Source organism: Neomonachus schauinslandi, chromosome 1 (assembly GCF_002201575.2).
Source record: "Neomonachus schauinslandi chromosome 1, ASM220157v2, whole genome shotgun sequence".
Lineage (NCBI taxonomy): Eukaryota > Metazoa > Chordata > Mammalia > Carnivora > Phocidae > Neomonachus > Neomonachus schauinslandi.
In genome coordinates this window covers 67,307,312-67,379,400 of record NC_058403.1, presented here as the reverse complement: position 1 = coordinate 67,379,400, position 72,089 = coordinate 67,307,312, and the positions used below count along the sequence as shown (strand labels likewise).

At 38.9% G+C, this 72,089-nt stretch overlaps 2 protein-coding genes across 5 annotated transcripts; both read left to right on the top strand.

Moving 5' to 3' along the window:
• Positions 1 to 2,214: 2,214 nt before the first annotated feature.
• Positions 2,215 to 14,433, top strand: ROPN1 (rhophilin associated tail protein 1). Its single transcript, XM_021692567.1, has 5 exons — positions 2,215 to 2,337; positions 6,165 to 6,282; positions 7,594 to 7,755; positions 13,477 to 13,652; positions 14,227 to 14,433. Exons 1-5 carry the CDS (start codon positions 2,222 to 2,224, stop codon positions 14,291 to 14,293), a joined length of 639 nt encoding a protein of 212 aa, XP_021548242.1. The 5' UTR covers positions 2,215 to 2,221; the 3' UTR covers positions 14,294 to 14,433.
• Positions 14,434 to 25,172: 10,739 nt separating this feature from the next.
• On the top strand, positions 25,173 to 65,664 carry CCDC14 (coiled-coil domain containing 14). 4 transcript variants are annotated; one of them, XM_044914310.1, is made up of 13 exons: positions 25,173 to 25,245; positions 32,166 to 32,221; positions 32,545 to 32,617; positions 32,856 to 32,925; positions 33,017 to 33,136; positions 34,380 to 34,616; positions 34,727 to 34,821; positions 35,894 to 36,392; positions 38,578 to 38,719; positions 49,761 to 49,843; positions 57,199 to 57,417; positions 57,492 to 57,624; positions 64,594 to 65,664. In XM_044914310.1, exons 1-13 carry the CDS (start codon positions 25,216 to 25,218, stop codon positions 65,528 to 65,530), a joined length of 2,694 nt encoding a protein of 897 aa, XP_044770245.1. In that variant the 5' UTR covers positions 25,173 to 25,215; the 3' UTR covers positions 65,531 to 65,664. The 4 variants fall into 4 exon arrangements, with proteins under 4 accessions (XP_044770245.1, XP_044770246.1, XP_021548172.2 ...); XM_044914311.1 differs by lacking the exon at positions 33,017 to 33,136 and having other exon boundaries at positions 25,216 to 25,245; positions 64,594 to 65,649; XM_021692497.2 differs by lacking the exons at positions 25,173 to 25,245; positions 32,545 to 32,617; positions 32,856 to 32,925; positions 33,017 to 33,136 and having other exon boundaries at positions 32,209 to 32,221; positions 64,594 to 65,649.
• Positions 65,665 to 72,089: the final 6,425 nt, after the last annotated feature.

The following is a 72,089-nucleotide window of genomic DNA, read 5'->3' as shown; positions in this document are numbered from 1 at the left end:
GAGCAAAAATATGAGCCCTTTGCTAGATAAAATGGATTGAAAAGTTCCCAGAAACAATCAATTTGTAATGGTAACTTTTAAATTGTGAAATATTTCATACCTAGAAAATAAAATGCATAGGGGAACCTGGGTGGCTCAGTCAGTTACGTGTCTGACTCTTGATTTCGGCTCAGGTCACAATCTCAGGGTCATGGGATTGAGCCCTGCATCAAGCTCTGTCCTTAGGGGAGTCTACTTGAGATTCTCTCTCCCTCTCCCTCTGCCCCTCCCCCCACTTGCTCTCTAAATAAATAAATAACATGTATATGTAACCCTACACAGTATATTTCCTTTCCATCCAGCATTGCTAGATTTACCCATAGTGATGTCTGCAGCATACTCACTGAGAACTGCGTTGTGTTCTCAATGAATTGAAGCTTTTATCATTATGACCCTCCTTATTCCTAATAATGCATTTTGCCTTGAAATCTCCTGTCTGGTATCAACATGTCTACATCAACTTTCTTTTGGTTTTATTTGCCTATTTATCCATATATCCTTTCACTTTCAGTCTTTCTGTGTCCTTAGGTCTTTTCAGATGTGCCCATAGTTGGATTTTTAAAAAATCTGGTCTGACAATTTCTACATTTTAATGGCCACGCTAAGACCATTTATTTTTATTGTGATTACTAATATACATGGATTCCTTTCTATCATGTTGTTCATCCGCTTTTCCTATGCTCTCCCCACTCCTTTCTTGTCTTCTTGTGGGTTGATCAAGTTGTTTTGTTGTTGTTGTTGTTTTTAATTCCTTTTCTCCTTTCTACTGGTTTGCTGGTTTTATTATTTTTATAGTAATTACTTTTGAAATTTTACTACGCATACTTGAATTTTTACAAAGTCTAAAATCAACCAACATCTTTGTACTCTTCTTCCTTCAAATAAAAGAACATTCAGTAAATGAGAATGGAGTACTACCAGCCTGAGGCCACTTTACCACCAATCTCAGGCCACTTTAGTTTCTTGTCTTGGGATTTCCCAACAAGGTCAGTGGTATAAATCTAAAACTTAGACCTAGTTCCTGGCAAGACTCGTGGGAGACCATCTAGCTCCCAAGAAGAAGCAACAATGTAGACACATTTCCCCCTGCCCCAGGCAGATATTTTTACTGTTTATATTGAGGATGTGTGAACCTTGGAGGGTCTCAGATTTGGGGGTGGGAGTAAGAGAGTCCTGCAGTTTAGTTGTTCACCTTTTGTGGGCCTTTGACCTGGTCTGTTTGCAACTTGCCTGATCATTTGTCTGAAAGGGTCAAGTTCCTGGCATCTACATTTGCCCCTTACTTTCTTCATTTGCTTACCAGTCTGGTTTCTGCTTTACTCGATTTATTTGGCATTTTTAAGGATTTCCCTCACTTCCTTCCAAGTTCGGCAAGGCATTCTAATCTAAAAGATGTGTTTGCCGGGATTTGTCTAACATGTAGGTGTTTTGAAGATGGGGGGCTTTTTGGATTATCTAGTCTCTTTTTTTCTACTAACAGCAGACAAAATCTTTTAATCTGCTGTTTGTATACCATCTATGGATTTTTATGTTTTCTTTCAATTTGTCCTGGAATTTTTTGAATGAAATATACAAGTTTTCTCTTTTACAATTAAAAAAGATAAAAACATGCAGATGTAAGGAGAGATATTCACCAAACGGCTGTTTAATGATCATTTTTATTTGGAAATAACCTAATATCAAATAATAGAGGATTCACAGAGTAAATTTTGCTACAACTTACTCTGCCATAAGAAGTGTGTGTGTGTGTGTGTGTGTGTGTGTGTGTAACATGGAAGATACTCATGACCCCGTTTCTATTTATACAAGCACATATATATTTACACTGAAAAAATTCTGGAAGGAGACATCCAATATTTGGGGGGTGACATCATTAAGGAATATTTTTGCTTGCTTCTTGCTGATCTCTACTTTTTAAATGAAGAAGTATTGTGTGGTTTTTATATAAAGGGCGTAATTATTTACAAGAACAAAAAGCAACGATTAGTAACCCATTCTCTAACTTTGGAATTGTGTTAACAATAGAATGCGTACACCTTGCGAGGTAGTGAACTGCCCGGTATGGAGAGTGTCAAACAGAGGCTGGGTGGCCTCCGGTCGAGGATTCCTGTCGTTTTATGATTCAAAGATTCCCAATTTATTTATTTATTTATCTTTCCCCTGCCATTAGGTCGACCAATCAATGCCTCAGACAGATAAGCAAATATGCATCCCCCCGGAGCTGCCGGAATTGCTCAAGCAATTCACCAAAGCCGCCATTCGGACCCAGCCGCAGGATCTCATCCAGTGGGCGGCGGAGTAAGTACCCTTCACCTCAGCCCCAAGTTCCCGTTGGAGGTGGAGGCGGGGCGTGGAGGAGGGGAGGTCCTCGCAAAAACCGAGGACGTTGTCATGGCTGCAGCCTGGGAGTCGGGACTGATTAGCATCAGCTTTGTTGTATTCAGCTCTCGAATTGCTTTGGTGCTTTAAAATCCATACATAAATACATCACACTGGGTGAGGGTGGGTGAGAGTGGGTGAGGGTGGGTCGCCCTTCCCGAAGCGACCCAGACTGAGCGATAGGACGCCAGAGCAATCGGCCGAGTGTCCTGGGGCGCTCAGCAGGAGTTAGAGTCCCACAACCCGGCGGCACACGCACCTGGTGCGGTCCCTGCACGCCCTCCCCGGTCCCCGCGGAAAGAAGCGCTGGGAGCCCCTCGGCAGCCCCGCCTGCCTTCCCTGGTCCGAACCGGGGCCTGGTCTCCGGTCTCACCACTAGAGGGCAGCAGCGCGCCTCGGGGAGGGGGCGCCGAGGCCGCAGGTTGGCCGGTGCGCGCTCAGTCCCAGCTGGCTCACCTCTGCGGTTGGGACACCTTCCTCCTTTTTGGGACACCTTCCTCCACTGCCGATCAAGCTCATTCTTGCCCCAACCAGAGACATACTGTAGCTTGTCTTTGGGCAAATTGTTATTTAGTGTTTTTTGAACTCATTTGCTCCCTCAACATGTAGACGTCCACGCAGTGCACATTGCACTCTGGAGAGAGAGGAGGCAACACTGAGTGCTGAGGGCAGGAGGAGCGCGGGCCGGGCTGCAAACACTGTGGCTCAAACTCAGGTGCCCCCTTTCAGGAGCGACCTCCAGAGGCTGTTCAGTGAACGAGCTTACCCAGCGAGGGCTCGCTGCTGGCCCGGCATGAAACAGCTTTGCACGGAAAGCCTCGCAGCTATGAAATTGTTTCTTAGGCACACATGCCCGCTTGAAACTGGGGATCTGGGGCTTGAGGCAGCAGCTGGGAACTAACCATACCTCCTGGATCATTTTCAGGCTAGTTTTACTGCTTAATGATGACCTCCTTAGTAGCTTTCAGCGGGAGAAGGGGAGTCAGAGATGCAGTTGAGCCTAGCTGGTGGGCTGGAGGAAGGGAGAATGTCTTCAGCAGGAGGTGTATTGAGGATGAAGCTTTTACAGATGGAAGGAAAATAAGCCAGTAGTGCTCGTAAAAAGGGACATAATGGGGTTGCTTTGCTAGTAATGAACACTGTTTAGTTTTCCATTCTAAATTTTATATATTCTCTCCAAGACTGCACTTTGGCATCGTAAGACTAATTTCTTTTGGCATACTCAGACAGACTTTGTTTTACACTTACACAATAGTTTAACCCCCCATTTTATTGTGCTGCTGTTTTATAACAAGGAAAATGACATTTCTTGCAATTGTCCCTGACATTTATGGGAGAAAACATTCCACTGTTGTAGCCTGCTTGCTCCCATTTTGTATCATGTGCTATAAATTTTTTTAGATATCCGCGAAGAATCAGTTTGTAGTTTAACTACAATGTAAAAGGAGAGCATGACCCGAGAGCACTCTCCATCTATTCAGACACGAAAAGCATTTATCAGATGGTTTTATGAGACTCACAAGCCATCAGCACTTTAGAAACTCCACAAAGTATTTCCAAGACAAAATATGTGCTTAATTCATCACAAGCAAGAATTTCCCTGCATATGTGCTGTCCATGAAGAGATCACCTCCCAGACATCAGCAGGACATAACCTTGTCCTGCGGTATGTGTGACCACACGGATTTGTAACATCTGTGAATAACCGTGGCATTGTTCATTGCAAATGAAGCTAAATAATGCACAGAGGACTAAATCCATGACTTCGACCTCATTTCCACATTCTCTCACCAACTTGGCTGAAAAATCCAAAGACATTGCTGCTGAGTATCACTCTCTACTGGGGCATTCACTTCTGTCAAATGATGTGCTATGTTCCTGTCTCTCCTATTTATGCCACTCAAGTCTCTATAGCCCGCTCCTGTTGTCACCCTGCACCCACACCTACCCCAACCCTGATCTGTCTGTGGAAATTGCTCACGCGCATGATAAAAGGTATCCAGACTGTATTTCTTCTGCCCTCCCTGCTGCTGGCCTCCAAGGGGTACCTGGAAAGCGTTGTTTTGTCCTTGTAGCTTTAGCTCTGCATTGCTCTGTGGCCCAGAGACAGGCAGTGGTTTATCCCCATTATTGTATGGCTTGACCCTAATATGGGCTTCTACAAAATTCCCTCTGTTATTCTTTTTATACTACCTGGATCTGGAGAAAAATAATGAAAAAAAATGCATTCATGAAAACTAAAGCAGAGAGGGGCAGAGCATGTGATCCAGGGACTGTTAATAACAAGGCTTTTGATGGAGACAGACCCTTCCAGATAGCATTGGTGACCCATGTGTCAACTCCTATGTCCATTCCCTGCTACAGGCAGCCCTTTTAATCTTTTTTAAAAAAGATTTATTTATTTGAGAGGGGGTGGGGGGAAGGGCAGAGGGAGAGGATATCCAAGCAGACTCCTGCCGACCGAGGAGCCCAACACCGGGCTCAATTCCAAGAGCCATGAGATCAGGACTTGAGCCGAATCCAAGAGTCGGATGCTTAACCAGCGGAGCCCCAGGTGCCCCAGCCCTTTTTATCTAATACCGATCCTGAAACAAGACTCGGTATTTTTTCCACGTTGTACTCAGAGTCCACTCCACGAAGCGTCAGTGAGCAGGCAGATTTTATTAAAATTTTTGAGGAAAGATTGAGAAGAGTTTTACTTCATACACCCCACATAAGATCGTCTCAACCCTTCCGTGGCTTGTCTTCTCACCTGAGCCTCCCTCAGTGCCCTGCCAACCTTCTCTCTCTTCCCCCTTGAAGCCCAAGCCTCGTGACCTCCAGCTGGAAACCTTTCCTAGCTCACCCCAAGAGCAACCCCCCCTCCCCTTTCTTGTACATGTCACTTTAGTGCTCTTCCAAATTTTTTCCAAGATTGCATATTACATATTACCAAGATTACATATTACCCATTTTCTAGATTACCCACTACCAGGATTACATATTACATATTACTCACTACCTAATAATCAACTTTAAGCATGTCAATAGCCATGTTACTGAAAATAAAGATTTTATGATTGAAAAATTGTTCCTCTAGGTACCAGGATTCTTCTTCCATAAAGGAAAGTGGGGGATTTAAAATAACAATGATATTTTTCTAACTCCTATTATATATATATATATATAATGCATATAATATATAATCTATGTATATGTATATTTACATATATGTATGTACATATATATTATATAATAATATGTATTTTATATAATATGATAGGAGAAACACAAATTACTGCTATATTATGTATTACATATGTATTATGTGCATATATATTATATGTCATATATATTATCTTCTGTATAATGTATAATACATACATATTCTATACCTCCTATTATATATATGTATATGTGTGTCTGTACACACACGTGTGTATATAAAACACTTAGGGGAGGAGTGACTGGGAAAAAAATCCCAGGGAATTCCATACCAAAATTTTTATTGATTATTCCTCATCCTTAGAGACAAACAAATCTTTTCACTCCCTAAGTGTTCTTTATACCTTGAATGGCAGGTAACACATTCAGACTTTTCCTGTACATAAATGAACTAAACAAAATGTCTGGCATATAGAAGCCCCTAACAAATGTTCTTTCCTCCATCCCCTTCCCTCAAGAAAAAGGGGCAGGGGTCCTCAAAGCAGCCAGAGGCCACTGGAGTGTAGGATGTTCTCCCCACCCCCTAACTTTTTTTCTTGTAGTTATTTCGGGGCTATGTCCCGTGGAGAGATTCCTCCAGTGAGAGAGTGGTCTGAGCGAGTGGCTTTGTCTAACTGGGCAGAGCTTACACCTGAGCTGTTGAAGATCCTGCATTCTCGGGTAAGGGCTCTATCACAGCATCAAGGGGGAGGTTGGGGCAATGCCGAGGCCAGGTGGCTACAGACAAAAGCCCACCACATCCCCCGGCCAGCTAGCTGGCCACTCGGTATCATAAAATCCACTAAACCATGCATTGAAAGCAAATCTTCTCTTGGAGCAATAGGAATGATACTGAATAGGCTATAAGCGGAGTTATTAGTGGGGTCATCCCAGATTTCCCTGAAGCTGGCAGAATGTCCAGGGGATCAATTCAATACTAATCCCTTCTCCCCAGAAAAGCACAAATCTACAGTCCTTTGACTGTGTCTCCCTTGTTGATCAAGACCATAATATGATGCCAATCACAGTTTGCCAATTTAGTTCCCCAGTTAAACCAGGTGCAAACATAGCCTAGCTTTTAGGGAAACTCCTGGCTCTCTTCCCTGCCACATCACTCTGGGAGCTTTCCAGTGAATGGATGAGGAAGGTCTGACTTGAGAAAGCTGTAGTTTGGCCAGTTCCCAGGAAGTATGGTTTAGCACCACCATACTCTGCTTTAAAAACCAGGACAGAGGTCTTTGGGGTGTTTGAGGACTGACAGCCACCTACCTTGCTCCCAGAGGCTTGGCATTTCACTAGAATCAGAGGGCCAGGGATGGTGCATGCTTCATGGGTGCATAGCCTTACCACATTGTTGGCCAACAACTACCCATTTGTTCCCTTTCTCCTCTTAACCACCAAGCACCTTATGCAACAGACATGGCAGAGATCTGACATATCTGGGACCAAGCAATATTAGGCATCCAGACCACAGATCCTATATTATTCTTGGAAAAGCATGAGGAGTATATGTGAAGTTTAGTGCAAAGAACTCCATAGAACCTAGAAGCAAGAGACTTAACATCTAGTTCTAATTTCACCACTAATTAGGGGTCTCAGACAAGTCCTCTGCCCCTTGGCTACATTTTCAGGTTGCCCTATCTGCCTTATAGGGCAGCCTAGGGATAAAACAGCGACAATAAAAGCATCAGAAAAAAAAAATTAAAATGTAATATAAAGATATTATTTCCCTATAATTTTGACATCTAGAGTTAAAATGATTGAATTATACCTCAGCGTGCTTAACACTACACTGAATATTTCTCTACCCTTCTCTACCCTGAATATTTCTCTACCCTTGCAGAGAGAACCGCCAGAGTCCTCCCCTGATCCCCCTCCGCCATCAGACCCCTTGCGGTGTGCTGGGTGAACGCAGGCCTTGCTGGGCAGTGTCTCTCGGGGCATTCTCTCATTCTGTCCCTCCCTGTCTGTCGTCTGTCCCCTGGCCTGCAGGTTGCTGGCAGACTGATTATCCATGCAGATGAGCTGGCCCAGATGTGGAAGGTGCTGAGTCTCCCAACAGATCTGTTTAACAGTGTGATGAATGTGGGCCACTTCACGGAGGAGATTGAGTGGCTGAAGTTTTTAGCTCTTGCTTGCAGTTCTCTTGGAGTTGTAAGTGAACTTTACTGCTTTTTGTTCCTTACGGGAAAAGCTCTGTCTGGGCCTGGAAGAGTAGTACCTCTGTACACACAGTCCATCTCCTGGGCTGAGGACGAGCATGCCCGTCTTGTCTACTTCCCTTCCTCTCTGAATTAGGTCATTCCTCTGCTCCTCAGCCAGAAGCAGGGGGGGAGGAGGAGAGAAGGGGAAACTGTCATCAGACCCTGGGGAGAATTTACTAGAATGTGGCTTCTGGATTATTTATGAATTTCAATCATTGCCCTCAGATTTATTTCCGTCACCACTCCACTCATATTCCTAAAGATACCCAAGAGCCAGCTGCAGGAGATTTGCTTATACTTGGGTTCCAGACACCTAGAAGGTAGACCAATGCAGCCTTTAAAAGAGGTGCAGCCTTACAGAAAACTACTATTTGATAAGCATAATTGGATACAAAAATCAGAGATGAGAGAGCAGGAAAGGAGAAATGAGGCTATTTCCAGACTTACAGTTACGACATCATCATGGCTGTAGGATGCTCATACAAATTCATGCCTTTTCTAAATTTGACTTGATTTACAATTGGAAGAGGAATGTTTCTGTTTTAAAGAAAAAGATACTGCACCCAGTTCATATAAAAGCTTTAGGTATCATCTTACATATGGACTCACTCTTACTGAGCACCGTTATAATAGATTAAATGAAAATGAATCAGAAACATGGTTTTTTTAAAATCCCGGAATATGCGCAAGTTTGAAAGTTAATGAGAAAATTATTGCCTCTGCCAAAAGCAAATGGTACACGAAGATAGTTTGAATCAGTCAACAAATCTAAACACCATCTTTTTCTTTCTTCTTGAATACGTGTGGATGCATATCTGACATTTTTGTTTCTGACAAAAGTTATGAGAAATATTACCTAGTTCAACTTTTCCTATGGGCTTCCCCTGCAACTTTCATTATAATCATTTCTTTAGAGACAAGGAGAGGAGAGGCCATTCATGGTTTTTTGTCTTCATTGTCCTGTATAGTAATATGATGTAATGAATAAATTGCTCTCCTCCAAAGAGGAGAGGAAAATGCAGCCTGGGCAGATGTTTTGTCTACCAGCACTACCACACTTCTGTGGAAATAGCCCCAAAGACTGAGGGAAGTCCAGGAGGAAAAATTAAAAATGGACACATTTTCTTAAATTCTCATAGGATCACAAATTTACTCACACTACACGCAGAGATGGCTGGGGTGGGGAGGTGGGAACGTACTTTATCTGTAGTTAATTCTGATCTTCCTGATTGATCTACCCTACCCACAGAGGGTTGAGTAGGAAAATAAGTAGATTCAATTCAATCTAGGAATTTTAGTCTGATGCAGTACCGGAAACAGCTTTGAGGTAAATGCCCAGTCTCTCAGAGTTTTCCACACGACTCCACTCTTCAAGATGGCAGCGGAGTGTGTAAGAGGGAAATGGTGACTCCAGAACCACAGAGCCATCAAGCAAAGGGTTTCCCACATCTCTTGGTCCTTGGAAATGCATGGGAATAAATATTGTCTGTGTGGTCCCAGCTGCTTGCAGCCTAAGTCCTGGGTCTCTTCTCTCTCACAGCACGATGTCCATGCCCAACCCCCCACACCCCGGCTGCCAGCTCATCGCCATTCTGGCAGGTTCTGAGGGCCTCCCTGAACCCTTTCAGGTTGCCCTCATCTGCTCCCTTGCTCCAGTCGTCTCCTGCACAAACCCTCACCACCTTGTGAGATGTGTGAGTCCTCTCCTTGTCCATATACCTCACAGTAACAAAAAGTGACTACGGAATACTAAATTCCACTCCTCCCTCTGCTGAGCTCACAGGGCAGCTGCTAGGTTTACTTTGGTATGTCTGCCTCCCCCACTGGGGAGGGGAAACCATGAGGTGAATTGCATCTTTCTACCTCCCTTCCAAAACGAGGAGGTTGGATTAGATGTTTCATAAAGTTCTTTCATCTCTAACATTCTGTGATTCTATTCTGCCTTCTCTACTTCCACTGAGACACCCTCAGGTCTGCTTTGGATAACAGTGAGGTCCTGAGGTATCTGACTATGCCCCTCATCATCCCAACATCATAGAACACCCAGAGGTGAAGTCAGCCTGAAGGGCTAATCTGTAAATAGAGGATGCCCTGTGAATCCAGGAACCAGGCCCATTATACCCATCTGTTTCATGTTGGACTATTGCTGGGAACTTCATGTGGAGGTATGAGGGTGTCAACATCTGGTGGAGGCTTTGCAGTCTAGTTAAACCATATATCCTTAGAGCGCCTGGGTGGCTCAGTCGGTTAAGCATCTGTCTTCGGCTCGGGTCGTGGTCCCAGGGTCCTGGGATTGAGCCCCACATTGGGCTCCCTGCTCAGCAGGGAGCCTGCTTCTCCCTCTCCCTCTGCTGCTCCCCTTGCTCGTGCTCTCTCTCTCTCAAATAAATGAATAAAATCTTTTTAAAAACCCCATATATCCTTAGAGGCAAGCCCAGGAATTTCTCCTTCCTTTGCCAATTCACCAGCCAGCCATGATCTCCGTGCCATTTAGAAAAACCAGTTCCCTCCTTTCGTCAAATGGCAGGGACTTTCTTGAGCTCTCCCAGTCTACACCCAGGATTCAAAAGACTGTGGCATGCAGACCTGGATTCCTCTTCCCTCTCAGCACTCCTTCCTCTAGACTAGCTTATATTCCCTCCTGCTCCACTGGGACTGATTATAGAAAAGGAAGATTGTGTTCACTGGAAGGAAGGACATGTTTTTTAGCAAATAAGTCACTTTCTGAGCCTTTCACCTCTGGGTTTGTGAGTCTCAGAACATGCTTACAGGCTCTCTTTATCAAGTGGATCCCCATCTGACCAAAAAATCTTGTGCAACAAAATGCAGATCCTTGTTTACTTTAGATTTATTTAAGTTTTCCAAAAAGCTCTAGTCCAGAGAATTCTTTATCTAGTCATCCATGTATAAAATATTTTAAAATATATTTTTTTAAAGATTTATTTATTTGAGAGAGAGAGAATGAGAGACAGAGAGCATGAGAGGGAGGAGGGTCAGAGGGAGAAGCAGACTCCCTGCCAAGCAGGGAGCCCGATGCGGGACTCGATCCTGGGACTCCAGGATCATGACCTGAGCCGAAGGCAGTCGCTCAACCAACTGAGCCACCCCAGGCGCCCAATATTTTAAAATATTTTAAAATTTTATGAGGACGATAGAACTTAAAGGTTTGTGTTTGAATGATTAACAAAAGATACTGTTTAGAGTAGAAAACACCTGTATTACCTTGTAGGGCTGCCGGAACAAAGTACCCCAGACTGGATGGCTTAAACAACAGAAATTTATTTTCTCACAGTCCTGGAGGCTGGAAGTCTGAGATTAAGGTGTCTGAGGCCATTGCGCTTGGCTTGTAAATGGCCATTGTCTCCTTGTTTCTGTCTTTTTTTTTTTTTTTAAGAATTATTTATTTATTTGAGAAAGAGTGTGAGTGAGTGTGGGGAGGGGTAGAGGGAGAGAGAGAGAGAAACTTTAGGAGACTCTTTGCTGAGCTCTGAGCTCAACAGGGGGCTTGAGCACAAGACCCTGAGATCATGACCTGAGCAGAAACCAGGAGTCAGACACTTAACTGACTGAGCCACCCAGGCGCCCCTCCCCGTTTCTTCACATGGCTGTCCCTCTGGGGATGTGTGTATCTGGTGTTTCTACATCCTAATCTCCTCTTCTTACAAGGACAGCAGTCCTATTGGTTTAGGGCCCACTCCAATGACTTAAACTTAATTACCTCTTCAATGGCCCTATCTTCAAATATAATCACATTCTGAGGTACTGGGGCTAGGGCTTCGGCATATGAATTTTGGGTGAACACAGTTCAGCCCTGAACAGCACCCCAATCTGGATGAGCCTGCAGGAAGAGAACAGCAGAGCAAAGGCAGTAGGGGATTTTGTTAAGAAAAGGAGCAGAGAGGATGAGCTGTGAGTGGAGATGACAGAGTTCATTGCACACATGCGTGCAGATCTCCCCAAACCCCCTGTCACGCTGACCTCACGTCACGCTCGTGCCCCTCCATCACCCTCCTCCCTGGAAATGCCCGGCACACGGGCACAGTGCTACACAGCAGTTTACATGTGAGGACTCCCAAGGGCAGAGAAGGGTCAATGAAAGGGGCCCGCTGCAAGCCCCAAATCTCTTTGACATACTGTGGTTCACCATTTTAAAATTCACGTACACTGAGGATTCCATCTCATAAAGTAGCAATGTTTATCAATGTAAAGAAACAAAATTTGAATACTAAATCAAGTGAAGTTAATAATGCAAACAATGTTTAAATCATTTGTCATCAGGTAAAACCGTCTCTCTAGGAAGATGGCCAAGTTGATTCAGCATCCTCCTATACCTGCTGATACATCCCCACTTACAGCCCTGGGTAACACACACCAGTTAAAGGAGCATCCTGTAGACACTCACTCTGTTCAGGGGGAGGAAGGGAACAGAAGAGCTCACAGCAACTGCAGAGGAAGAACAATGCTGGCCGGCCTTCCGGGGAGATACAGCAGCTGCCTTTTCCCTCACCCAGGCACACCCAGCTCACCCCTCAGGACTCATTTTTCACTGATCCCTGGAAGGTGTTTAAGGATAATCTGCACATCATCTGTTTTGGTCAGCTACCCTGGTAGACATGCTGACCTATGTTTGCTAATTCAGAACTAAACAATCCTGTCTTCAAATCACTTCTTTCCTTTACCCCCGTCATTTCACTTGTGAAATGTATATAAAGAATAGGTTTACATGAAAGGCACAAGTGAGTAACACCTAATTCTGAACATGATCTTTTAATGTTGAAGTTTCATTGTAAGGAGGACTTGCTCCTGTACCATAAACCTCTGGCATCCATCATCTCCTAGTTCTTCCCCAGCAACAACCAAGTGAATGTTATGTCATATAAAATACTAGGTGTTCGGATTAGATGGAGCTACATGTTTCAGAAGAACTGGTTTTAATGTTCAGCATCACTTTTCCTGTAGCTGGGATTCCTGTCTTCCCAGGGCCTGACCCTTCTCCTCCCTCCTTCCCCCTACTGTGGCATTGCTCCAAGCACCGCTGGAGCGTATGAGCTAGACTAATTACCTCAACTCTTCAGAGGTAAGATTGGAGAGCAATAAGAAGAAGAAATAATTTTAATTTTTTAGAATGTAAAATCAAATTCTCCTTTAGCGAGGTCATTCTGATGAAAGTAATAAATATCTTAAAGTATTCAGCAATTCATAAACTTAATTCCTTGAGAGTATCCCTCCAACAAAGAGAGGAAAGGAAAAAAAGAAAGACACCCAGTACATCAATATTTTTTCGATGGAATTAAATGATGTTTGGGTGTAAAAAATTCAAGCTTTCCAGAATATTACATCATTCCCATTTCATTTTATGAGAGCAATATTTTTGTTTTCTTTCTTGTATCTAAACTGATCTTAGTGGGGGTGCCTGGGTGGCTCAGTCTGTTAAGCCTCTGCCTTCTGCTCAGGTCATGATCTCGGGGTCGTGGGATCGAGCCCCACCTGTGCTCCCTGCTCAGAAGGGAGTCTGCTTCTCCCTCTCCCTCTGCCCCCCCAACCCCTGCTCCTGTGTATGGGCACACACGCTCTCTCTCTTTCTCTCAGATAAATAAATAAAATCTTTAAACGGATCTTAGGAATTTAGTTTGGAATAGTGACCTTCTCATTATATCTTATGACTTTATAGACCATTGCCAAAACTCTCAAGATAGTGTGCGAAGTGTTATCATCTGACCATGACAGTGGACCTCCCCGGATCCCATTTAGCACCTTCCAGTTTCTCTACACATATATTGCCGAGGTGGACGGGGAAATCTCTGCCTCTCATGTCAGCCGAATGCTGAACTACATTGAACAGGAAGTGTAAGTAAAATGTTACCCATCAGAGGGGAAAAAATACGGGGAAAACAAACCTAGCAGGCCATGATACAGTGAGGTTACTACATTATACTGCTCTGGGGACAGAAAAGTGTTGTGAAGAACAAGAACTAAGGACCCAAAAGAGAAGGGGAAAGGGCAGGGAAGAACGGTGTAGGACAGTGATGAGTTGGAAACCCTACTTCTCAGGCTGCCGCCTGAAAATACCCAGTCACAAACTCAGGGGCCGGACCCAGGCATCTGCGTCTTAGCAGGCTCTTCAGGTGACTGACTCACGCTCAGGTTCACCTCGTAGGGGAGGAGTGGAGGAGGAGAAGCAGGCTGCCAAGAGGTCAGAGAAAAAGAAGGCGATGAGGGCAGGAGCCACACAATTCATCTGGAGTGAGACAGTTAATATACTGTCTTTTTTTTTTTAATTTTTTTTATTCTTATGTTAATCCCCATACATTACATCATTAGTTTTAGATGAAGTGTTCCATGATTCATTGTTTAATATACTGTCTTTTTAAGGATTGATTTTTCAATGAACTAACCCCAGATATATGTTTTTCCCAAACAGAATTGGTCCTGATGGTTTAATCAAAGTCAGTGACTTTACCCAAAACCCCAGGGTTCGGCTGGAGTAAAAACACAGTTTTGGCCATTTTAAAAGAAGATAACAGAGATGATTGTGCTTCGGAATGACTGAACCCCACATACCATCTAATGTCAGTTTTCTTGTACAACTGGTCCACACTAATAAACAATTAGGCAAACATATGAACTCAGAAATGTGTGGAATTAAGGTGTAAAATTGTTGGAACAAAACGAGTACATTAACAGAAGATGCATATCCTTCCCACATGGACACTGAGTGAAACCAGTGCTTCTAACCAGGCATGGATAGAAAATGTGTCTCAAGTCAAAGCCAGGCTGTCAGATTTTCACAGGTAGCATGTTAACCAGACACAGTTTTGATGTTTTGTGATTATAAAGCACAGAGAAGTATCTTCTACATAGTCAATCCATATTTTTACCAGTTTAGTTCTCCATTTGTTGGTATGATGCTAGTCACTCACTCACGCACTCACTCAGTAATATTTGTTGAGTTTAGCTATATACGAGGAATGGGATGCCAGATAAAACACAGGACACCCAGTTAAGTTTGAATTTTGGATAAGCAAATAGCTTTTCAGTATTGTTTTTGTTTTCATGCTAAACCTGGCAACCCCAGCTAGGAGCTATGCTGGCTTCTGGGCATATACAAATAAATCATATCGGAATTCTGCCCTCTGAGATAGCTCACTGTCTAACATGAAGACAAGACATAACTCAAATCACTTTTTTTTTTTGAGAGAGAGCACACACAGGGGGGCGGGGGCAGAGGGAGAGGGAGAGAGAGAATCTTAAGCAGGCTCCATGCCTAGCATAGAGCCTGACCCAGGGCTCAACTTCTCAACCCTGAGATCATGACCTGAGCTTGCCCCTAACTGACTTAGCCACCAAGGCGCCCCTGAACTCAAATCATTTTAATGCGAATCTCTCTGAGAGGTACCCATAACGTGTTACAGAGATCAGTATTAAAGTGGCAATGTCGGGGCGCCTGAGTGGCTCAGTTGGTTAAGCGACTGCCTTCAGCTCAGGTCATGATCCTCGAGTCCCAGGATCGAGTCCCGCATCAGGCTCCCTGCTCGGCAGGGAGTCTGCTTCTCCCTCTGACCCTCCCCTCTCTCATGCTCTCTCTCTCTCAAATAAATAAAATCTTAAATAAATAAATAAATAAATAAAGTGGCAATGTCAGCAGATTTTTCTGACACCATATACAGATGTAATGAGACCCTCTTGGGAATTGCCCTGCATGAGCTTAAGACCTCTGACAAGGTCACTGAAAGATTTTTCTTTCATCCAGGAAGCAGATGAGATGAACAGGCTGTGGGGTTATTGTTCTTAAGGCCAAGCGTGCCAAGGTTGCTGGATTCCTTCTCTCTATTATGCTCTTTTTTTTCTTGAAAGCTGTTTTTGTTTAAGAATCATGTTAGGGTGCCTTTTCCTTTATACATATCTTCCTTCGGAATTGGGGAGAAATTAATCTGTTAGCGTCTAACTCAGTAAAAGAATATTGTGAAGGGACGCCACCATAGGTCCTTTAATTTGGCCTAGAGTGAAGTACTAAACAGAACTGAAACACATTCTACCCGCCCCAGTCATCCGGTTACACCTGCAGGGGTTGGGCAACAACCAATTCCCCCTGCTGTCTGCCATCTTAGCCAATGCAGCCTATCATTTATATCCACTCGGGCACCTTTGGCTGTTGGAAAAGGCTGCAGCCCTGCAGGCAAATCCTGGCACTGGAATTAACTGGGGCTAGAGAATGAGAGAAATCCTTCAACCTGCCCCAGTCTCTTGGTTTCTCTCTCACTGTGATCAAAGAATTCCAATATGCTCTTGCCTGGGAGTGGGGAGTGAAGGGCCATGGCACAGAGGGAACAGCCCCCCTTTGAAAGGTCCTAAAACAACAAGTTAAGGTCATAAACGTAATAGAAGAAGAAGGGGCCTTTGTATGTTTGAGAAAACAGATTGAAACTAGAAACCAGACCTCAGTAGCCCTGAGCATAATCCCTCAAGAGTGAGGCTAATGAAACCACAGTCATCAAAGTGAATAGTGGACCCAGATACGAAGTCACTGATGGCGCTGTGGCCACCGGATGAAACTCAGCATAACCGGGAGTGCCACCTGTTCGTCTTCTAACCCACCACGTGATGTTCACCATTTTCCTCTCCTGCCCTGGCTCACGGTGGCAAGGCTTCCTCTAAGCCACTGAGACTGATTAGCCCCAGATGCTCATGGACAGCCCCTATAGCACATCTGCCAAATTAGCCTACCTCAGAGGTCATCCCAAAGGTGAAGATCAGCTTTGGCCTCAACCTGCACCGTGCTGTATTCACAGTATTATAAAGACGGTATAAATGATCATCACCAACATGTATTAAGCACTTACTATGTGCAGTCCCTATGCACACGGTTTTACATACATTGTCTAAGTTTTCTTTACAACCTGATCTTGTAAACTCAATATTATTCTACCCATTTTATAGATGAAGAAACAGCCTTAGAGAAATTAAGTTGTTCACTGCTGCTGGTGAGAAGGCGTTTGAATCCAGGTCTGTCTGACTCCAAGCTTGGGCTGCCTTGTTTGCTCAATGCCTTTTTTAGTAGTTTCTTCCCAGAAACAGCCTCTAAGATAAGGATGTAAGTGCAAGTAGTTTATTTAGGAGGCAATCCCAGGAAGAGTGGAAAGGGAGTAGGAAAAAGTAATATAGTGATGGAAAGAAAGTCAATAGACCATGTGTTATCAAGCCACTAATCCCTAAAGCACAGTCATGCTGGAGGACTCCAGGAGACAGGGTAGAACACATCTAAGAATTGTCCCAACCTGAGGGATGAGGAAGCTCTTCATCAGTGGCTATGGGTCCTTCCTCACCAATTTCCTGTCATTGACTAAGGATTGTTTCCAGAGGCATTGACTTACTGGCATTTCCAGCTTGCCTGGCTTAAGGCCTGAGATTTCTCCTTTTGCTGCAGAAAAAATGCTCTCAGGTAGAAAGTCATGGGTGTTTACAAGAAGCAGCCTTTGAAGGCATTTGCATGGGGTACCACCAACATCTGCTACAATGCCTTACAGAGAGTTTAATAAAACAAAAGTTTAGCATTTTCATCACAGTTGTTTCTTTCTTTGGGTCAGGCACAAGTCAGTAGGGGCTGCAGGGCAATAAGTGACCAACACCATGTGAGTTCAAATCACACTTGACTCTCAAACCTGGCACATTGTCCCAAACCAACAGTTTCTTCCTTATGATGAGATCATTCCAAAGGGGCTTTCTTGGTCCTTGCTGCTAATAGACCCTTGTCAGATCCATCCCATTGGCCTTCCTCTCATGACCAGAAATATGTGAATCCTAAGATGATCTCAGTTAAGCTGTTAACCTGAGACCCCTGTAAGATATGGTTTATATTTCTCCTTTAAAAAGAAAAACATTCAGGAAGCAATAAAATCAAGATTTTATAAAGAAAAAGAAACGGGTTCTTTCTTTCCTAAATTAGGCTATTTTGATTAAAGTGAAGACTGCATATACATTTAAAGCTTCACTGGGAAATGCAAAGATTATGGCTCAATTCCATTTTCTCTGTGCTTCATGCCCTCTCTCTCCATGATACCGTTCAATCAGGTAGTTTCTCTAACTATCCTAGGTTAACCAACATCCAAGATCGACAGGGCCCTGCAACAGAAGGAGCTGGACAATTACATGTGAAAAGTTTGTTTTGAATTAGGTATATGAATAGGATTCTTAACCTGAAATCCTTGGAGAGGTTCCTGAATGTTTCTGATAATTATATAGACATATATATATGTATATATATATTTACATATACATATATATGTGTGTGTATATATATATATATGAAATGTGCACATTAGCATTTTTCTGGGGAAAAAATAGAAAGCTTTTAGCAAATTCCCAAATTATATATGATCAAAAAAGGTTAGGAACCCTTGGGTTATTAATAATTCCAGAAGGCACTGAATGGCTTGAGGAAAAGCAACAGGGCAGCCTTGGATCTTCCTAAGCAGAACTGAGCTCATTCTTCCAACATTTATTTTATAATCCAGTCTACAGCTTCTTTATTTCTGAATCTTTTATCCTGGCTATAAATCTTAACTGTGTTTTTAGATTTTCATATACTTTGCAACTTTGGTGGTTCTATAAACTGGAGCTTGGTTAACATGAACAGAGACTTTCACACTTCAGAAGTGAGCCAGTGGGAAAAGCCATTGGCCCAATGCTCTAAATTATAAAACATTGCCTAGACCAGGCAGAGTCACTAACTAACCATGACACTAGAGAGACCTAAAGTTCCATATTAGGCTCAGAGGGGTGAGTTCTGAATAATCCTAATAACAGACCATCAAAATATATAAAGCAAAACTGACAGAACTGAAGGGAGAAATAAACAGCCATATAATAATAGTTGGAGACATGAATACCCCACTTTCAATAATGGATACAACAACTAGAAGATAAATATAGGACTTAAGTAACACAATAAACCAAGTAAATCTAACACATATACAGAATCAAAAATAAAACTGGAAAGGTCACAAATTTGTAGAAATTAAACAACATACTCTTAACCAATTGATCAAAAAAAATCACAAGAGAAATTAGAAAACACAAACAGAACATACCAAAACTTAAGGGATACAGTGAAAGTAGTGCTCAGGGAAAAATTTATAGCTACAAATGCTTACATTAAAAAACAAGAAAGATCTGGGGTGCTTGGATGGCTCAGTCAGTTAAGCATGCGACTCTTGATTTTGGCTCAGGTCATGATCTCAGTGTCGTGAGATCGAGCCCCGCAATGGGCTCTGTGCTCAGCACAGAGTCTGCTTGAGATTCTCTCTCTCCTCCCTCTACCCCTTCCCCTGCTCAAGTGTGTCTTCTTTCTCTCTCTTTCTCTAAAATAAATAAAAATTTAAAAAAAAGATCACAAATTAACCACCTAACTTTATAATTTAAGGAACTAAGAAAGAAGAAAAAACTGAAGCTGAAGCTAGCAGAAGGAAAGAATAATAATTAAAGCAGAGATAAATGAGGGAACCTGGGTGGCTCAGTCGTTGAGCGTCTGCCTTTGGCTCAGGTCATGATCCCAGGGTCCTGGGATTGAGTCCCGCATCGGGCTCCTTGCTTGCCGGGGAGCCTGCTTCTCCCTCTACTGCTCTGCCTGCCGCTCCCCCTCCTTGTGCTCTCTCTCTCTCTGTCAAATAAATAAATAAAATCTTTAAAAAAAAAAAAAGCAGAGATAAATGAAATAAAGAATAGAAAAACAGTAGGGAAATCAATGATTCTTCAAAAGATCAACAAAATTGATAAACCTTTAGCTAGATGGACTAAGAAAAAAAGAAAACACTGAAATTACTAAAATCAGAAATGAAAGGGGAGACATTACTACTGATTCTACAGAAATAAAATATTTATAAGATAGTATTATGAACATATTGGATAACCTACAAGAAATGGGACAAATTCCCAGAAATCAAGACCAAGATTAAATCATGAAGAAATTGAAAATCTTCATAGACCTATATCTAATAAAGAGATTGAGTCAGCAATCAAAAATCTCCTTACAAAGATAAGTACTGGACCTGAGTATTCACTAGTGAATACTACCAAACATTTAAAGAAGAACTAATATTATTCTTAAACTTTTCCAAAAAATTGAAGAGGAGAGGACCCTTCATAATACATTTTATAAGACCAGCATTATTCTGATATCAAAGAAAGACACTACAAGAAAAGAAAACTATAGATCAATATCCCTTGTGAATATTGATGCAAAAATCCTCAACAAAATACAAGCAAAATGATTTCAGTAGCACATTAAAAGGATTATACACCATGACCAAGTGGGATTTATTCCTTGGATGCAAGGATGGCTCAACACATGAAAAATGGTCAATATAATATACCACATTAACAGAATGAAGGGAAAAAACCCACATGATCATCTCAACTGATGCTGAAAAAGCTTTTGACAAAATTCAATATCCTTTTATGATAAATACACTCAACAAAACAGAAATAGAAGGAAACTACTTCGAGGCATTTGAGTGGCTCAGTTGGTTGAGCGTCCAACTCTTGGTTTCAGCTCAGGTCATGATCTCACAGTCGTGGCATCAAGTCCTGTGTTGGGCTCTGCGATTGGCGTGGAGTCTGCTTCAGATTCTCTCTCCCTCTCCTTCCCACTCACACACTCTCTCAAATAAATAAAATCTTAAAAAAAAAAAAGAAGGAAACTACTTCAACATAATGAAAGCCATATATAAAAACCCATAGAGAACATCATACTCAATGGTGAAAGACTGAAAGCTTTTCCTTTAAGATCAGGAACATGCAAGAATGCCCATGTTCGCCACTTCAACATAGTACTGAAAGTTCAAGCCAGAGCAATAAAACAAGAAAAAGAAATAAAACACATTCATATTGGAAAGGAAGATGTAAAATAATCTTTGTTCACAGAGTGTATGCCCTTATATGTAGAAAATCCTAAAGATTGCACCAAAAAAACTGTTAGAACTAATAAATGAATTCAACAAAGTAGCAGGATACAAAGTCAACACACAAAAATTAGTTGCATTTCTATACAACTAATAAGGAACAATCTGAAAATGAAATTAAAAAAACAATTACATTTACAATAGGCTTCAAAAAGAATAAAACACTCAGGATTAACTTAATCAAGGAGGTGAAAGATGTACAGTGAAACCTTCAAAACAATGATAAAAGAAATTAAAGACATAAATAAATGCAAACACACCCCATGTTCATGGATTGAAATACTTAATATTGTTAAGATGTCAATATTATCCAAAGAGATTTACAGTTTAATCCCTATCATAATCCCAGTGACAGTTTTTGCAGAAATAGAAAAACTCTTCCTAAAATTCATATGGAATCTCAAGGGACCCTGAATAACCAATACAATCTTGAAAGAGAACAAAAAAGCTGGATGGTTCACACTTCCTGATTTCAAACTTATTACAAAGCTACTGTAATAAAAATAGTGTGGTACTGGGATAATGGCAAATATACAGACCAATGGAATTGACAGTCCAGAAATAAACTCTCATATATAGTCAAATGATTTTTGACAAGGGACCATTCAATGGAGAAAGGACAGTTTTCCGAACAAATAATGCTGGGAAAATTGGATAGCTACATGCAAAAGAATGAAGTTGGATACTTACCTGACACCATACACAAAAATTAACTAAAAAATAGATCAAAGATCTAAATAGAAGACTTAAAACTATAGAAATCTTGGAAGAAAGCCTAAGGCAAAAGTTTCATGACATTCGCTTTGTCATTGATTTCTTAGATATGACACTAAAGACACAGGCAATAAGAGAAAATGGACAAACTGAAAACTTCATGAAAATAAGGTTTTGTACATCAAAATACAATATCAAGAGAGTAAAAAGGCAACCCACAGAATAGGAGAAAATATTTACAAATCACATATCTGATAAGATATTCATATCCAGAATATGTAGAGAACTCCAAAACTCATCAACATAAATACAAACAACCCAGTTAAAAAATGGGCAAAGGACTGTTGATGGGAATGCAAACTGGTGCAGCCACTCTGGAGAATAATATGAAGGTTCCTCAAAAAGTTAAAAATAGAACTACCCTACAACCCAGCAATTGTACTACTAGGTATTTACCCAAAGGATACAAATATAGTGATCTGAAGGGGCACCTGCACCCTGATGTGGGGTTTTTTTGTTTCTTTTTTTAAAGATTATTTATGTATTTGAGACAGAGAGATAGAACAAGCATGGGGAGGGGCAGAGGGAGACAGAGAAGCAGACTCCCCACTGAGCAGGGAGCCTGATGTGGGGCTTGATCCCAGGACCCTGGAAGGCAGACGCTTAACTGACTGAGCCACCCAGGTGCCCCTGCACCCTGATGTTTATAGCAGTATTATCAGCAATAGCCAAACTATGGAAAGAGCCCAATCCACCGACTGATAAATGGATAAAGAAGATGTGGTATATATACACAATGGAATATGACTCAGCCATAAAAAGAATGAAATCTTGCCATTTATAATGATGTGGATGGAGCTCGAGTGTATTTATGCTAAGTGAAATAAGTCAGTCAGAGAAAGACAAACACCGTATGACCTCATTCGTATGTGGAATTTAAGAAATAAAACAGATGAACATATGGGAAGGGGGGAAAAAGGAGAGAAGGAAACAAACTGTAAGAGCCTTTTAACAACAGACAACAAACTGACATTGATGGAGAGCTGTGTGTGGGGGATGGGCTAGATGGGTGATGGGTATTAAACAGGGCACTTGTTGTGATGAGCACTGGGTTGTATATAAATGATGAATCACTGAATTCTCTAGAAACCAATATTGCACTGTATGTTAACTAAAATTTAAATTTAAAAATGGGCAAAGGTTTTGAATAGACATTTCTCCAAAGAAGATACATAAATGACCCATAAGCACATGAAAAGATATTCAACATTACTAATCATTAGGGAAATGAAAATAAAAATTACAATGAGATACCACCTCACACCCACTAGGATGGCTACTATAAAAAACAAACAACAACAACAACACAAATGGAAAATAAGTGTTGGGGAGAATGTGGAGAACATGGAATGGTATCACTATTGGTGGGAATATAAAATGGCAGAGCCATGTGGAAAAGAGTATGGTAGTTCCTCAAAAAATTAAAAATAGAATTACCATATGATGGTATATACCCCCCAAAATTGAAAGCAGCGTCTGGCAGAAATATTGGTATACCCATGTTCACAGCAACAATATTTACGATAGCTAAAATGTGGAAGCAACTTAAATGTCCATCAACAGATAAACATAAATAGTGGTATATACGTACAATGAAATATTATTTTGCCTTAAAAAGGAAGGGAATTTTGACATATGCTGTGAGATGGATGAACTTTTGAAGACAAGTGAAATAAGCCAGTCACAAAGGATATTCTATAATCTGGTTTTGTTTTTAAAGATTTTTATTTATTTGACAGAGAGAGAGAGCACAAGCAGGGGGAGTGGCAGGCAGAGGGAGAGGGAGAAGCGGCTCCTCACAGAGCAGGGAGCCAAACCTAGGGCTTGGGGCTCCATCCTAGGACTCTACCCCAGGACCCCGGGATCATGGCCTGAGCCGAAGGTAGACGCTTAACCTACTGAGCCACCCAGGCGCCCCTGTATGATCTTGTTTATACGAGGTACTTAATCAAAATCATAGAGACAGAAAGTAGAATGGTGGTTGCCGGGGGCTTCCCGGGCGTTGGGGGCTGGAATGGGGAGTTGTTTAATGGGTATGCAGTTTGACTTTCATAAGATGAAAACAGTTCTGGAGATGATGGTGGTGACGTTGCACAGCATTATGAATGTATTTAGTACCACTGAATTGTGCACTTAAAAATGGCTAGGATGTGTATTTTATGTTTTGTGTATTTTACCACAATAAAAAAAAAAGGTGAGAAAATAAAGACAAAAAACACTGGGAGCTATTACCTTAAAAGCTAAAAAGGACGGGAAAAAAAGGGAAAACCAAAAAGCAGACAAACAAAAAGGAGGGGGAGGAGCATAAAATTCCAAACAGTAGGAAAATGGCACACCAGGCAGCCATTTTGTAATTGTAAATTACTGAGAATCGATGTTGATATTAAAACTCTCATGTTATAATATGCATCATATCATATTATTGTTTTAATATATTTATACATATATATACAGTTGGGGGAAATCTAGAAGGGAATGCACCAAACTGCTAAGAGTGGTACTCTCTGGGATTATGGATGATTTTTCATTTCTTATCTCTATTTTCTAAAATAAGCATGTATTAAGAAAAATCAGTGTAAGTTTCTAAAAACCAAGTCAACTTAAGGAAAAAACTTTGTAATCTCAAGTAACTATGTTAAAAACACTTATAGGAGAGGGATGAAGAAAGGGAGAGGTTTTCAAGTCTAATTCAATACAAAGCTAAATTTATTAAATACCTGGTTTCCCCAAATCAGTATGATTTTAGGTTTTGGATTTTTATTTTAATTTTAACTAAGACTTTCAAAACGTAGCTCTTCTTCCTATTAAAAAATGTAATCAGTTGGGTTAATTTCTCCCCAATTCGATTTAAAACATTAACCCAAAACTCAATGTCTTAAACACTAAAGACTAATTCCCATTAAAAACCGTGAAGCATGCTAATATAGGAACACTGAATCATTCTTCATTAACAGTAATTACCTCGATTGAAGAGTAAACAAGTATGCATGGAAGTAAAACAAAAATCCCAACTAATGAGCATCATTCTGAGATCAAGGGCGACAGCGAATAATTTTGAAATTGCCATCAGAATTACGCAAAGATAACCAGACCGAGGATTGATTTTTATTGACTATCAAAAACAAAGTCATTCAAAATAGCACACAAAACACAGAGCGAACCACTTCCCTCTGAAACCTAACCGCCCTCTTCCTCAGTCCCTTCCTCTGACCCTGGAGAATGCCTGTCGCCACTTCCCCCGGCTCGTGCAGGGCACAGGTCCTGCACCAGAAGCCCTCGCAACAGGGCAGTGAACTCATTTCTTTCAGGCGTTCAGGGGCGGGACTCCTCAGCCCCGTGCGCACTCCGAGCCCCTCCCGGCCGGCCCCACCCCCCTACCTCCGGCCCCGTCCCGCCCTGCCCGGCTCGCATGCTGTGGGCTTCTCCCACGCTCCCTGCCTGTGTGTGACGAGCCGGCGGCTGGGAGGGGTCAACTGCGCACGCCCAGAGCGCTGCGCTGAGCGTACTGGAGAGACCTTGGCTGTACTCCCGAAACGATGAGGCGCGGCGTTCGGCGGGCTCCTTCCCGGAAGCGGAAGCTTGGGGGGCGGGCCAAGGGGGGCCGGGAGTCAGCGGCGGTTAATTCTTCTTATCGGGCGGCTTTACTTCCCTCCGTGTGGGCTTCTCTGAGGCTGCGAGAGATGGTCAGGTCCGGATCTCGATCGGGCCAGGTGAGGGCTGCGGACCTGAGGCGTCCACCATGGGGGTAGAGAGGGATTGAGGGGGTTCTAGTGCCGGGAGAAGTGCAAAACTCTGAAAAAAGTAAAAACAGACAATGCGGCGGCATTAAAAATGCTGAGAAAGGGGAGTTGGGGGGACACCCAATCTTAACATCCTAACAGCCGCTCCGTCCCTAGACGTATATTCTGTTTTAATCGTAGTAGTCCGCCAGAGTGCTGGCTTCGGTGTGGGGCGCGGGTTCGAGTCCAGCCTCCGCCCTGGGTGGAGGAACCGCTCCAAGGCATTGTCGCATCAAATCCAGGTTCCCGGCTTTTCCACCTAGTGCCGCTATTAGCTGGTCCTCCGTCACAATTGCTGGTTATTTTACCACTGGTAAAAACAAACGTCTCCCAATTAGTGCCCCCGCCTTCAGCCTTACCTTTCTCAAATGCATGCCCCTCGTTGTAACTAAATGGTTCACTTTTCTGCTTAAAAATTGACACGAACACTTTGGTTTCAAGGTAAAAATCTCAGTTCTTTGGCCTGTCAGTACAGCGTTTTTTGATCCCACCAGTGCATTCCTTACCAGACCCCGCCTCCATTCCTGAAGTATCCATCACTGTTCACCTGTTCTGCATGTCCTGGATGCCCCATGCCCCCTCATGCTTCCATGCCTTTGCACTTCCTTTTCTGTCCGGCTTAGAATGCTCTTCTATTCCTGGTACCTCCACTCTCCATCTCCTCAGCTCGAGGGCGACGTAGAGAAGGCTTGCCTAGCACTCGTACATCCCCATTGTTTGGGTGCTCCTTGCCGCCCCTTTTGTGCTCTGTGCTAACCAGAATCAAACTGCTTTTCAGGCGAGAGACGTTGCCAGTATGTTTACCTCCCTTATTACACAATTTATCTCTATATTCTCAAGGCTTTGGACAGCACCTGGCATATAGTAGATTTTCAGGTAATGAATCAACTATTTCTCAGAGACTCGCTACCTAGAGTGATCTTATTCCTCTTTAAATATATCCACCTCTCTTTCTGTTTTTTTAATCTCCATTTATCAATTCACCTATAAGGCTGTCTTCCCCATTAATGTGAATTTTATGCTTTTTTTCAAGACCTGGCTCAAGACTTTTTTTTAAAGATTTTATTTATTTATTTGACAGAGATAGCGAGAGCAGGAACACAAGCAGGGGGAGTAGGAGAGGGAGAAGAAGGCCTCTCGCCCAGCGGGGAGCCCGATATGGGGCTCAATCCCAGGGTCCTGGGATCATGACCTGAGCGGAAGGCAGACGCTTAACGACTGAGCCACCCCGGGTGCCCCTCAAAAGACTTTCTTCATGAGTACTTCCTGACCATCCTTACCCTTTTAGATCTTTCTCTTACATTGAGTAAACTCAAGAGTATGTGCAGTCAGAAAGCGGGGGAAAACATGGTTTTTGTAATCATGGTCACCTACAGATTCAGATTCCCAGTCTGCCACTACTGTGGTAGTGATATTAAGCAAAGTACTTTTTCCTTCTCTAAGCCTCCTTTCCCTTAGCTATAAAATAGGTGTAAGTAGGTATCATTCTGCCTCAAAGAATTGGGGAGATTAAATGAGAGAACCTGGTAAAACATCTGTTTCACTCTTGGCATAAATATGCAACAAAATTTGGTTCCTTTAAAAACAGTTTACAACCATCTTAACGATAAGAATAGCTAACATTTAGGTAGCACTTGTGTGAAAGATGCTACTCTTAAGTATTTTTACATAGTACACATAATTCATTTAATATTCATAATAGCCTTATGAGGTAGATACTATTATCATTTCCATTTTATAGACGAGGAAAGTGAGGAACGAGGAGTTCAAATAATTTTCCTGTAGTTACAAAACTCATTAGCAGTGCAGCAGGATTCAGACCTACAAAGCTGGTGCCAGAGTCCATTCTTTTAAACACTACACTATATTTAATCAGATGCATGACGTTGAACAAGCCTCCTTTCTGAAATTTAGGTTCTACTTCATGGAAATAATAAATCATGGGATGTGGATTAAATGGAAATGAAAGACTTTGGGATACTCTATTCTACAAATGTAATTTTATCTTGTACTTGTTGGTAGGAGATACAACTTGTAAGAAAAGCTTATATTTTTCTCAAATAGCAAAGAAAAATAGTGTAATGATAATACCCAGTGGAAGTAAATGTGAGATAAAACAAAACGATTGTCTCATGCATTGTGATTTGAGGCACTCCTTTTGGAGAGTATTTTTGTAATTTGTGTCAAGGGCTATTAAATGAATAATGGCCTTTCACCAAATAAATAAGCTTTTAGTCCTGACTATGAAAAGGCTTTTTTCTGTATATTGGGAGGTTTATTTCAGGCTTGTTTTTCAATTGTGAAAAATATGAAGCAAACCTAGGACATGTTATATTACTTCCACTCAAAGAAATACTGTACAACCATTAAAAGAAAATTTGAAGGTATGCTAATATGGAAACAGATTTAAAAATAAAACCATAAGATTTACTCTTTTGTAACTAGCTAGTCATTATGACTAAGTAAATAATTGATATGAAAAAAGATTAGAACACCCAGTAGCAATATCTAGTGCCTAGATCTTGGTTTCAAAATACCATCGTCCACTAAAAGGAACCATGACTTCATGGAGGAATGGTCAACTCCACAGCTGAAGCAGGAAAATTATAAGATGAGCCTGGATACATCAAAATAAAAAGCATCTGCAGAGTAAAGGAAACAACAGAGTGAAAAGGCAACTTACGGACTGGAAAAAAAGATTTGTAAACCGTCTGTCTACTAAAGGGTTAATATTCAAACTATATCAGGAACTCCTACAACTCAATAGCAAAAAACCAAATAACCTGATTAAAAAATGAGCAAAGGACTTGAATAGACATTTCTCCAAAGAAGATGTATAAGTAAGCACATGAAAAGATGTTCAACATTACTAGTCATTAGGGAAATGCAAATCAAAGCCACAATGAGATAACACCTCACACCTTTTAGGATGGCAATTCTCATTGGCAAGGATATGGAGAAATTGGAACACTTATAAACTGTTGGTGAAAATGTGAAATGGTGCAGCTGCTATAACAAATAGCATAACGTTTCCTCAAAAAGTTAAAAATAGACCTCTTATACGATCTAGAAATTCTACTCCGGGGTTTTTATACAAAAGAATACAATTTTAAGGAGATATTTGCACCTCTGTGTTCATTGCAGCATTACTCATGGTAGCCAAGATGTGGAAGGAACCTAAATGTCTACTGATGGATGAATGGACACAATGGAATATTATTCAGCCTTAAAAAAAGAAAAATCCTGCCATATGCAACAGGGATGAATCTTAAGGATATTATACTAAGTGAAATAAGCCAGTCAAAAGGGCAGATACTGCATTATTCCATTAATATAAGGGATCTAAGATAGTCATAATCCATAGAAGCAGAGAGCAGAATGGCAGATGCCAGAGGCTGGAGGTGGGGGGATTTGGGGAGTTGCTGTTCAATGGATATAAAGTTTCAGTTATGCAAGATAAATAAGTTCTAGAGATCTGCTGTACAACATCATACATGTAGTTAACTATATGGTATTGTGCACTTAAAAATTTGTGAAGAAAATAGAACTCATGTTAAGTGTTCTTACTACGATGAAAAAACAAAACCAAAGGATGAGCCCAGAGCACCTTGTTGCAGAAAGTAAGGAATTACTCAAAAAATAGTGGGGACATATTAAAATGATACAAGAGCCAGTTTGAAAAGACTACCACTGACAGAAGCTGGGACAATGGAGCATCAAAATATTTTAAATAATGATGATAATGGATCATAACCCATTGAATAAAATAGAATGAGTCCATACTTACAAACAAGGAAAAGTGCTTACCTAGAGTTGAATGCCAACTAATAAATGTAGAAGGAATGATGTAAGTTAGACAAGTCACCATTTCACAAACAAGTGGATTAAGGCAAGAATCATCAATGGGTGCTAAAACTACTGGGTGAAAGTCTAATGAATAGGAAGTCTGCATAATCTCAAAGTATCTGCCCATTAAATGCTTAATACAAAGGTAAAAATAATAACCTTACAGTGAAAAACCTGGCAGACACCATCTTAAATAATCAAAGTTTACATCAGCTATAATGGGAAAATTGATACCATGTGCTTACTCATATTGAGACAGACAAAACTTCCCTTTTGTGGTATTTCTGCCAAAAATGTACAACCTCAATCTAATTATGAGGGAAAATCAGACAAGTCTAAATGTCCGGAGGGACATTCTACAACATAACTGGCTTGTATTTTTAAGATGTGAAGCTTATAAAAGCCAGTGAGTGATAACCCAAGGAACTATTCCAGATGAAAGGAGACTAGTGAGGTGTGACAATTCAATGCAACATATGATCCTGCATTGCACATGTACTAGCATTATTTTTTATAAAGAACAGTATTGGAATAATCAGCAAAATGTGAGTAAGGTATGTAATTTATAATACAGTATCAGTGTTAATTTCCTGGTTTTGATAATTATACTGTGGTTATATAAGTGACCGTGTTCTTGGGAAATATTTAGGAATAAATATTTAATATCATACCTGCAACTTACCCTGAAATGGTTCAGAAAAACAATAATACTATTTGTATATATTTTTTGTATTGTATATATTATGTTAATATATATATTTTGAGAGAACATGGAAGATATAGTGAAATATCAACAGTTGGGGAATCTGGGTAAAGGTATACAGAAATTCTTTGTACTGTTATTTCAAAATAAAAATTACAAAAAAAAGTTTTGATGGAAATGTGCCATTATTATAGTTACTGTTGCTTTTATCCTGGGTAATTTTCATTACCTTGTTTTCTGTAATATAACCTCATGTATATTTTTTAGAGAAATATCATGTTATCCTACAATTATGGCATGTGTTTACCTCTATACTTTTTTTAAAATTTTGAAATAAAATAATTGTGGTAGTTGTTTTTAGACTTGGTCTAGAACATAGCAGCACCATGGTTTGGAATTTTATTATGATTCTGGCCAGAACACCAACATATGTATGTACCAACGGGAAAGACCCTAAGGATGTCATGCAGGGACCAGCAGAGCAACACTACATAGGGTCTTATTTCCTACGGCGTTGGTTCTCATTGCTGGCCTTATGACTCCATCATATCCCGGGTTATCTCAAGGAGAAGTGTAACTCTATTAACCCAGTTTTTAAAATGTGCTCTCAGTTGCATATAACTCCAGATAGTTTAATAGTTACTGCTGAAAGCTATCTTGGGATGAAATATGTAACATGTCAAGAGAAACCATAAATGTAACTGCCAACAATGGTGACTACTTCTGAAGGGTGAAATGAGGGAGTGAATAGGGAATTTAACTTGTCCTTTAAAAATTCTATTTTAGGGACACCTGGGTGGCTCAGTCAGTTAAGCGTCTGCCTTCAGCTCAGGTCATGATCCCAGGGTCCTGGGATCGAGCCCTGCATCGGGCTTCTTGCTCAGCGGGGAACCTGCTCTCCCTCTGCCTGTCACTCCCCCTACTTGTACTCGCTCTCTCCCTCTGGCAAATAAATAAAATCCTTTTTAAATTATATTTTAAATAGAGATTATAGTTATCTGTTATTAAGATATAAGAAGGTATACCATGGAAAGTCTCCCTTCTTGCTCTGTCCCCCAGATTCTCATTTTCTCTCCCCAGAGGCAAACACAATGAACTTTTTTTTTTTTTTAATTTTATTTATTTATTTTAGAGACAGAGCACAAGAGGGGGGAGGGTCAGAGGGAGAAGCAGACTCCCTGCTGAGCAGGGAGCCCGATGCGGGACTCGATCCTGGGACTCCAGGATCATGACCTGAGCCGAAGGCAGTTGTTTAACCAACTGAGCCACCCAGGCGCCCCCAAACACAATGAACTTTTACCTGGCTAACTTTCAAGATAGTGGATGCACGTTAAAGCAAGTGCATTTTTTTCTTGTACACAAAAGGTAGCCCACTTATTTTACTTTTAATAATAACAATTCAAATTGTTATTAATATTTAAAAATAATAAAAAATTGTTTTAAAAATATTGTTATATGAGTTTGAGAAGAAAGTAAGAGAATGAAATTTGGATAATGAGTTTTCATGGGCTGGTCTTGTCAGGCATTCTAAATAATGTGGATAAATAGAATCAGAGTTATGAACTCTATGCTGTATGTTGAATTAACTTTATGTTTTGAAGACTTGGGGAATGTAGGACATGCTCAGATTGAATATAGTCCAAACTTAACTCTAGTAGATACTTCTGGTTAAAATAATACCTCAGTTTCATTTTCAGCTTACACAGATAGAAGGAACAAATATATGTGCTGTTTGCTTGACATTTTATGTAGAACAAACTATTAATAAGAGTTCAATTGTAATTATGGATTTATAGGATATAGCACATTTATAAAAAATTAATAAGATGCTATATACATCAAATGGAATATTATTCAGCCTTAAAAAGGAAGGAAATTTTGACACTTGCTACAAGACATTAGGTGAAGTGAAATAAGCTAGTCACAAAAGGAAAAATACTGTATGATTCCACTTATATGAGCTTCCTAGAGTAGTGAAATTCATAGAGACAGAAATTAGAAGCGTGGTTGCCCAGGGCTGGGGGCAAGAGTGGGTGGGAAGTTAATGTTTAATGGGTACGGAATTTCAGTTTGGCAAGATGAGAAGATTCTGGAGATGGATGGTAGTGTTGGTTACACAGTGTGAATTTATTTAATGTCGCAGAACTGTACACTAAAAAATGGCTACAATGGTAAATTTTATGTCATGTTTTTACCACAAAAAGAAAGGAAACAACATTTCAGGTTTTGTCAAGACCGCCTACTGAGAATATAATAGAACAATATTTGTATATTTACTATAATATAATGCATTATATCATAGGTGTTATCTTCAGGAAAACACACTGGACCTGCTAAATTAACAAATGGAAAGAAAGGGTAAGTATTTAAAGAAGTTTACAACTTCAGAAAATCTCAAGAAACATTTCAGGTCTTTGGGCTGCACTGAATTTTGCCTACCCCAGAAAACTAGGTGGGTCTCTACCTTCACAGACTCAGGGGAGGAACCTTCCATATCTACTCATGTTAATCATTTTAGTGTTTAACAGCCCTTATAATCTTTATAAAATCCTATTTAAGTCCATTTTATGGACAAGCTTTCTTATCCAACCTTTGCTGGGAAGAAAATGACTACTTATTAATATATTTTGGAAAAAAAATGTTGTAGTATTTGTGAAAATATTAACGAACTTGTTTTCTAGGACCTATTTAAGAAAGATATCACGTTTTAATGCAGATTCTGGCTATGCTATCCATTCTGATTCAGAAAGTCAGGTAAGATTAAACTGAATAGATACAATATACACTATTATAATTAATTTTCAGGTTAAAAACTAAGAATTGGGAATAAAAATTCAGAGGTAAAGTATTGAAGGCTTTTCACTTTAAAATATTTCTGCCAATAATAAATTGCTTCTGAAAAAAAATTTTAAAACTACATAATTTGTTATTTTTTTTTTTCCTCTGCACTAAAATTTTGTCTATGCATTTCTAAATGGCTTTCTCCTTACAGACTGAAACTGTACAAGGGCTTGATGGTTGTGCTTCTTTGCTGCAGGACATTTTGAGAAATGAAGATTCAGGTTTTTTAATTTTTTAAATACCTCTTTGCTAATCACCTTTTCTCAAATAATTCTCTTAATGCAAATGAATTTTTGTTTTAATTATTAATAGGTTCAGAAATAGCATATTCAGAAAATAGATATAATCCCAGATCCTTAGAAGGCAAAAGATTTGGAGCTAAAAAGAAAGGACATGAAAAACATGTTCCTTCAGGAGTCCAGAAGGAAATTTGTAAGTATTTTTTTCTCTTTTTTGTTTAAATATGATCTTTGGGGGTGTGACTCTTGATCTTGGGATTGTGAGTTCGAGCCCATGTTGGGTGTAGAGATTACTTTAAAAATAAATAAAATCTGGGGCGCCTGGGTGGCTCAGTCGTTAAGCGTCTGCTTTCGGCTCAGGTCATGATCTCCAGGTCCTGGGATCGAGCCCCGCATCAGGCTCCCTGCTCAGAGGGGAGTCTGCTTCTCCCTCTCCCTCTGCCTCTCCCCACTGCTCCTACTCTCTGTCTCTCTCTCTGTATCTCTCTGTCTCAAATAAATAAATTAAAAAAAAAATTCTATTAAAAAAATAAATAAAATCTTAAAATATATATAATCTTTAATTCTGAGGGTTTTGATAAATTATTGGGAGTATGCAGTTGGTCTTTCATTTTAATATGTGGGTTATTCAGGTGTGTATGTGTGTGCTTATGCTTCTCTTTCTCTATTCTGCTTCTAACTACTGGGTAGTTACTTTGTTTACCATCACTTTCCCAAGAAGAAAAGTAGAAAAAGTGACAGACTGGGTTTTGTAGAAGAAAGTTCAAACTCAGAATGACATTTATGAGGTATATAGAGTTATCTTTGTTCTCCTTGCCACTTAATTCCATAAATAACCACAAATTGGTTGTGTTTCATGTGCATACTTATAGATACTAATTGTTTTAAAGTCATTTTATGTGTATATGTTGTAAGTAAGTTTATTACTCAACTTTAAATGCCAGGTTTAGGATTTTGTCTGAGGGCCCAGCGTGTAGATTAAGTGCACTTTTATTCTTGCTCTCAAAGCTCTGATTTTTTTTTTTAATGGTCCAAGTATCAGAATTGTTACAGAGTTTCCTGTCTCTCTTACTCTATTTTCCCCTGAGAGCATGAACTGGACAAGGAGCAAGGTGAAAGAGTTTTATTAGATTTTAGAAATAACACCCGTAAAGAGGGGTCTTGTAATTGTAGGAGAGAGTTTACAGATACCATTTAATAGAGATTTTAAAGATGTGGTAAAAATAATTTTTGACTGGAGAATGTACACATTCATTAACTACTTTTAAAAGACAATTTGAGGTGATTTTCTTTAGGGGGTGATAGTGGTAAAGCCCTTCTATAAAGTAGATGATAAATTGAGCTATTTCTGAGAGTCTTTTCTTCCCTAATATTTTATGGTAAAAGTTTTTGAAGAATCATATTTCAAGAATTTGTTTTCCCTTCTTCCATATTAGTATCTTCAGATAATAAGAAGCATATACCTAATGAAGCTTCTGCTGGAAGTGAGAGAGACTCATCAGATATACCACAGAATTGGTCATTGCAAGATCATTATAGAATGTATTCACCCATAATATACCAAGCCCTCTGTGAGCATGTGCAGACTCAGATGTCACTGATGAATAATTTGGCTTCAAAGAACAACCCTAATGGAATTCCTACTGTACCTTGCCAGACCATGTCTGATTCTGGTTAGTATGAATGATATTTTAAAAAGCATGAATATAAACTCTAATTAAGTTACCTACTTATTGTAAAAGCAGTATGAGATGTGATAACTTTTTCTCCTCTTACCTTTTAGAATCTCAGGCAACTGCACATTCTAGTTATGGCTTATCTACCTCCACCCCAGTCCAGTTACTTCAGCATCCATCCTGCCCTCCAGTGGTTCATTCTGTGGGTACAGTTTATACATTATACAAGTAGTTATTTGCTTTGAGAAATTGTCACCTTAAGAGAAAAAATTGAGTTTACTGATTGATAATGCATTATTTTTTCAAATTATTTTTTACTAGAAAAGTTTTACCCATTCATTAAGGATGATGATAAGGGGGGGAGGAGGAAAGAGATTATCAGAAAAAAGAAATCGCCCATACCTACTACTTAAGCACATTTGCTGTTAACATATTGATAGAGCGCTTGCCAATCATTTAATTCTCCGGTTTTTATTTAAGTTTGCTTTCTTTTAAAAATATAGTCATAAGGGCACCGGGGTGGCTCAGTTGGTTAAGCACCTGCCTTCAGCTCAGGTTATGATCCCACGGTCCTGGGATCTTGCCCCATGTCGGGCTTCCTGCTCAGTAGGGAACCTGCTTCTCCCTCTCCCTCTGCAGCTTCCCCTGTTTGTGCGCTCTCTCTCTGTCAAATAAATAAAATCTTTAAATATATATATATAGTCATAATTAAATTATACAGTTTTATATACTACCTTTTTTACTTAGCATTTTATTGTAAACATGTTTCTCAATTAACGTATACCTTTTGTAAATTTTTAATATGTTAATACTCTATTTACTGGATATACTGTAGTCCACATAACTACTCCCCTATGATAGGACATTTAAGTAACAGTTTTTTACTACCATAACGTTTCTGTAAACATATTTGTGCAAAAGCTTTTCGTATGTTTGAGCTTATTTTCTTGCAATGCAATTTCCCAAAGTGGAAGTTTGTTTTAGTCCCACGGTGGACTGATTTTTGATGCCTTTAAACCATGTGTGATATTTGCAAACAGTTTATTTTAGTCATGGCTTTATAATGTTCCCATATTGCAGAGTGAACTAATTAATAAGCTTTAAAAAAACTAGAATATCGTGCTCAAGGGAAATCCAGCTTACTCACTGGTAAGCTATAACGCCATCCTACAAAAGTCATTTTCTAATATTTCTGGTTTGAGTTTATTATAGTTAATGCCTACAAGTCAATGCTCATATTTTTGAAGGCTTAACTTGTTTTTTTCTGTCTGTAGGAGGTTCAGACTGATGGTGACAACCAGTTTGCATCACAAAGTAAAACAGTTTCTGTGAACTGTGCTGATGTTCTACAGAATTCCTTCAGTACTGGTCTTGGCGTTCCATGTAGCCTGCCTAAAGCGGACAAACCAACTGTTCCACCATTTCAGCAGCTGGGTCTTATTAATGGAATTCTGCCACAGCAAGGAGTTCCTAAGGAACCAGACCTACTAAAGTGTATTCAAACATATGTGAATCTCTTGCATTCTCATCCGGACAGTCAGATTTGCCGAAGCCCCACTCTGTTGCCGCCAGCTTTCCTGTCCAGTAATGAAGACAAATGTGCCAAAGAACAAATTGGAGAAGTCACAAGTGAAGGAAAGGATTTAAACATACACATGCGAGATTCAAGAATAAAGGATGTGCAGAAGGCAAAAAATGTGAACCAGAGTGCCGAAAAAGCCAGAACTATAAAGTATTTGTTGGGAGAGCTCAAGGCCCTGCTAGCAGAGCAAGGTATATGAGCACTTTTAAAATAATTTTCTGTAGTGGGGTGTTAATGCTAAACAGAAGTGTCATATTATTTAGTCATCATTTATATTTAGAATAGTCGACATGGAGTTTGTGGTATTTTCCACAGAAATATGTCTTGAGCTAATAAGGAAGTGAGTTCTGCCTATTTTATTGTTACTTTTTAGATTTTGATCTCTTGTTGCCTGTGGATTTGAAATGTACAAGAGAGTGTCAAACAGTCTTTTACTTGCAAGTGTGTATTCATTCTACTTGATTAAAAAAGACCTTGAAAAGATTCAACTGAAGAGAATTTATAGCCATAAACTTTTAGGGGTTACAAGAGCCCTAAAGATGATTAGCTCCCTAGAATAGACTGGTAACTTTTCCTATTTTAAAAAGATGCAGAGATTTTCTTCCCATCATTCTTTAATAACCAGCTGTTATAAGGTTTAACAAATCTGACTTTGAGAAGTAATCCAAACCTTTTAATGCCATTTTCAGTTTACTTTTGGGGTTTTTTTATAAATTAAATCAAGAAAAATGTCTTAGGTGGAGTTATGAGATATTTGAGCCAAATCATATTCATTTGTTTTCATTATGTGTATATGCTAAATAATAGCTTTCACTTGGAGTGAGTTACAGATTTGTCATCTTAGAAACCATAGAAACCACAATAATTGATTATGGCAGCACTGACTGAATACCTAATATTTGCAGATTGATAAAAAGAGATTCCAAATCTTTTTTTTTTTTTTTTTAAAGATTTCATTTATTTATTTGAGAGAGAGAATGAGAGAGAGCACATGAGAGGGGGGAGGGTCAGAGGGAGAAGCAGACTCCCTGCGGAGCAGGGAGCCCGGTGCGGGACTCGATCCTGGGACTCCAGGATCATGACCTGAGCTGAAGGCAGTCGCTTAACCAACTGAGCCACCCAGGCGCCCAAGAGATTCCAAATCTTAAAATGTGTTATAAGAACATGGCACTATTAATCTGAAGGCTTAATATATTAAAATCTCCATGTTTTCAGACCTTCAATTTATTACTATTCTCTTAACCAAATACTTAGTCATAGTAAGAATAATAATAAGAGTAACAGTATTGTCATTTATTGAGTATTTACCATGTGCCTGGCACTGTGCTGAGTGTTTTATATGCATTATCTCATTTAATCCTCACAACAATCCCATGAGGTATTGGTATCTCTATTTAACTATCAAGAAATCTAGGCTTCAGGAGGTTAAGTAATTTGACTAAAGTTCCATTGCTAGAAAATGGTGGAGCCCAGGTCTCTGCCTCGAATGCTTATGAGCAAAACCACTCTACCAAGGATTGGTAGGGAACTTCTCAGTAGTTGGTCAGTCACAGATGTTTACTGTGTACATGTACTTTATTTACATCAGGGTGTTAAAATACCCATGGGATTGAGTAAAGTTTTGTAATTTAGAGTATACTTTCTACCTCTTTTGGGTATAAGAGAGTAAATATTATAATTATTAAATGTTTTCAGTCCACAGAAAATTTGAATGGAAATGAAGGGGCAATTATAAAAGGACAAAAGATCTAAAATCCACCTTCTCCCTGTGTCTGTTTGCCATCTCTCAAACCATCCACTTCCTGAAATTAATATAGCAAAAATGGTACTGCTTTTGATGTGGACACCAAATGAGGTGTGGCTGGTTTTAAATCTACTTTATAAAATTAAATAATAAAACCTTATCAGAGTAGATCCTCCCTCAATATTTTGCCAAATTGAATAACCTAAAGTGAATTATTTGCTTATGCCAGGATCAAAGGTTGTGTTGTAAATGTTATTACTGTAATCAATTTTAGGAAGCCCTTCAGCAGTGATAGGAGTCCAATAGTCCTTTGAGATTGTGAGCTAGGAGACATGTCAGCTATCTTCCTACTGGACTCTTTAACTGAAAAAAAAGACTAATAATCCTATGATAGAAGATTAATCTTTAGTTCACTGAATTTAATTTCTTTAGAATTCTTTTGAATAAGCAAATACAGGGAGCAGGAAAGAGGAAAATAGGATTTATATACATCACAATTATAAGTAATCGAACTGTTGGTTTATAGCAAATATGTACATATCTGAAGAATTTTCTTTTTAGTAATACACATGAATAATCATCCAAAAATAATTTATGGTATTGTTATTACTTACTTCTTCTCTCTTTTATAGAGGATTCGGAAATTCAGAGGTTGATTACAGAATTGGAGGCATGTATATCTCTACTTCCAGCAGTGAGTGGAAACACAAATATTCAAGTTGAAATAGCACTGGCCATGCAACCACTAAGAAGTGAAAATGCTCAGTTACGCAGGTACAAATCATTCTTTGAATATTTTTGTCATATGCAAAGATGTCCTATGGCCAGAACAAAGGTGCCAAATGAGCTATCTAGGACTCTGTAAGAAAAATAGATTTACTGTTTATTGCGTTTCTACTTTTACTTCTCCATTTCTAAACATTGCCAGCATTCTTACTTCTGCTTGCTAGGACATATTTTCTTCCACCTCCTTTGCCTCCACTGTCACTTGGTTGATAGGGTATAGAGAGAAAAATGAAGTTCCTCAGGACATTTGTCAGACTCGTCTGGGCTGTGCTGCAGTAACAAACTCTAGAATCTCAGTGGCATAGCACGGCCAAAGTTTCTTTCTCCTTCATGCCAAGACCCTCTTTCATTCTATCACTCAGGGTTTAGGTTCCCTCCATCTTAATGAGCCACTGTCTCATAAGACATGTTTTTCAGGGAAAAGAGAACATGGACGGATCTGGCGCACCAACTCTACACACCCCAGCCCAGAAGTGACAGTCTTGCTTCTACTTCTGTTTTGTAGGCTAAAATGAGGCATATGGCCCTGCCTAATGTAAAGATTTGGGACATAAAATTTTCCCATACTGCCCATACACTCTGGGAGGAAAGGAGAACCTGATAGGGGTGAACACCAGTAGCCCCATCATGCTCAGACATAGAAAAAACTCATTTAAATTCCTAGATATTTTTTCTTTTGGCTATTTTAACTTATGTAGGAAATCACGTATTATTAGCAATATCCTAACTTTGAATGTTTCCGTGATGGCCACCAAGGCTGCTACTGCAGGGTCTGTACTTTGCAGAGAATTAGAATACATTGTCGGTTCTTTTGCGGCCCTGTAGTGTGCGTGAGCCCTGAGCTGGGATTATGGTTGCATGAGCTGTAGACGTTGTCACAAACATTTTCAAGAAATTAGAAAGTAGTAAAATAGGATCCCTCGTTGGAGAGGAGCTCAAATTTATGGATCGGGAGACTGCAAAGGCATGACACCTAGTGAGATTTACTTGCTTAGGATTATTTCTCTGAAGGTCATTAGTCTCTAAGATAATGTGATATAGGATGGGATTGCTGGGCTTAAATTCTAATAATACTGTCTTCAGTTCTGACCTATAATAGCATTAGTTTTTCAAAATAAAAAACATGTATAAATATATAATAGTAATGGTAATAGCTAATACTACTACTAACATTTATTGAATGTTTCTCATGTCCTATGCCTTTATATATGTCATCTCTTTAAATTCTCAGAATGGCTCCATGAGGTAGATACTATGTTATGCTCATTTACAGATGAGGAAACCAAGGCACAGAGAGGTTATGTAACTTGTCCAAAGTCACATGTATAAAAAGATTCAAACTGGGTAGTTTGATTTTAGAGAACAAATTATCTTAATTTCTACATTCTGCATTGCTTCTGCTAGGAAATAGAGTCTAACTTATTTTTACTTCAGGACTTCAATATTTAAGTGTATTTTGTGGAATAGCAGACTGTATACTGTAAGCTCTTTGAAAGAAGCGTGTTTTTAAAGGTATGACTGTCAACTAATTGGTGTCTTTAAATAAACATACCAGAACTTAGTCTCACAATATTATCTCTTTAAACATGTGCCCATGGGAAGTATCAGTGGTTCTTGTTTATTTCCCTTCTTTAGAAGATTTTAGAATTGTTTTGGGAGCTACTTTATAAGCCACTCAGGAAAATGAGACTTACTTTATTGGTCCACTGCTTGTTTTTAATTTTTTTAAAAGGTATTAGTTTGATGTTTAGCCTTATTCTTCAGACTTGGCACCAGATCTTTCTGGCTCTGTGTCCTTAGAGGACAAAGGTTATATAGCATGCTATTCCCACTGTTTACTTGACCTTCTAAAAATGAAATATCTGAAAAACAAGGAATTTGTCTTTTTAGTAGAATGAGGTTTCCAGCAGAGGGGTAGGAATTTTTGTGCTTCTTTGGTAACTTAATTTAGAAAGAATCATCCATAATTTCCATTACAAATGTAAGTTGGAATACATAGGTTCATTCAATAGTGTTTTCCAGCGTGTTTTTTTTTTTTTAAGATTTTATTTATTTTTTGACAGAGAGAGAGACAGAGAGAGAGGGAACACAAGCAGGGGGAGTGGGAGAGGGAGAAGCAGCCTTCCCAACGAGCAGGGAGCTGATGCAGGGCTCGATTCCAGGACCCTGGGATCGTGACCTGAGCCGAAATGACTGAGCCACCCAGGTGCCCCTTTTTCAGCGTTTTCAATCAAAAAAAATTTTTTTTCCTGTTTGGACATTCAGAAACCACGTGTTTCTCTTTAGCCAGAAAAGTGATCTTTCAGGACTTTGTTGGAGTTTATTGCCATCTTGTGGCTTAAAAAAAATAGCCAGGTGCAATGTTTTTGTGGCATTTGGGCGTTTTTGGCATTTGGGGCTGCACAGGTTTTATTTGGGACTTCTGATAACGTTCTTTTTTTTTTTTTTTTTAAAGATTTTATTTATTTGAGAGAGAGAATGAGACAGAGAGAGCATGAGAAGGGGGAGGGTCAGAGGGAGAAGCAGACTCCCCGCCGAGCAGGGAGCCCGATGCGGGACTCGATCCTGGGACTCCAGGATCATGACCTGAGCCGAAGGCAGTCGCTTAACCAACTGAGCCACCCAGGCGCCCCTGGGACTTCTGATAACATTCTTAACATTTAGCCTTCCTGGTCCCTACTCATGAAATGTCTCTAGTGCCCCATTCATTGTGACCACCAAAAGCCCCTGCACATTCCCAAATTTCCTGCATGAGCGTTGAGAGGGGACTACTTCCAGTTAAGAACCATTGAGCTAGAGAGTTCCTTAATATGTACAGGGCAAGTTAGAATTCATGACCACTTCCTGACTATAGACTCAAATATGAGGCCATTATGTCCTCACACAGAACAAAAAAATGAAATAGGAATGAGAGGGAGGAGCCAGGGGTGGCATTCAGTCTTTTGGCTTGATCATTTGACAGATGGTAACATAATTCTCCCAGATGGAAGCTACTAAAGGAAGAATATATTGTTTATTTGTTTATTGCATGTTATTTTTGAGATAGAATATATAGGAGAGCCAGTGAGTTAAGATTTAGACATGCCAAATTTGTCGTTTAGACCATCTGGAGATCTATATGGTATAAGTGGAGCACAGAACAAGATCCAGGATAGAAATGCAGACTGGGGAGTTATTCACTGAACACATTTTTATTGAGCTATTACTATAGATTTGGCACTGTTGTAGGCACTGGAGACAATGGTGACTAAAAACAGGTGATTTGCTATCAGCGTGTAAGTGGTAGATTCACCAGGAAGGTATAGAGTGTGAACCCAGCCAAGGGTGAAGTGCTGGGGAATAACAGCTTTTTAAGGAAAGAACACGGGGGCAGGAAGCTGTGAGAGAAACCCAAGAAGGAGCACGTAGGGAAGTGGGAGGAAAACCAGGAGAGAGAGATGTCACAAAAGCCATGGGAAGAAAGAATATATAGGAGAGATCTTTGCATAGCATATTCAGAATAAGCAAACTGACAAAAGAGATAAAAGGGGGTCAAGAATAAACATCACCAGATGACTTGCTCAAAGCAAACCCAAGAAAACTTGAAAAAGTATTCCACAGTTTCAAGGAGATTAAAGATAATAGAATCCTTAGAGGCAGGAAAAGAGAATGCTGTTTAAAGGAGAAAAGACAGCAAAGGAGAAGAAAAGTGAATTAGATGAGCTCAGGAAAGTAAAAGCCAAACATCTTACAAAAATGAAAACAAACATGAAGTCAGGTTTTTTATATTCCATTAGGGTACTTACTATATTCCATTAGAACCTAAGCAATATGAATGCTGATTTTGTTGTTTGGGGGGTTTTGCTTTTTCCCCCCAAATCTTCCTGTTTCATTTGCTACTAAATTCATAGTTCAGTGTCTCCTACCAACTTTAGCTTATTCCTCTTCCCAAACCCTTTTTAAAAAAAATTTATTTATTTTGTGATAAAATAAATATGACATAATATTTATCTTTTTAACCATTTTGTAAGTATACATTTGAGGGGCATTAAATACTTTTACAATGCTGTGTTCCCATAACCACTGTCTATTCCCCAAAACTTTTTCATCCCCAGCATAAACTCTGTACCCATTAAACAGTAATTCCCTCTCTTCCTTCCCCTTAGCTTCTGGTAACGTCTGTCTTCTTTTCTATGTGAATTTGAGAAGGCTGAATTTTTGTCTCTTTTGTTTGTTGCTGTTATTTCCAGTGCTGAGAATTGTGCCTAACACTCACTCTGATAAATGTTTGTTAAATGACTGAAGGCATGGTGGATAAGGTTGAAGAAATAAAACAAAACAAAATAGAGAATAATTAAAAATTATTGTAAAGAAGATACATATGGAAGACAAACAAAGAATGCACAATTTGGCATAATGACTGTTCCTGATAAAGAGAGCAGAACAAGTGGATTAAAGATAATGTTAAAAGATAATGTAAATAAAGGGAAATTTACTAAAAATCTATGTCAACAGATCAGTAGGGCATTCAGGATCTCAGGAAAATTAAAATGATCCACACCAAGACATAAGCTAATAAAGTCACCACATCAAGCTAATAAAGTCAGCACATCTTAAGGACAAAATAAAATTAACTTTTCTAGACATTCAAAATAAAAGCAAATAATGTGTAAAGAGAAAAATATCAGGCTGACCTCAGCCTTTTCACAGGAATATTCATTACCCAAAGATCATAGAACATTATTTATAAAGGTCTAAGGGAAAGAAAGTATGTCCCAAGAATCTCATATGTGGCCCAGCAATCCTTTTAGTGTAAAGGCATACTCTCAAGTGTGCAAGAACTTAGAAAATACAGCACCCTTGGATTCCTTTAAAAACCACAAAAAATAATTGTTGAATGGCAAATTCTAACTAACCAAGAGTTGAATTCAAATAAAGGGGTGGATTAGAGATAAACATCGAATCTACACATAGAACTAAGACAACTGTGGAAATTAAGGTACAGAATAGAATTTGTTATCTTGACAATAAAAATTCCAAAATCAGTGTTTTTATATCCTATTTCCTTTATTTAAGGTTATTTAGGAATACTATTTTATGAAGTAGAGAAATATTTGCCTAAAGTTCAATAGTTCTGATTTCAGTTGTTACTTTTCCTTCAGATAAAATCATCTAATCCTAAATTCAATACACAGTATTTTAAGATGGTATTTGTAATGTTATAAAAATAGTATTTATAAAATTATAATATAAAATAGTATTTGTAATATTTGTAATAGTATTTGTAATATTATCTGTTTGGCTAATTTTTTCTCTCTGTATAGGCTTAAAAAATGTCTGAATGATATCCAGCAAGTAGTGATTATTATTTCTATTTAGTATTGTGCTAGAGGTTCTACCAGTGCAATAAAGCAAGGAAAGGGAATAAAAGCCTTTTAAAGTACAGGCTGTCTTACTCACAAATGACATGATAGTCTTTGTAGAAAATCCTACAGAATCTACAAAAAAGCAACTAGAATTAATAAATGAGCTTATTAGCAGGGTTGCAGGATATGAGATCAATTTACAAAAGGCAATTATATTTCTATACATTGTCAATGAACAATTTGAAGTGAAATTTAAAAACAATACTATTAATAGCATCAAAAAATATGATCAATTTAGGGATAAACTTGATTAAAAATGTGTAAGACCTATATACTGAAAACTATAAAACATTGCTGAGAGAAATTAAAGAAGACCTGTATAAGTGAGAGATAAACTGGATGCATAGATTATAAGACTTACTGTTGTTAAGATATTAGTTCTCCCCAAATTGATCTATAAATGCTATGTAACTCTGGGGAAAACCCAGCATCTTTTTTTTAGAAAGATTATTCTAAAATTTGTATGGAAATTCAAAGAATCTAAAATAACCAAACCAAAACAACTTTGGGAAAGGAGAACAAAATTGGTACTATCCTATTTTAAGACATAAAGTTATAGTAATCAAGACAGTGTGGCCTTGGTGTAAAGATAGATATATAATTGAAACAGAATAGAGTCCAGAAATAAACTCACATATAAAGGTAACTCATTTTTTAGGGGCACCTGGGTGGCCCAATCGGTTAAGCATCTGCCTTCAGCTTGGGTCCTAATCTCAGGGGTCCTGGGTCTGGCTCCCTGCTCAGCAGGGAGCCTGCTTCTCCCTCTCCCTTGCCCTCAAATAAAATCTTTAAAAAATAATAATAATAAATAAAGGTAACCCAATTTTTGACTAAGATGCTAAGGAAATTCAATTGGGAAAGAATAGTCTTTTCAATAAATAGTGCTGGAACAATTGGAGAGCCATATACAAAAAAAAGCGAAAAAGGAAAGAAGGAAGGGAGGGAGAGAGGGACAGGACCATTTCAACCTTTACCTCACACCATATATAAAAATTAACTTGAAATGAATCACAAATCTTAATATATAGGTTAAATAAGTTAATATATAACTTAAATATTTATTAAACTTAATAAGTTAAATAGAACTTATAGAAAACATAAGAAAAAAATCTTAGGGATCCTGGGTTGGGAAAGATTCCTTAAATATAACAAAAAATCTAAGTAGAAAAAATTTGTAAGTTGGACTTCATCAAAATTTAAAATTTGCTCCTCAAAAGACACTATTACTAAAAGAGGCGAACAACAGAGAAAATATTTGCAATAAATATATTTGATGGACTTGTACATATAGAATGTATAAGGAACTGTTACAACTCAAAAAACAGGCAAAATATTTTAATAGACAACACATCAAAGAAGATAGATGGCTATTAAATAAGCATATGAAAATCTCATCATTGTTAATCATTAGGAAAATATAGACTAAAACCATGATGATATAACACTACATACCATAGTCAATTTGAATGACTAAAATTCACAAGACTATACCAGATGTTAGTGAGGATGTGGAGGAACTGGTACTTGCATAATTTACTGGTGGGAATATAAAATGGTACAACCGCTTTGGTAGTTTCTTTTTTTTTTTTTTTTTTTTTTTTTTAAAGATTTTATTTATTTATTTGAGACAGAAAGAATGAGAGAGAGAGAGCACATGAGAGGGGGGAGGGTCAGAGGGAGAAGCAGGCTCCCTACCGAGCAGGGAGCCCGATGCGGGACTCGATCCAGGGACTCCAGGATCATGACCTGAGCTGAAAGCAGTCGCTTAACCAACTGAGCCACCCAGGCGCCCGCTTTGGTAGTTTCTTAGAAATTAAACATAAACCATATGACCCAGTCATTTCACTCCTAGGTATGTACTCAGAGAAGTAAAAGCATATGACCACGCAAAAACTTACTTGTGAATGTTCATAGGAAACAGCCCCAATGTCTGTTAACAGGTGAATGGATAAACAAATGGTGGTATATCCGTACAATGGAATACCGCTCAACAGTGGGAAGGAAGAACTATTGATGCGTGCAACATCATGGATGAATCTCAAAATCATTATGCTGAATGAAGGCAGGCAGGCTAAAGAATATATTGTATGATTCCATTTACAAGATAATTGTATATGTATAAATATATAGTATAAAATTCCAGAAAATGCAAACTAATCTATAAATCAGTGGTTGTTTGGGAGGGGGATGCTATGAAAATGGAGCATGTGGAAATTTGGAGACATGATGAATATCTCAATTGTGGTGATGGTTTCATCACATCATATATTAAAACTTACCAAATTATATACTTTGATTATATATATGTGCAGTTTATTATATATGTTTCATTTCAGTAGAGCCATATTTTTAAAAAGTGAGTAAACTGAAAAAAAATATTTGCCTAAATGTCATCAGTTCTTTTCCTTTGTTTAAATCAAGTATGTGAAAATATAATACATAATATTTGTTAAAAGCGTGTGTAACTATCCATTTTTAAAAGATTATCTTTTGTTATTTTTTTATCATGTATCATTTTTAATAGAACAATCATGTTTTAAAAGCCTGGCCCTGAAAGCTGGGAATGAGAAGGAAGGAGAGTAGCTAATGGTACAGTTGGGTTGGAGGGAATATTTTCCTAAATATGGGAGTGCTTTTAGTATGCTTCTTGGCTTATGCACATGAACATCTAAAGAAGGAGAAGCTGCAGTGGAGAAGATAAAAGAGGTGGAATTGGAGCAGAGTCCTTTAGGGTAGAGGAGAAGTTGGGATCCAGGAAGCTGATGAGGCTCCCTTTCTCTAAGACTAGAAGAAAGAAGTGAGGATTAGTGTATATATATATATATATGGATAAATTTGTACACCCTGGGGCAGAAGGGTAACAGTTTGTCCCCAAGCCATGTTATTTTTAGTGAAAATAGGAAAGTATCCTACTGAGAAGAGGAGAGGGTAGGAATGAGAGGCTTACAGTGAGGGATGAAAGTTTAGGCTGGCCATATAGGGGAAGAGAAGAGAAGAATCTGACTAGGGACATGCGTACAAGAAAATTGTCAAGCAAAGCTTCTGTCATACACTTGGTGTGTAAGAGGACCTCAGTTTTCCTAGAAAATACCAAAAGAAGCATTCTAGGTAGAGTTACAGGTTACCAGTCTATGTTGCCTTTCCTAGATCTTCACTCTTTGTTATAAAGGGGAAACTTTTCAGAAAAGCAGAATTGTTTTGAAACAAACATGGGGTTGTATTATACTGTAGTTCTTCTGTAGCTTGCTTTTTTTCACTTCACAGTGAGTCTTGAAGATATTTCCTTGTCAGTACCTGTAGATGTCTCTTTTTTAAAAAGTACTTATGTATTTCTTATTATGGATATACCATAATTTATGTACCCTTTTAAGTTGTTTCTAACTTCTTACTACTAAATATTGCTATTGTGAACATCTTTGAATATATCTAAAGGTTGTAGATGCTTTTGCACATGTACAACTATAGTTGACTCTTGAGCAATGCAAGAGTTAGGGGCCCTTACACCCTACGAAGTCAAAAATCTGTGTATAACTTTTGACTCCCCCACAACTTAACTACTGATAACCTACTGTTGACTGGAATCCTTATCAATAACATTGAATGTTTTGATTAACATATATTTTGTAGGTTATATGTATTATGTACCGTATTCTTGCAATAAAGTAAGCTAGAGAAAAGACAACATTAAGAAAATCATAAGGAAGAGAAAAATACATTTATAGTATTGTACTATATTTATAAAATATCTCTGTATGAGTGGACCCGCACAGTTCAAACCCGTGTTGTTCGAGGCTCAATTATATTTCTGAGGCTAGATAACTTAGAATTATTTTGTCAGAGATAATGAACATTTTACATTTTGTTGGGTACTGTCAAATTGCCATTCAAATGGTTATATCAGTAGACTCCCACCAATTGAAATAATTCATTTGCCTCACCAAAAATTATTTCCTTTTATTTCTGTCAATCTTGTGGCCATAAAATATCTCCTGTTTTAACTTTGTATTTCTTCGTATCAGTAATGCTGAGCATTTTTTGTATGCTTATCGGCCTTTTTTTTTTAAAGATTTTATTTATTTGAGAGAGAGAGCGAGAGAGAGCAGCGAGCAGGGGGAGGGGCAGAGGGAGAGAGAGAAGCAGGCTCTCTACGGAGCGGGGAGCGGGGGAGCCAGACATGGGGCTTGATCCCAGGACTCTGGGATCATGACCTAAGCCAAAGGCAGACGCTCAACTGACTGAGCCACCCAGGCGCCCCTAGGTCATTTCTATTTCTTATGTGAATTGCCCATTTTTTTTGCCTTTCTTACTGATTTGCAGGAGCTCTTTAAGTATTATGATTTTTTTGTCTCATATATGTGGCATGTATTTGCTTCCAGACTGCTAATTCTAGAACAAGTTTTAAATTTTGATATCATTAAATCTTTCATTCTTTTCCTTGCTGGTTGGTGGATTTTGAGTCTTGCTTAGGAATGCCTTCCCCACTTCAAGATTACATAGATTTCCACCTAAAACTTTTATGGTTGGTCTTGTTTGTCCATTTTATGTTTACCTCCTTAATCCATCTGGAATTAATACATGTAAATGATATGGGGTAAGGCACTATCATTTTAGATTCAGTAACAAAAATAAATAATACAGAATATTTTCAGGTAATTCTGGGAAAGATAATAGAGACAACTTTTTTTCAGCGTTAACTTCTTAGAAGGAAACATTTTTGTGGTTCCTTTTGTATGTTCCAGTTTGTGAAGTGGCCACAAATTGTGAAGTTCATTGTAGGGCGAAGTTGCTGCTCATTAGCATTCACTTTTTTAAAATAGGGCCATTAACTTTTCCATCTAATAAAGAAATTATTAGAAGCACAGGTTTGCATTTCCCATTTTTTCAATATGTGACAAACCAAGCAGATGCATGTCTGATAGCAGTCAGTCCCTGTAAGTATTCTAGTTCATAGTTATGACAGATCTTTTAAAAAAGTAGGTTGTTTGTACAGTAATGAAAATACAGAGAAGGAAGACAGAAGAAGAAAATAGCAAGAAGAGATAGGAAGTGAAAGAAATTGAAAAAAAAAAGACAAGGAAATCATTGAGAGAACAAAAAAGGAAAGGGAAAATAAGAGAGGTCATCTTTTTTCTTGTGAAGGGAGAGTTTATGCTGTTCCAGGCAATCTTTTAAAAATTATCTCAGGCCCTATGAATAATAACAGCAATGTGGCTTTGTTGTTTTATTTATTTGGTTTTTATCTTTTGTTTTGGGGATGAGATGGATTTCTGCAATCCTAGTTGGTACCATCTTTTATCTTGTCTTTTTCATTTTTAATTTTTTAATCTTTTTCTTCATGATACATGTACTCTTTAATGCCCATCCCCCCTTTTCCCCATCCCCCTACTCACCTGAGCGAAATAGGTCAAATACCATATGATCTCATTCATATGTGGAATTTAAGAAACAAAACAGACGAGCAAAGGGAAAAAAGAAAGACAAGCCAAGAAAAAGACTATTAATTATAGAGAACAAACTGATGGTTACCAGAGAGAAGGTGTTGTCTTTTTTAATAGGCTGTTAGGTGTACACTGTTAAATGAGTTTGGGATTCTTGGAATCATGTTTCTTTTTTATTTCCTTTAGGCAACTGAGAATTTTGAACCGGCAACTTAGAGAACAAGAAAAATCTCAAAAGGCATCTGGTGCTCTGGAATGCAACCTTGAATGTAGGTAAAAGAACTTTAAGAACTGATAGTAAATTCTTTGTTCTGGAAATACTGATAAAGAATTGAGCTTTCTTAATTACTTTGTCTTAAGAAGACTTTTAATTTATATTGGAAAAAATAGGAATAATACTTCTTATTAAAAATTAAAGTAGCACAGAAACAAAAATAAAAGATCTGTGCTATTAGCAATGTCCACAATAGCCAAAATATGGAAAGAGCCCAGATGTCCATTGACTGATGAATGGATAAAGAAGATGTGAGATAGATAGATAGATAGATAGATAGATAGATAGATAGATAATGGAATATTACTCAGTCATCAAAAAGAATAAATCTTGCCATTTGCAATGACGTGGATGGACCTAGAGGGTATTGTGCTAAGTGAAATAAGTCAGAGAAAGACAAATACCATATGATTTCACTCATATGTGGAATTTAAGAAACAAAACAGATGAACATAGGGGAACGGAAGGAAAAATTAAGATAAAAATAGAGAGGGAGGGTGCCTGGGTAGCTCAGCTGGTTAAGTATCTGCCTTCGGCTCAGGTCATGATCCCAGGGTCCTGGGATCAAGCCTCTCATTGAGCCCCTCATCAAGCCCCGCATCTGGCTCCTTGCTCAGCAGGGAGCCTGCTTCTCCCTCTCCCTCTGCCTGCCGCTCCCCTTCTTGTGCTCTCTCTCTCTCTCTCAAATAAATAAAATCTTTAAAACAAAACAAAAAAACAGAGGGAGGCAAACCATAAGAGATTCTTAACTCTAGGAAACAAACTGAGGGTTGCTGGAGTGGAGGTTGGGGCGGGGATGGGGTAACTGGGTGATGGGCATTAAGGAGGGCACTTGATGTAATGAGCATGGGGTGTTATATGCAACGGAAGAATCACTAAATTCTACCCCTGAAACTAATACTACACTATATGTTAACAAACTGAATTTAAATAAAAAACTAAAAAAAAAGATCTGTGCTATTATATCCCAACAATATACCCCTATTTTTTTTTAAAAGGCTGTATTTCTTTCACATGTCTACTGTTCATATAGAATTGATCTGTTTCACATATACTGAGTTCCTACCATGTGCCCAGCACTAAAAGAACTATATGTGTTTTTTTTTCAATGAGATTACTCTGCATATGCTCTTCTGAAGCTTGCATTTATTCACTTAATATGTAGTAGACAATCTTTTTTTCCTTTCTTTTTCAAGTTTTTATTTCAATTCTAGTTAATTAACATACAGTGTAATAGTAGTTTCAGGTATAGAATTTAGTGATTCATCAATTACATACCACACCCAGTGCTCATCACAAGTGCCCTCCTTTATTCTTATCACCCATTTAACCCATCCCCCTGTCCACCTCCCCTCCAGCAATGCTCAGTTTGTTCTCTGTAGTTAAGAGTCTGTTTTATTTATTTATTTGTTTGTTTGTTTGTTTTAAAATTTTATTTATTTGAGAGAAAGAAAGTGAGTGAGAGAGAGCACAAGCCAGGGGGAGAGGCAGAGGGAGGAACCCGATGTGGGGACCATGGACCCCAGGGACCATGACCTGAGCCAAAGGCAGACGCTTAACTGGCTGAGCCACCGAGGCGCCCCAAGAGTCTGTTTTATGGTTTGCTTCTCTTTTCCTCCCCATGTTCATCTGTTCTGTTTCTTAAATTCCACATATGGGTGAAATCATATGGTATTTGTCTTTCTCTGACTGACTTATTTTGCTTTGCATAATACTCTCTTGCTCCATCCATGTTGTTGCAAATGGCAAGATTTCATTCTTTTTGATGTATATATATATATATACAATGTGTATATATATATATACACACACACACACACCACATTTTCTTTATCCATTCATCAGTCGATGGACATTTGACTCTTTCCATAATTTGGCTATTGATAATGCTGCTATAAACATCGGGGTGCATGTATCCCTTCGAGTCTGTATTTTTGTATCCTTTGGGTAAATACCCAGTAGTGCAATTGCTGGGTCATAGGGTAGTTCTATTTTTAACTTTTTTTTTTTTTTTTTAGATTTTATTTATTTATTTGAAAGAGAGAGATAGCAAGAGCAGGAGCACAAGCAGGAGGAGTGGGAGAGGGAGAAGCAGGCTTCCTGCTGAGTGGGGAGCCCGATGTGGGGCTTGATCCCAGGACTCTGGGATCATGACCTGAGCCGAAGGCGGACGCTTAATGACTGAGCCACCCAGGTGCCCCTATTTTTAACTTTTTGAGGAACCTCCATACTGTTCTCCAGAATGGCTGCACCAGTTTGCATTCCCACCAACAGTGTGAGAGGGTTCCCCTTTCTTCACATCCTCACTAGCACCTGTTGTTTCCTGTGTTGTTAATTTTAGCCATTCTGACTGGTATGAGGATGTATCTTGTAGTTTTGATTTGGATTTCCCTGATGTTGACTGATGAGCATCTTTTCATGTGTTGTTAGCATCTGTATGTCACTTGTTGTTAGCATCTGTATATCTTCATTGGAAAAATGTCTATTCATGTCTTCTCCCCATTTTTAAACTGGATTATTTGTTTTTGGAGTGTTCAGTTTGGTAAGTTTTTTATGTATTTTGGATACTAACCCTTTATCAGATATGTCATTTGCAAATATCGTCTCCAAATATTCTGAAGGTTGCCTTTTAGTTTTGTTGATTTCCTTTGCTGTGCAGAAGCTTTTTATCTTGATGAGGTCCCAATAGTTTATTTTGCTTTTGTTTCCCTTGCCTTAGAAGACCTATCTAGTAAAAAGTTTTTACAGCCAATGTCAAAGAGGTTGCTGCCTGTGTTCTCCTCTAGGACTTTGATGGTTTTCTGTCTCACATTTAGGTCTTTCATGCACTTTGAGCTTATTTTTGTGTATGGTGTAAGACGGCGGTCTAGTTTCATTCTTCTTCATGTGGCTGTCCAGTTTTCCCAACACGTTTGTTGAAGAGACTGTCTTTTCTCCATTGCATATTCTTTCCTGCTTTGTTGAAGACTAGTTGACCATATAGTTGTAGGTTCATTTCTGCGTTCTGTTCTGTTCCATTGATCTGTGTGTCTGTTTTTGTGCCAGTACCATACTGTCTTGATTACTGCAGCTTTGTAGTATAACTTGAAGTCTGGAATTGTGATGCCTCCAGTGTTGCTTTTCTTTTTCAAGATTGCTTTGGCTATTCAGGGTCTTTTGTGGTTGCATACAAAATTCGGGATTTTTTCAAGCTCTGAAAAATGCTGGTGGTATTTTGATAGGGATTGCATTAAATATGTAGATTGCTTTGGGAAGTATAGACATTTTTTTTTTTGAAGATTTTATTTATTTATTTGAGAGACAGAGACAGAGAGAGCATGAGCAGGGCGAGGGGCAGAGGGAGAGGGAGAGAGATAAGCAGACTCCCCACAGGGTATGGAGCCTGACACGGGACTCGATCCCAGGACCCTGAGATCATGACCTGAGTCGAAACCAAGAGTTGGACGCTCAACCATCTGAGCCACCTAGGCGCCCCTCCATCCCCTCACTTTTGATCTGCAGGTGTCTTTAGGTCTAAAATGAGTCTCTTATTTTTTTTTATCCATTCTGATGCTCTATGTCTTTTGATTAGAGCATTTAGTCCATTTACATTCAGAGTAATTATTGATAGATATGTGCTTAGTGCCATTTTATTACTTGTTTTGTCATTGTTTCGAGAGATTTTCTCTGTTCCTTGCTAGTCTTTGTCACTTTTGGTCTTTCCTTCCCACTCAGAGAGTCCCCATTAATATTTCTTGCAGGGCTGGTTTAGCGTTCATGAACTCCTTTAGTTTTTGTTTGTTTGGGAAACTCTTTATCTCTCCTCCTATTCTGAATGATAGCCTTGCTGGATAGAGTATTGTTGGCTGCAGATTTTTCCCATTCAGCACATTAAATATATCATGCCACTCCCTTTTGGCCTGCTAAGTTTCTGTGGAGAGATCTGTAGCTAGCCTTATGGGTCTGCCCTTGTAAGTTAGGGACTTATTTTGTCTTGCTGCTTTTAGAATTTTTTTCTTCATCACTATATTTTGCAGATTTAACTATAATATGTCTTGGTGTTGGCCTGCTTTTGTTGATTTTGATGGGAGTTCCCTCTGCCTCCTGGATGTCTGTTTCCTTCCCCAGATTAGGGAAGTTTTCAGCTTTTATTTCCTCAAATAAACCATCTGCCCCCTTTTCTCTCTCTTCTGGGACTGCTGTGATACAGATGTTATTACATTTAACGGAGTCACTGAGTTCCCTAGGTCTACTCTTGTGATCCATCATTCTTCTTTCTCTGTTTTGTTCAGCTTCATTATTTTCCATAACTCTATCTTCTGTATCACTTATTTGTTCCTCTGCTTCTTCCATCCTTGTGGTCATTACATCCAGATGGTTTCAAATCTCAGATACTACATTTTTCATTTCTGCCCGATTGTTTTTTCGCTCTTTTATCTCTGTGGTAAGGGCCTCTCTGAAGTCTTACATGCTTTTCTCAAGTCCAGCAAGTATCCTTATGATTGTTGTTTTAAATTTTCATTCAGGCATATTACTTATATGTGTTCCTTTTTTTCTTTTTATTTGTTTTGATTAGATCTCTGGCCATGACCTTTTCTTGCTCTTTTGGGATGAATTCCTCCATCTTGGCATTTTGTCTGGGTCTCTGTCTTCTACTGTGTGTTAGGAAAGCCTGTGATATTTCCTGCTCCTGAGAATAATGACTTCATGAAGAAGAGGTCATACAGTGTCCAGTCCAGGGCCTGGTGCTTCAGGGAGCATCTCTGCTGTGTGCTGCGTGCACTCAGCTGCTGTGTTTGGCTGCTCTGTCCCTCAGGTCAGTCGTCTGCAGAGGTTCTCCTTACCTGCCGTGGGCAGTGTTTGAACCTTGGCCAGAGTGTGGCGAGTTTTAATTAGGTATCTCTGGCCTGCTTGTTAAATGAGACTTGATGCTATTTCCACTAGAGCCGAAGCCTTGCAGAACTCTATGGTTGGTAGACGTGGTGCGTGCAGGGGTTTGTGCTGGTCTTCTGGGAAGGGGCCTGCTGCACTGGTCCTTAAACAGACGTGTCCAAGAAAAGCAGACCAGTAGACCGCAGGGCGGGACTTGGTGTGAGCAGGTAGGCAGCCAGTGTTGGTGCTGTGCTGCTTACCAAATTGGTTTATGGTGAAGGTGGGGGGTGGGGGAGGGAAATGGTGCCAGCCAGCCCCTTTGTTCCCAGAGAGGGGAGTCAATGCTTGCTGCTCTCAGGGAGGCCCTCTCAGAAGAGTGAATAATTTCCCCTTGCGTGTCCTGTGCATTTTTCAGATTGCTGTTTTTACACTGTCCATCTCTGGGTTGCTTGCCTGCCTGGAGCAGCACAGTGCACTTTGGGCTCCATCCCAGCCAAGCCTGCTGACTTTTAAAACTCCAAACTCTGTGGACCTGGTGTGGTAGAGACTTGCGCTGGTCTTCCAGGGGAGGGTCTTGCTGCACTGGGACAGAAGGGCAGTTATGCCAGAGGACGGGGGCGTGGGGTTTGGAGCAAGCCAGTTAAACAGCCAGTGTCCTGGTTAGCTGCCCTCAGCAGGTGTCACTGCACCTTTGGTGAGGGGTGGGAGAGGGAAATGGCACCTGCTAGCTCTTTTGTCTGTGGAGAGGCAATACCACCTCTCACAGATGTGCTCCTGGAAGTAGGAACAGTCTTTCCCTGGGCCCCTTAGGTGATCCTCACACCGTGCTGTCTGCCCTGGGGTTGCTTGCCTGCCTTCTCTCCAGGAGCAGGGCAGTGCCCTCAGAGCTCTATCCCAGCCAAGCCCAGGGACCTTTAAAACTCCAGTCTTTGAGCCCTGCTGGTTGCAAACACTCAGGAAAATAAGCCCCTCTCGTTTTCCCAGGCAGTGGCTTTGGGGAAGTGTTCTCCTTTTAGGTATTCCTGTGTGCCCCAGTCTCCCTTCGCTTTCTCTGTGACCAGGGCTCCCTCCCCTCTGCAGTACCTGCAACCCTCTTCTCCCCCAAACCACAGCCCTGCACTTCCTCTCTTCCTCCATGTGGCCTCTTCTCTCCCTCTAGGTGTGCAGTTTGTTCTATCAGTCCTCAGATCAATTTCTTGGCTGTTCGGAATGATTTGATAGTTATCTAACTGTGTCAAGGGACGAGGCAAGCCTAGGGTCCTCCTACTATGCCACCCTCTTAGCTCCCCCCCCCAATAAAATCTAGGGGGTATTTTTCTTTCTGTTTAAGAACTGTACAGATATTCTGCTTATGTGGTTCCATCCTAATGTATTTGAAGTTCTCTGATGATCGTTATCTAGGTATCTTCCCAGTGCAAACAGGGCTGCAGTAAAAGTCTTATACGTATGTCTTTGTGCACATGTGTGAGCATTTTGTAGATTATAGCTATAGAATTATTGAGTTAAAGGAGATATACCAGTTGTAATTTTGACAGATATTGCCAAATTGTGCTTATGGATCATGGCATTTAAAATAATAGAAAAAAAAGGAAAAAAACCTATACCAGAGGAAAAGGTGAGAACTGTTTGTTTCTTTGTTTGTTTTTGTATTCTTGGGATCTTTTCCTAAGCCTGACAAAACTCCGATGCCACAAAGGAAAAGATGATAAAATTTGTCCTCAGAATTTTTTTTCACTTTCTGCGCAGCAAAATTATAAACACATTTAAAACACATCAACAAAATGGGGAAAATGTTTTCATAATACATGATATGACAAAGGCTTAATTTTTTAAATATATAAATAGCTCTTACAAAGCAATAAGAAAAATATGACCACCCAACAGAACACACACTTCATAAAAATGCTCATCTTCACCAGAGTACTTCTGGAAAAAGTCACTCTGATTCCCCTATGAATAAACAGTGGGGGTGGGGATGGGTGGGAAAGGAGGCCAAGATGGGAAATGGGGAGATTGATGGTTGCCATTCTAAATAGCTAATCTCTTTTTAGTCTCTGCTCATTTACCTTAATGTTCCCTTAATGTGCATATATGTTATATGCACAGGTATTTTTCCAGAAAGATACCAAAGTTAATAGTGATTGCCTTTAGGAGGAGAGCAGAGGTAGGGTGGGGAGGAAGATTCTTCATTGAGAATCATTTGGTGTCATTGGTATTTCATCGTGTTTGAATTTTTTTTACTTTGTGCATGTATTATTATTTCATTAATGAAGGTAAAAAAATTTTTTTCAATGCCCCAGATATCAATTGGAGAAGAAAGGTATGACTTCTGCATCAAATTTTAAAAATATATTTAGTATTTATATAGAACTACTCAAGCATATAATTGTTGAGCAAAATCAATAAATTCCAGATCTTTTCTTTTTTAAAAACAGATCTTTTCCAGGTTTGTGCTTTTTAAATTCGGGCAACAATTATTTGATCTGTTTTGTCTTGCAGTGTTTTCCCTTCAGTCATTGAACAAGTCCCTGCAAAACCAGTTACAAGAGTCACTGAAGAGCCAGGAATTACTGCAGAGTAAAAATGAAGAACTTTTAAAAGTGATTGAAAATCAGAAAGATGAAAACAAAAAATTTGCTGGTATATTTAAAGAGAAAGATCAAACTTTACTTGAAAATAAACAACAATTTGACATTGAGACAACAAGAATAAAAATTGGTACGTATTTGAATTGTAGTTATGGTTACATTTTTTCAAAGATTGAGGTAACTGAACCTTTTTTGTGGTTTCAGAATTGGAGGAAGCCTTGGTTAATGTGAAAAGCTCCCGGTTTAAGTTAGAAGCTGCTGAAAAGGAAAATCAAATATTGGGAATAACATTACGTCAGCGTGACGCTGAGGTGACTCGACTGAGAGAATTAACCAGGTAATGTTGACTTCATTTGACTAACTTGCCTCTTGTCAGATTATTTATAGACTTCAAAAATCATTGTAGGTCTGCTCTCTTTCCCCCTTTTCTCTTATTTTGTCAATAATTTCTAATGATGTTTTCTTCTGCTCCAGCTGGGTTTAGGAATGCCAAACCTGGCTCAGTGCTTTTTTAAACCATGTGATTCCAGGAAAAGGGCTCTTGTAAGGAGCTTCAGCTTTTTATAAGTAAGCTGAAGAGTAACTTAGCAAATGGTGGAGAGCCCTCTGGCTCTGAAGCCAGAGAGACATGAGTGGAATCCCAGCTCTACCATTGTACTAGCTGTGTGACTTTAAGCAAGTTATTTACCCTCTCTAAACCTCAGCTGTAAAGTGGGGCATGATTAGGGTTGATGGGAACACTAAGAAATCATTCACATGAAGCACTGAGCACAGAAGCCCTCATGCCAGATGATCTTAGGAAAGTCATTTAGCTTCTTTGAGCCTCAATCATTTCATCACAAAAGTGAAGGAATTGGCAGCAACCCCTAAAAGCCCTTGCTTCCCTAACATGTCTTTTCTCAAATAAATACAATCACCCCACTCAATTTTTATATGATACGTACTTTCAAAGTTCAGTTTTCTCTTTTTTTTTTTTTTAAAGATTTTATTTATTTGACAGAGAGAGAGAGCACAAGTAGGCAGAGTGGCAGGCAGATGGAGTGGGAGAAACAGGCTCTCCGCTGAGCAGGGAGCTGGATGTGGGGCTCGATCCCAAGACCCCAGGATCATGACCCGAGCCGAAGGCAGCCGCTTAACGGACTGTGCCACTGTTTTCTCTTGAGACATTTGTTAAGAATTGGATTTCCAACTACATATTTAAATCCTAGAGAAGTCAGTAATTTTGATGAATATCAGCAGATCTGACCATGCATTTGAATGATCCTGGAAGTTCACAGTTCCAAATATAAAACAATTTTGAATATAAAATAATCTCCTTTATATTTCAAATGAGAAGATCTGTTTTGAATTATGAACTTTTGGGAAATAGATGAAATACTGATATATATATGTATATACAGGGTAATTTATTTAGTTTTGTAAACATTTGAAATGATTATAGCTATGTTAATATAGAAATATTGCTTTTTTCACATTCACATTTCATTCAAACTTTTATTGAACAGTGGGGACAAGCAAAAGACACTTGTATATCTATGTAGTGTTATAATTAATTAGGCTCTAGTCAGAGTTTCTAAAATGTTGGCTTATACCACTCTTGTTCAAAGTAAAGTGAGAGAACGTCCCTCCTTATGAAAGCCTTTATAAAATTGCCGAAGAAAAACATCTCCTCTTTTTAGAGGAGTAATTTTGGGATGAAAACTCTGTTATTATCAAGTATTTATGATAAAAGAAGCCAGTCACAAAAGATCACATTCTATGATTCCACTTAATATGAAATGCTCAGAATAGGCAAACCCGTGGAAACAAAAAATAGATTAGTGGTTGCCAAGGGCTGGGAAAAGAGGGGAAGAAGCGGGGAGTGAGTTCTAGTGGGTACAGAGTTTCCTTTTGGGGTGATGAAAATGTTCTGAAATTGGATGGAGGTAACAATTATATAACTCTATGAATATACTAAAAACAACTCAGTTATACACTTTAAAAGGGTGAATTTTATAGTATATAAATTACATCTCAATAAACTTTTTTTTAAAAAGTACGTATGGTGTATAGTCCATTTGGAAAAGAAAACTAGGACAGCAAGTCAGCATGGTTAGATTCCTTGAGCAGTTGCGTAGGTGTCCCTGAGCATCTCCTCAGTATAGGCCCTGAGGAGAATATAGCAGAAGTAAAAGGAGAGTCATGTTCACTGGTGACTTGGAGAGAAATTAAAGATGAGTGTCATTTGAGAAAGTGCGTAAGGGGCATGGTGCTCTGCCTCTAGGAGAAAATGCAGCAGAGGATCTAGTTGCCTGAGAATTTGCTTTTCATTTCACAGGCTTTACTTCATACTACTAAATCTAGCTCCTTTATGAGCATGGAATCAGAAGCTGATGTTATTTTTTATTTATAATGTACTTTGATTTTTTTCTCAAACTCTTCTCCATCCCATATCTATTATTTTGTTTGTCCCCATCTATGATGGAAAGATTTTAATATCTGCATTTTCATAGATGGAGAGATTAGGACCATGTAAGTTAAATATTAAGAGAAAGTTAATAACAGAGCTGGGACTGGAACTCACGTTTCTTAATCCCTAGGCAGGTTTTTTCTCACTCTTGCACATGACATATCCTTAGCTAAAATAGTTTATTCCTGGTAACAACTCCATGCCTAATTTAGTCTAAGTGAACCTTAGTATTTTTTTTTTTTTAATCTGAGAGACGGAGGGATGAATGGATGGATTCATTTGCCTATTCATATATTCAACAAACATTTATTGTATATCATGTCCCAAATATACACGTGTGAAATACAAAAATATATAATCATATTAGTTGCTGAATATCCATGTCATCGAGTTAAAAGCTTATTCTGGCACCTTGATGATGGATATAGGAAGACACATCCTTTTTTAAGAATAACTCGACTAAATACTCTTTTAACATGTGTGGTGCATTTGTGAAGAAAATTAATAAAAATGTAAGGGCAATTTTCATAGTAAGTAATAGTATAATTATTATAGAAATTAGCATAAATGGAAGCACACGGAAATGAAGGGACTTGCCTGACTTTCAGAGCTCGTTGTGCCCAGGCTGGTACCTGAGCCAAGATTTTAAATTTCCTCTTGAGCCTTCCTTTCTGGTTTGGAAAGCACAGCTGCTCTCTGACAGAAGAAGACATGTTTTTGGAGAGATTCTTCTACCTGTGTAGGAGATACCTTTGTACCTGCTCATTCTTTCAAAATAACACAGTCTGACTTTTCCCGTGTTTTTTTTTAATGGCTTTTTATTTTTTTTTTTTCCTTTTTAAAAAATTTTTTATTTAAATTCATTAATTAACATATAATGTATTATTAGTTTCCGAGGTAGAGGTCAGTGATTCATCAGTTTTATATAACACCCAGCGCTCATTATATCACATGCCTTCCTTAATGTCCATCACCCAGTTACCCCATCCCTCCACCCCCCTCCCCTCCAGCAACCCTCAGTTTGTTTCCTATGATTAAGGGTCTCTTTTGGTTTGTCTCCCTCTCTGATTTTGTCTTGTTTCACTTTTTCTTCTACTCCCTATGATCCTCTGTTTTGTTTCTTAAATTCCACATATGAGTGAGATCATATAATTGTCTTTCTCTGATTGACCTGTTTCGCTTAGCATAATACCCTCTAGTTCTATCCACATTGTTGTGAATGGCAAGATTTCATTTTTTTGATGGCTGAGTAGTATTCCATTGTGTGTGTGTGTATATACACACATACACACACCACATCTTCTTTATCCATCTAGTGTTTTTTTTTAAAGGAATGAAAAGGATTCACTTGCAACTAGAGCCTTTTCTTAACATTCACCCTAACACAGAAGCATAGGAAATGAAAAAGGTCATTACTTCTTGTATATTATCTGCTTTTAGAAAAGACTGTGTCTAAAATATTAGGTGAAAATGTTTTGCTCTCCTTTTCTAAAGACTCTCGAGATTTTCCTATCATGTGTTTTCCATTGTTGTCAAGGACCTTTGCTTTTTATGCTGGGGATAAATCCTGCATCATGACTATTAACTCACTCATTAGATTAACTGGCCTCTTTAAATGATTATAGAAACACAGTGGGCAAGCTTAGCATTGTCTTACAGGGCTCAGTACTACCCCTGCGTTTTCTGAAGATTCAGTAACAACTTCAAAATCTAAGTATTCCCACGGATGGCAATTTTTTTTTGTCAAAACAAAATAAAAAGTTCGTATTTGAGCTAAATTCACCCACATTGGTGATTGATAGTATGTTTGGTGATACCCTGTGCGATTTAGTTAATTAGGAACATCTCCAATACGATAGCTGGGCTACTGTGACCACTTTAATTTTGCTTTTGACAGAGAGTAAAGCAGCAATATCTGACAGTACAGCTAAAGCTTCATGTTCAACTAGCCCATCCTTCTTCCCTATAGTCATACACCTCAGTAAGATAGATGTATGGTTTTTGTATGTGTTGTAAATAATCTCTTAAAGATTTCACAGAATTTCTGAGTGCCTTTCTCAGATTGTTGGAGAGGGATAATGGGACTAGAAGGTACACGTATGAGTTCTAAACAAATACCCTAAACCAGTTCTAAGCAAATACCCTAAACCATCTTTCCGTTCTCCAGCCTTCAATAATTTTGAAATACATCCTATCACTTTTTCAAAATTTTACTACAACACATGTTATAAAACCATTAAAATGTGAGGGAAAATTAATATATTTTCAGTGAACAAGTGGTAAATAGTCTCATAGCTTCTAAGAACACTCTTAAGAGTGCTGATACTTATTTAAATTAGTATATTTTTATAAGTAGCTGAGAAAGAACCTTGAATGTCTATTATAAAGATGTGTCAGTTATCTAAGCATTAAAAATCAGTGTGTTTAGGTGTATCCCACATATAGAAACAAATATATCTACTTTGTAGCTATTCAGGTGTTTGTATTGCTTCCTTTAAAATTTTGACATACTGGGACGCCTGGGTGGCTCAGTTGGTTAAGCGACTGCCTTCGGCTCAGGTCATGATCCTGGAGTCCTGGGATCGAGTCCCGCATCGGGCTCCCTGCTCGGCAGGGAGTCTGCTTCTCCCTCTGACCTTCCTCCCTCTCATGCTCTCTGTCTCTCATTGTCTCTCTCGCAAATAAATAAAATCTTAAAAAAAAAAAAAAAATTTAAAATTTTGACATACTGTCATTCCTTTACTTACAGAGATTTTTCTTTTAGTTTCAGAGACAATGGTCAGTCACATTTCTTGTTTAAATCAGAAGCTTAGTGATTACCATTAATTTCCAGAGATTAAACTTATTAATGTCATGTCCCTTCTTTCTTCATCACTGATTTTGTTCACAGCAAAGATAACATTTTTATTTAAGTCTGGAAAGAAACCTCAATATAAGTATTCCTTTTCTAAAAACAAAATGAAAATTTTAGTATGTAGTCTGATCGAATTAATTAGTGGGTGATTATTCATTACAGCATTTTTAAAAGATATGTTCATATAACATTTTTTGTCTTTTAGTAATAGTTCATTAGCTTCTTGAGAGAGGTATGAGAAAAAGTGGTAGGAGCCATTGCCATTTGAAGACCAATCAGAACTCAGAATGTGTTTAAAATGACAGGGTAAGGGCGCCTGGGTGGCTCAGTTGGTTAAGCAACTGCCTTTGGCTCAGGTCATGATCCTGGAGTCCTGGGATCGAGTCCCGCATCAGGCTCCCTGCTTAGTGGGGAGTCTGCTTCTCCCTCTGACCTCCCCCCTCTCATGTGCTCGCTCGCTCTCCATTCTCTCCCTCGCAATAAGTAAAATCGTAAAAAATTTAAAAAAAGATGACAGGGTAAGCCAGGTTGGAAAAAAATTTGTTTTTCCTTTTGTAGGGGAAAAAAACACTCATTCTATATCCAGACATATAATCACTGCTGTTTAGTATAGAGATTTCCTTTTAGTATTTTGTTTGGATGTGTGTGACTATTTTTACAAAAATAGTATTGTATCCATGTTACTTATGGACTGCTCTTTTAAGTTTAACTTATATAATGAACATTTCTCCATCAATAAATATTCCTTACAACACAACTATAAATGGCTATGGTGCGATTATAGCATAATTCAATCATTCTACTGTATTTGAAGATAGAGATACTCAATCCATCTATTTTCTATTATAAATTTTATCTTTGTAAGTGTATCTTTGGGTACAGCCTCTTGATGTATATATGTAGGATAAATTCCTAGAGTGCAAATTAGTGGGTCCAAAAATGTGGGATGTACAAATATTTAAGACTTCTGACGTATTGCCAGTTTGTGCTCTGGAAGGGTTATACCAGTGCACACTCCCACTAGTAGTACCTGCCTCTTCAAGCTTCTCTAACAGTGGGTATCAGTCTTATTTTACCATGTTAATTTGATAGGCAAAAAAACAAACAAACAAAAAATCACATTTAAAAATTTTGAACTTCTCCATTTAGAAGTTGAACTTTTAAAAAGTAGGCTAGTTGTAATCTTTTAAAATTACCTGTTGATGTCCTCTGCATCTTTTTAAAAATTGATGTATTTCTTTTCATATTTATATGTAATTACCTATATATGATTCAATTCAAAAAGACCAAAAGCTTGGTATAAAATGGCTTTAATAGGACTACTAATAAAAGCTGCCATCAAATGAACACCCATATAGCCTGAAGCAGTGCTAAGCACTTTACCCTCATATTTTATTATTTTATCTTATTTAATGTTCATTGTAATTCCACAGTAGATGTCTTCATTTTGCAATGAAGGAACTTGAGATTCAGAAAGGTTGAATGACTTGCCCAAGATCACAGCTAGTGATAGGATTTGATTCCATTTCTGTCTGACTTTAAACCCCAAGTGGTTTTTCTTATAACACACTTCTGGCACCTAGCTGTTGCTTATACCTAATTATCTCAGATAATTATCTCCAACTATCCTTTTTTCCCAGTATTGTTCCAGTGCCCTTTGCATATATATTTTGAATGGAGAGAAATAACTTCATTCATCCACACCATTTTGCAATGTTGCTCAAGAATAAAGCATTTCATACTTTAAGTGAAAAAAATTCCTAATCCTGTATTTTTAAATATCATTATATTAGATTTGATATAGACCAAGATCTTTTAATCATTTGTTATTGTAATTTACTCGTTCCAGACGCATTCTGTGATTTTGTGCTTTTAGTTGCTTTCTTCCATGTTATGAACCAGGTGCTTGCCTCAGATCCTTTCTTTTGAAGATGAGGTATAAATAAATAAATGAAAGAAACAGGTAAAAAAGAATAATTAGTGTACTAAATTCTTCTTAACAGAACTTTACAGAGCAGTATGGCAAGGCTTCTCTCAGATCTTAGTATGGACAGTGCTCGCTGCAAGTCTGGGAATAATCTTACCAAATCACTTCTGAACATTTATGAAAAACAACCTCAACATGACCCAATCCCTGCTCATACTTCCATAATGAGCTATCTAAATAAGTTAGAAACAGATCACACTTTTACACATTCTGAGACACTTTCTGCAGTTAACAATGAAGAGAGCATGGAGCCAGATAGACCTTATGAAAATGTCCTGCCCTCCAGAGGCCCTCAACATAGTCACACAAGAAACACAGAGGAAGCATCAGGCCCTGGGATGATTTCTACGCTTTCCAAACAGGTTTCTGTTGAGGAGAGCGAAATTACAACTCTAATAGACAATGAGTGTAATTTGGATAACACAATTTACATTCCATTTGCTAGAAGCACTTCTAAAAAGACGTCACCACTATCTAAGAGATTATCCCCCCAGCCACAGATCACTGTGGCTTTGCCACAGCTGGTCGGCAACAGCGGACTTGTCTCTGAAAAGGCAAATAAGTCGTGTGAACCTGGAGTTTGTTCCTCTTCCAAAAAGGAAGCCGAAGATGCACCTGAGAAACTTCCCAGACCAGCTGATAGGGAAGACAAGCAGCTCCTCAAGAAGATAAAGGAAGCCATCAGTAAGATCCCTGCTGCGTCTGAGGAGCCGCCGGAGCCGGCTGTGGGCCCTGGCCCCGCCACCCGTCAGGGCAGCGGCATTCGAGGGAGGAGTAGCGCGGTCTCCGACGGTAGCTTTTTAAATTCTGACATGACGTCAGACTGGAGCATCTCTTCTTTTTCAACGTTCACTTCTCGTGACGAGCAAGACTTCCGGAACGGCCTTGCAGCGCTGGACGCTAATATTGCCAGGCTCCAGAAGTCCTTAAAGATGGGTCTTCTGGAGAAATGAACTCAGAAGAATAAGGGACTGAGTGCTGCTTCTAAGAATAGACCTTGGCTGCACTGAATGTATATTTTAAATTTCTTTAGAGAAATGATGTTTTATACCAATTATGTATGATAAGTGTATGAATAATAAATGTATTATTGTCCTTATTGTATTTGAACATAAAGGAGTTTGTAAATCTTGCACTGGTTATAATTCTGCCTTTCCGCACTAATTCCTTTTCGGCCCTTTAGCTGAGGACGTTCTCTATTTTATAAGTAATATGAACAAAGTTAGTCTCTGCTTCTCTGTACTAGCACTTCTTAACTACTCAGTGTCACCTCTGTCCGTGTAAGCACATTCGAGCTATTAGAAGCCTGAGTGTTGTGCTGCCACCAATACCTCCTGGTCACCGGCCGGTGTCTTTATGCACAGTGCTTGGGCAGGCCTTAGCATTAAAATGTTCTGCCAGCACCAGGACCTCCTCCTACTGGTTTTTAAGTATTGGTGCTACAACTTCTGAAGGACCCAGATATAATCTCTTTGACATGTCCAGATTTTACAGATAGGGATTTCTTAAGTCTAAAAATACTAAATGAATTTTTAGTAGGTTTTTTTCATAGAACTGTCCATTAATATTTTTAATGTTTCTTCCAGTATTCATAAATTAATTCATTGGTGTATTTGGAGATAACAGGCCACAACTCTTCAACAACATAAGTTACAAAGTACAGTTCAGAAATATAAAATACAGCAAGGATGAAAACTGTGTCATCTGTCTACTCCCAAATATTCAGTTGTTATTCATATGCAGAAATTCTTAAGATTATTATATGATAATACAAGAAGAGCATTGTATTTTGCCCTTAAAATAGGATAAGCATTCTTTCATGCAAAGAAAATTATTAAATGCTTATGGGTTGATTCACTTAATTAAGGGTTAACAATGTGATTGAAAAACAAATGAGACTGGAAAATCCTTGAGAAACCTTACCAGGAGCTTACTATTTATTTAATATAAGACAAACATGGCATAGAAACATGAAATTATTTGATTAAATTTCAAGATGGAATATGATTCTAGCACAAAAGATGGGATAGACAGCTTCATAGAAGTTTAAACTAAAAGGAAGCAGCAAATGGTACAGGAAGACCTAGAAGAGAAGAAACTTCGTATTGATGTTTAAGAATGTGTAGGATTTGAATAATCCTGTGAATATCCTCATAATGTTTGCCCCATAAAGAAAGTATCATCAAAACATGGGGGTTGAATAGTATATTAAGAGGATGATAGGTACACCAACCTGACTAACATAGAGGGATCAAGATTACTACCATTGACTCTTGAACAACACAAGGCTTAGGGACACCAACACCCCCTATGCAGTCAAAAATCGGCATATAATTTTGACTCCTCAAAAACTTAACTACTAATAGCCTACTGTTAGCCAGAAGCCTTACCAATAACATAAACAGTTGATTAACATGTTTAGTATGTTATATGTATTAATATACTGTATTCTTAGAATAAGCTGGGAAAAAAATGCAAAGAAAATCACAAGGAAGAGAAAAATACATTCACAGTGCTGTATTTATTGGGGAAAAAAATCCATGTATAAAGTGACCTGTACAGTTCAAACCTGTGTTCAAGGGTCAGCTGTATATGATAAAGGTAACAGCAAATGATGATAGCACAATTAGAAGAGTTAGAGTCAGATCAGAATGTCTTAAGCTCCAGGCTGAGGAATAACCATTAACCATGAAGTCTTGGGTGTTTGGGTATATTTGGTGGTGGTGGGTTTTTTGTTTGTTTGTTTGTTTGTTTTTAACTGAGGACCACCAGATAAAACTGGCTGCTCTCAGAATTGCACAGAATGATCGTACATAAAAAGTAGAGGTGGGGGGAGGCTGGAAGCCACCTAGAAAGCTGTGGCAGTAGTCCAGACAAATTGACAAGCCTTTGGCAATAAAGGTGAAAAAGGAGAGACGAATTGAAAAACTCTCAGTAGGCTTGGTGACAATAGAAAATGAAAGAGAAAAATCAAAGATGACTCCAAAGTCTCCAATTTGGTCAGTTTGAGTCACACTGAGCAATGTCTCAAATGAAAAAGTTCTTGGTCAAGTTCCAAGTTAAGTCTTGATAACAGTACTGATAATGGAGAGTGGGATAAAAAGGAGAGAAAGCATGCCCATTCTCAGTAGTCCTCTTTAGATCTTCACACAAGAAGTCAGTGTAACTGCCTCTTCATAGTCTCAGAAGGGTCAGTCTGCCTCCAAATCCCAGCCCCCGCACAAAGCCTTTCCAGATGTCCCAGAGTGTGAAAAGCTGATTAGCGGAGTATCCCCCAGCCTCTGACAGGCGGAACTCAGTGTCTCCTTGATAGATACTGGGTGTAGAATGGGAGAGAATTGTCCTCAAGCATTCTGTCACTGTTCTGTCCTGTCTTGGATTTGTGGAGGTAATGTGCAGACGTCACAATGGATTTGGTATTTGTAAATACCACTGAAGATGAAAGAATCTGGTTCTATGACCAAGTGTGGAGATCCTAAGGGCTAAAGAAGCCCAAGAAGTACTTTGTACACATTCTTCCTTTATTCCCCCTTGGAGCTGAGTAAATCTTGTGAAAATCTTTTCTTTTCACTAATGGCATTTATGTCAAGTGCCTTAAAATTTATTAAGGCTGCCTCAACCACATGCAAAGGACAGAACTGCAATGCCCAGTTAGATAAAAGGACATGCGGCCTACTCACAACTTACCAAGTATTTACTCCTCACATTGTGGGGCAATCTGTTCAGCTAAAGATTCTTTCATTCAATGAATAAATGAGATGAAAGCTCTCATATTTACCACGTATTATTCTGGGCTCTGAAAATACAACAATAAATACGATCTTCTCTGCCCTCGAGCTTACATTAAAGGGGGAAACAAAGGAACATGAGCGGTAAGTACTGTGAAGAAAAAACGGGAAGGGGACAAAGATGACAGAATTGGCTTAAGTTTCCATTATTAGATTAAGAAGCCCCTTCTCAAAAATTATGTTTAGGAATCAAGAATTTAAGCATGCTATGCAGATAAAGCTGGATTTGATTTGTGAGCTAACTCTCCCTTAATCATGTTTTAGATCTGTTAACTCTTGGTTTCCTTCTGCTCAGAATTGCTTAAATTCACCTTATATTTTGATGTTTTAGTATACCACTTGTAGAGAACTGGACACCTTTTTTTAAAGCAGTTGGCCTGAATAGGACCTCCCTGAGAATTACCAGAGATGGTAAGATGTTAGGGACTTCTGAAGGGCTTAAGTTGAGTTTTTGAAGGGACTTTAATAAAAGTTATCTATCTCACATTTATACCCAAAGAAGGAATCCATTCTACAGTGATACCTGCTACTGGTAGGATCCCAAGTGCACCATATGTATTCCTTTTGCCTGGACCACCCTTTTGCTCCTCCTGACCAATTCTTACTCATTTTTCAGACCCATGATACTACTACTGTACCGTGTATATGCCTCTGTTGATGCATGTATCTGTTTGCATGGCAACCTCTCCTACCCTGTATCCTTCAGGGACCAGCATTTGTTCATCCTTGACACCTCTCATGGCACTTGGTGCCTGTCATATAGTAGGCAGTTAGTAACAATTGTTGAACTTTGCTAAGTCCCTGGCAAATGGTCATCTCCGCTTCACTTGATTTTCTCTTGGTGTTGGTAAGTTCATGCAATAGTTTGTAGCTTTATTACACACATCTAAGCTGGCATTAGCTTCCCTGTATTTTTTCTTCTTTATTCCCATTGTTAACTTCTGAAGCAAAATCCGCTTGTTTAGCAAATATCCACACACTACTTGTGCTGTGGAGAAGTCATAGATTTTTTAATATTTAGCGGGGGAGATAGGGTGAAGCATTTATTAAACTCTGTCACCACTGCAGGGAAAATTTATCCTACCAGCCTACCTTACCAATTTGTGGGAGGGATCATTGTAGGCAAAGACTTTGAAAACGAGGGCACTGTATAATCGGTGACTTACAACACTGAAAGAGCCCTCACCATCCTGCTTTCCCTCGCTTGATGTCCTCCAGTTTGTCAGTGTCTTAAAACTTAAGTCCAGCAATGAGTAGAGGAACTCCAGATGTGATGTTATCAAGAAGAATGCAGTTAGATCACCACTTACTATGATCTTGTTAAAGTTTTAGCCATTGAATTCTATTACAGATCATATTAGGGCTATAGTTCCTTTCTAGATAGTATTCGCATTGTCATTCTTGGTGTTGAGTGGCATCATGTTAGGACAGCTCAGGGGGCTCCAGGTCCTTCTGTCCAGCCAGAAGTGAGCCGTTCTTCAAAGCTCAGGTTCTGACCAAACAAGTGGTCTCAGCTGCCCCAGAGAGAGAGTTCACACTTACCACAAACTCACCAGTGAAGCCAGGTCAGCTAGAGGCCATGAAGAATGGTGAAAAGAGGCAGACTGGAAACCAGGAGACCTAGGTTCAGGTTTTGCTACTGTTTTTCTGTATGAACCTTGTTTTACAGTTACAAAAGGTAAGGATTTGACTAAAAGTTCTTTGGTCACCCCATGATTTGACATCCTATTTAATATTGTATTCTAGCATTTTGACTAGACATCTTTCAATTAGTCAACTGTGAAGGTTCTACTCAGGGTATTTAGAGCTTTATATGAAGTAGACAGGTCGTTTTCCCTATCAAGGGAATGGCCTTGCCAACTCTAGAGAAGATTTATAGAAGGGAGGTCATTATTTGCCACCTATGATTCAAAAAAAAAAGCTCTGATATTACTGGTGTCTCTATTAATTCTATCTCAGGACTAATTTTTGTTTTTTTGGGGGGGGGTGGTTTTTTTCAGGACTAATTTTTGAACATCAACTTAGAAGTTTGAAATACTCCTGGTATAAAAAAGATTGTGGATAATTTTTGCTTTATTTTTTACAGGACTTTTATAGGTAAAAGGGATCTTATGATTCTCTAGTCCAGTCTCATTTCTAGAAATATGGAAATTGAAACCAAAAAAATATTAAAGACATTTGCTCAAAGCCACACAACTAACTCTTTGAACAAGATACTCTGATTTTTCAGTCTACTTTCTTCACTATTTTGTCTCCCTGATAGCTGCTAACTCATGACCACTTGAGCCCCTGAGGCCCCTAATCTGCCACCAGGATCTAGCTGTATGCCTTTGTTTCTCTACTAGCATGGTCTAATAAGGAATTTCCGCCTGGAATTTATTAAGAGGATTAAATAAGATAAGTAAAAACTGCCTTGTGAATTATAACACTAAATAGATGATAATGATCACTATATATAATTGATCCATGCACATGTATATATACTGTACTAGATACTTAAGGTTTTACTTTTGCTTTATGAAAGTCACACAGTGTTTTTAAAATCTCTGTGTAGCATGTGGCATAATATTAGTAAAACAATCCTCCTACCTGTCACTTGGCCAATTCCATCAGAAGTCATTATTTAAACTTATGTTTACCAGCGCCTGGGTGGCTCAGTCAGTTAAGCGTCTGCCTTCAGCTCAGGACATGATCCCAAGGTCCTGCTCAGCAGGGACCTTGCTTCTCCCTCTCCCTCTGCTCTCCCTTACCCCCCTCAAGCTCGCTTGCTCTCTCATGCATGCTTTCTCTCACTCCAATAAAATCTTTAGGAAAAAAAAAAAAAGCTGTGTTTAAAGTAGATGGAGAAAGTTACGTGAGTTTTTCTCCTATCGACACTGGCATTCACAGTGAGTTCTGACATTTTCAGGACCCCAGCACTACCATCTGCTCAGCCTAGAGGGTAAAAGTGTTCTTTTCTCCATGGGCACTTCAAGAAGACATGTGGAGGTATCACAAACTATCCAGGAGGGAAATCTGTAACAAGAAATGTCCACTGCTCAGTAGGAAGCACACAGCCAAGGTACATATTTTTACCCCACCATCATTTCCAGATTATTCTGCACTTGGCTGTGAGCTCTAGGCCCAGAATGGGGTAGGATACCAGAATCAAATATTTTCAAAGTCAGCAGCTCCAAAACAAGCAGAATAGACCCTCTTGGAGGGTAGTAGTTTGTTTGTGGTTTGGCGAGAAGAAAGGAGTAAAGGAAAAATAAGTTTTCAAATCCAGAGCCTCAATGGATGGCGAGAAAATTAATCTTTTTTTTTTTTTTTTAGGTCAATACCATCAGACTTGCTGTCTTAGGATAGGGAGATTGGTAGAAGATGAGACACAAACTAGAGCAAGTCAATAAAGAAATATTTGAATAAGTAGGTCTTCACTATTTAGAGCAGTGACCTATATGTACCCCTCCATCCTCCCCCATCACAAAGCTAATGATCATTTTTTTCACCAGAGAACTGAGCCCTCTGTCATCACCTCTTCCCTCCCCCATCCCAATTGGATTAAAAATCCATCTGATCAGATTTCTGTAATAATGGATGACTAACACATAAAGCAACTCCTTCAACCCCCAAGTTACCCAGAAAGAGTATGGGAATTTAAATTGTAGTTTTATATATTTGGCCAAAGTTTGAGAAAAGTCATGATAGATCATTGATGAATATAAGACACTTAGGCAGTGAT

Bases quoted from the DNA above. Each gene is read 5' to 3' on its own strand.
- ROPN1 (XM_021692567.1), top strand. From the start codon at position 2,222: ATGCCTCAGACAGATAAGCAAATATGCATCCCCCCGGAGCTGCCGGAA. The intron at 2,338-6,164 runs GTAAGTACCCTT...TTTTTCTTGTAG, and splicing joins CTCATCCAGTGGGCGGCGGA to TTATTTCGGGGCTATGTCCC. The intron at 6,283-7,593 runs GTAAGGGCTCTA...CCTGGCCTGCAG, and splicing joins TGAAGATCCTGCATTCTCGG to GTTGCTGGCAGACTGATTAT.
- CCDC14 (XM_044914310.1), top strand. From the start codon at position 25,216: ATGGTCAGGTCCGGATCTCGATCGGGCCAG. The intron at 34,617-34,726 runs GTTAGTATGAAT...CTTACCTTTTAG, and splicing joins CCAGACCATGTCTGATTCTG to AATCTCAGGCAACTGCACAT. The intron at 57,418-57,491 runs GTACGTATTTGA...TTGTGGTTTCAG, and splicing joins GACAACAAGAATAAAAATTG to AATTGGAGGAAGCCTTGGTT.